Source organism: Passer montanus, unplaced genomic scaffold (genome assembly GCF_014805655.1).
Source record: "Passer montanus isolate IOZ18808 unplaced genomic scaffold, ASM1480565v1 scaffold45, whole genome shotgun sequence".
Taxonomy (NCBI): domain Eukaryota; kingdom Metazoa; phylum Chordata; class Aves; order Passeriformes; family Passeridae; genus Passer; species Passer montanus.
This window is the reverse complement of record NW_024369373.1, coordinates 1,045,975-1,115,439: the sequence shown is the minus strand read 5'-3', so window position 1 is coordinate 1,115,439 and position 69,465 is coordinate 1,045,975. Positions and strand designations below refer to the sequence as shown.

Genomic DNA, 69,465 nt, shown 5'->3' with positions numbered 1-69,465 from the left:
TTTGAAAGGTACCTCAGGATTTTGTAAAAAAATCTTTATAGCCTCTCTTGGGCTAGGGTATTCTCTGGTTTGCACTTTAATTGGAAAATGGATATAAAGAGCTGCATTTCCTGCAAAATCACTCACTGGAAAGTGCATTTATCTGGGTGTTCTGCCATATTTCAGTGTGAAGCTCAAATTTAGTAGGAACTATGAGGTGAATGACCCAGAGAGATAGGACAGGAGCAGAAGAGGAATTTACATGTTGATTTTCAGATAAGGAGCCAGCTCCCCTGGGGATATATCCTCTTCTTTCAACCTGCACTTCTTCAAAGGGCTGTTTTTCCTGGCAGCCCTGAATCCAGGTGCTACTGATCTGGCAAGCTCAGCTAGAATTGCTCATATTGACAGAAACATTGATCCAGGGAGAACAGAAAATGCTTTTCTTTCTCCTCCTCAAAGCCTTGTCAGGGGGAAAACGTCTGCTCTCCATCCTCTCCTGCACCAGGAGGCAGTTCTGGCAGCCCCTCTGCTTTCTCAGAGGGATGTTTTCCTTCCTGCCAAATGCTGTGTGTTCCCTGTGGTTGGAAAATCAGAGTCTGGGGGCAGAGCAGCTGATTTGTGAGTCACTTGGATGGAGGGATGACAGATGGAGGTGCTTACGGCAACGTGCAGCCACGTTGGGCCACAGACATCCCAAAGGACACAGCTTTGTGTGGTCTGAGCACAGAAAATCTGAGGCTGCAGCAGGGGAGGTGTATCCAGAAAAATGCTGGGTGCAGAATGGCAGGCAGGTGTGAGGATGAGGAGCTGGCCAGGGGGTTTTCATTCAGCCTGAGGAAGGGTGTTGCTTGGCGAGGAGGGGTCAAGTGGGACTGGAGAAGGGAGAAAGAGGGATTGCAGTGAGGAGAAAAACCTGGCAGGCACAGTGGGATGCTGGAGCTGGGCTTTAAAACAAATCCATCTATTTTCCAGAAGGACACTTGTCGAGTTCAGTGATTTGCAGCTGGTGTTGTGCAGCCCCCACACTCCAGGGGCTGTTCCCAGGGGGCAGAGGGAGAGAGCTACCTGGGAGTGGGTTCAGTTCCTTATAAAACACCCATCATGTCTGTTGGGAAAAACTGGGCCAGTCTGGATCTCATTCCACTGTCAACTACAGCAAGTGTTTTAGAAAAATCCCAGCCTTCTTCTAAAGTTTTCCAGAAATGAAGAATTCCTCACAGCTGCTGTAATGCTCTTCCAACAATTTATTTACCCTGCAGCAGCCAGCTCTCATAAATCAGCCCTGGGGTACCCTCTTCGTGTTCTGGCCCCCAAATCCTCAGAGTAACCTGTGAGCAGAGCAGCCTCAGCCCCCCTTTGGAACCTGCACACACACACACACACCTTTTCCTGTATTTCCTGCTTTCCAACCTTTTACTCATTATTTTGCATCTCTTTGGAGCCCACCCCAGTTCTGCAGGGTTCTTCCAACTGCAAACAGCAGATCCAAAATGACAAATCCTGAGCTAACAACAGGAGAATATTATTCCCATTGCTTTGGTCTTGTCCTTCAGATTGTTTAAGCTGCTTTCAGGCTGATGTTTGCCACTTTGATCATCACTGATGGGTGATTTTCCAGGTCTTTAATGGAAACATCAGAGGATTCAAAATTCCCTTTGACTGTGGTGGGGTTTTTTGATTTTTTTTGTGGGTTTTTGTTGTTGTTGTTGTTTGTTTGGGTTTTTTTTTTTGTTTTGTTTTGTTTTGTTTTGTCTTGTTTTTGTTTTATGGCCAGTGTTTGTAATACCTGCCAGGGCCAGAGCTGGTGGTGGGAGGCTGAAATAAACCTCATGTGCCACCTTGAGGGGCTCCATGCAGAATATGAATGAGCAGAGAGCTGTGCTTTGACACAAGCTCAGGGACCAGGTCCAGACACAAATAACAGAATAGATCTGGGATTTTTGGGAGGCAGATTGCATCCCTCAGTTGCTATTGAAATTATGGCTGAGACTGAGTGATTCCATCCAGGTTTTTCCTCATCATTGTTGACTTCCAGAGTTCCTCAGCTGAACTCTGAACTTCTCCCCTTACTTTGTTTCTATCTCTAAGACAGATATTGTCATTAAATTATTTAATAACTCTTCCTCGGAAACAGAAATTTACCCCCTACACTGAAAAATGTTTTAAAGAAATTTTGACTGTCTCCACAATCTGCAAAAATAATAAATCAGAGCCAGACTGTGAATGCTGGGAGAGCTTCTAAAAACCTTACAACCCAAACCTGGAGACAACCTTAACCAGGTTATTTTGGGGAATGAGAGAACCCTGTTTATGCACCCATAAACAAGGGAGTTTATTAAACCAAACAAGCAAAATATTCTTATTTTGAAAGCAATGAGTTGTGAGCAATAGGTGACCAGAGAAAATGGGCAGGGAGGTCATGAGGTACAAAGTTATTTGGCTACAACTGTTATATTGTTCCCCAACGGAAATTTCATTCATGGAGCCAGCTGTTCATTGCAATTTTGGCTTCTTGGTTTCTGAATCATCTGTGAAGCAACTGCAGTAATTGTTTGGTGGTTTTTTCATGTATCCATTATTTGCCAGTATTATTTTGGTCCCATTTCCGTCTGCAGATGACCTTTCAAATAGAATAGTAAGCTGTGACCTTCCAGGATGAGCACTCCCTCCACCTGCTCAGTGTTTGGAACTGCACAGATTTATTGCTCACTGCTCCCTTATATACTAAAATTATAGCTGGTATGATATTTTTCTCTATTCAAAATACAGCAACCCAAAAAAAAAACCACCCTCAAAAAAGTGTATTTTTAATATCTCAGATTTTCATGAAGAAAATAATGATGATTTTCATGTTTCAAATTTGGAGTGTTTGCAGCTTTTGAGGAATGGAGTAATATGAGAGTTTGCACCTTCAGTGTGGAAAACATCATCAAAATTGGGTTTTTCCAAACCTTTTTCATGGTTTAAACAGCCTGTGAGTTCATGGGAAAACAATGTCACAGAAGGGTTTTAAAGGAAAAAGCCGAAGAAATTTGTTTATTGATATTGGGAACAGGGCAGGAGACTGTCATTAGTGAAAACATCAGGAATTCTCTGTCTGTCTGACACTCCATCTCCTGCAATGGCCTCTCCTTGGCCAGATTTTGGGAGAATCCATGTGGGAACAGGCTGTTGTCAAAGGACAGATGCTCCAAGGGAGCCACTGGGGGTTACAGAAGTAAGGAGGGAGCTGGATGTAGAGAGGGATGTTGATCTCACCTCAAATTTCTCCATGGTCTGCTGGTGAAATTTCCTAGAAACTCCTGGGGGACTGTTGCACCACGTTTATTCTTGAAATAGCAACGCCAGTTTCTCATCACTGATTTTGTAACACACCAGTGATTTGGCCAAGTGTATATTTACACACATTTTTATGTATTTATGACTTTACCAGCCTGCTCGTGAGGCCATGGCAGAGCTCACTTCACACCCCTGGCTTGATGCTGGTCTCTTTTAAAAGTGCAAATCCAGAATCCACTTTTGATTTTATGAATGATTGTTAATAAACCTGAGACCTGAGTGCCCTGAGCACTTTCTGCAGCCCAGAGGTGAGGGAGTGGTTGAGCCACAGCTGAGAAAGGAGTGGGTTGGGTGATTCACTTCTCTGCTGCAGGGATTTGGCTTCTTGCTGAAACAGCCCCAGTGTGAAAAATATCTGAGTGGTGCCTCACAAATGTTCCTGGGCCTGGTAATGCACTTCACACCTCCCTTGTCCTGACAGTGTGCAGTGAGCAGCTCAGCTTCTCTCCACTGCAGTGAAACTGGGCTCATTTTCTTTGGGACAAAGCTGGCATCACTCTCACAGACCTCACCAGAATGTCCCATGGTTTAGAAATTGTCTCTAATTTAAAAACCAAGAGCTCCACCGTGGATAAACTTGAAAGGCTCCCCTATAAATTCTGGTCCAGACAACGTGATGGAGATGGAAGGAGCCCACTGAGGAGAAAGGTGCTACCAGGGACATCAGTCCTATGCTCCAAAACAACACAGTGCCCTCATTTCCACTGCTTGCCTATCAAAGTGTTTTGGTGTCCTCATCATGAGGATGCCTGGAGTCTTCTCTCAGTTTCCTAGACAAGTATAAAAGAATTTAAAGGATTTTTAACCTAATTTTCAACCCACAATCTCAATTATAGATTGAGATATTGCAATTACAATAATTTAGTGCTTGTTTGGTGTTTCCAAAGCACTTCACTAAGGGCATCACACAGTGCTGGGAAAGTTGCACAGTTAGCTCTCTGCTGAATGCTTAAAACCCACTTTGAAACCCCTTGTGATGTAGCATTCACATTCCCTGAACAGGATTCTTTCGCCCAGGATTTTTTTCCTGGGAAGCTGAAAGGCAGCGAGAAGCCTCAGGAAAAAGGAAAACAATTCTTATCTCATTTGCTTCTCCTGTGTTGTGCTCATGTGGAATGTGTTTGGAGATTGTTTACCCACAGGTGATTGTTCCATTGGGTTCTGGTGTGAGTTGTTTTGACTCTTTGGCTAATTAAGGCCAAGCTGTGTTGAGACTCTGGAAAGAGTAACGAGTTTTCTTTATTATCTTTTCAGCATTCAATAAGTATCCTTTCTGTATTCTTTAGTATGGTATAGTATTCTTTAATAAAATATAGTATAATAAAGTAATAAATTAGCCTTCTGAGAACATAGAATCAAGAGCATCATCCTCTCCCCTCGTCGGGGTATTCCACTTTTCCAATGCCTTGCCCCTCTCCCTCCAGCGGGATGTTCCGTAACTCACCTTACGCCGAACCTGACTTCCTTTTCTTCTCTTTGCAAAGGATTATGAGTACCCTCTTCATTCTCACAGTTCCCAGTACCAGAAGAACGACCGGTGCCCGCCGCCGCCGCAGAGCCTGCCGGAGCGCGCCTGCGAGGTGCCCAGCTGCCGCTCCGACGCCGAGTGCCAGCGCCACAAGCGCTGCTGCTACAACGGCTGCATCTACGCCTGCCTCGAGTCCGTGCAGCCCCCGCCAGGTGCGGGGGGCCCCGGGGGAGCTGGGGGAGGGAGCAGCTTGTGGGGATGGGGGCGGCGGTCGTGGCGGTCTTACACGCGTTGGGCACGGGGTGGGAGGTTGGAGCGCGGGTTCTGTTCCGCACTTGGGGTTTCCGCGGGGTTGATGAGTCAAAAAGGTGTCCAAGGCAAGCTGGGGGAGGAAAATTTCCACTTAGTTGAATTGTAGAAGTTACTCAAGGCCAGTTCTTTTCCTGGAATGGTATTTTCCATGTCCCATCCCTGGAAGCGTCCAAGGCAAACTGGTGTGGCAAAATTCCCACTTGGGTGAATTGTAGAAGTCCCTCAAGGCCAGTTGTTTTCCTGGCATGGTATTTTCCATGCCCCATCCCTAGAAGCATCCAAGGCAAACTGGTGTGGCAAAATTTCTACCTGGATGAAATGTAGAAGTCACTTAAGGCCAGTTCTTTTCCTGGCATGGCATTTTCCATGCTCCATCCCTGGAAGTGTCCAAGGACAGGCAAACTGGTGTGGCAAAATTTCTACTTGGATGAATTGTAGAAGTCATTCAACGGCAGTTCTTTTCTAAGGACAGGCAAACTGGTGTGGCAAAATTCCTACTTGGGTGAATTGTAGAGGTCATTCAATGCCAGTTGTTTTCCTAGGACGGCATTTTCCATGCCCCATCTCTAGAAGCATCCAAGGCAAACTGGTATGGCAAAATTTTACTTGGTTGAATTGTAGAAGTCACTCAAGGCCAGTTCTTTTCCTGGCATGGCATTTTCCATGCTCCATCCCTGCAAGTGTCCAAGGACAGGTTGGATGAGTCTTGCAGCAACCTGGGATAGTGGAAGGTGTTCCTGGCCATGGCAAGGGACTGGAATGAGATGATCCATAAGGTCCTTTCCAACCCAAACCCCACATTCTGTGTTCCTGTGCTTCTATATTCAGGAAAAGAGGCAATCCTGGCCTGCATTAGTGCTGACAGAAGTGAGGCAGCCAGCTCACCATCCCCTGCCATGGGAATGGGAATGGGCATGGGCATGGGCATGGGAATGGGAATGGGAAAGGGAAGCAGCAGCTGCCTGAGCCTCTAGGACAGCAGGTTCTTGTGGCCCTGGATAACATCCATGTCTCCCTTTCCACTGGGACAACAAAAGAATGAATATAAGTCCAAATCAGGTCAATCCATCAGGCAGCCTCCTCACAGGCCCTTAGAGGAAATCCATGACTTTTCCATAACTCTGTGCCCCGTGGCTGGTACATCTTGACACTGTGGTCTCTTATTTCTGTCTTCTGCAGTCTTGGACTGGCTGGTTCAGCCCAAACCCCGCTGGCTGGGAGGCAATGGGTGGCTTTTGGATGGCCCAGAGGAAGTCTTACAAGGTACAGGACATTTCTCTGTCTTCTCTGCAATATCCATAATCCCACAAAGGCCCTGGAGAATGAATCCCTCATACACAGAGCTTGCCTGGGATGTTGGGCTGCTGGGGCTGCTGGTATTTGTCTGGAGTTTCCACAGGAATAACTCTGTGTGGTGCTGGGAGCTGCTGTCTGCTGCAATAAATACTTTTTATGGATATGGATTATCCAGCAGAGCACGCACTAGGAATGCTGCAGGGTGCTGGGCTTGTACCCATTCTTCAAATAATTAGAGATATATCTTCCTTTTAGAGAAAGGCTTTGTCATCATACACATAATTTTCCGCCAGCTTCCTGATAGACTGTGGGTGGACTTGGAATGGGAGATCCTTTAATCCAGAGTGGCCTCATCACCCAGATGCCTTGGGCTGGGGCTGTGGCTCTTGGATCTGAAGCTGATTTGGACAGGAGCTCTGGCAAGCTGCCGCAGAGCTGTGCCAACCGGGGCATCTAAGTTTGGAGACTGACAGTGAGATTGAGCTTCTCAGGTTCATTCCATAGGGAAAGGGGTTTTAATTAATTTTGTCCAATACCTAAAACTGAAATAAGGAGGGAGTGGGAGGTGGGAAGAGAAATTTTCTTCTATGAGGCATTCCCAGAGGTATGGACACCTGAAGTTTTTGGTTTTTCATGGAAACATTAACCCAGCTTTTGATCAGCTTTAGTCAGACCCAGGTAGTGCCAATAAATTCCCCTCTTTGGTCTTACACAGATGGTTTTAGACTAGCTGAGCCTCAACTCTCATCTATTATGGAAACTCCAAGTTCTTGAAGAGAAAATTCTGCCTCCAGCTCATTGGAGCTGCACAGCTAGAAACAAGATAAAATAGGTTCCTCCTCATCCATCCTTGTCATGCTTATATTATTTGTTCTTATCTGAACACCTTCATCTCAGCTTGAGGGAGTAATTAGGGAAGTAAGAACCATCAGTCATGGCATGAGAATTACAGCAGAGGTACTTGAAATTAAAAATGAGAGGGAGGAGTGGCCCTGCAGAGTCTGTACATGTAATGGCCACAAACACTGCCCAAGTCCCGCTTTGCCTTCCCATTCTGAGCTGCACTTGCTGCCTATCCTGGGTGAAAACTTAAAAACAGAGGTCAGACAAAATTAAGAGGATAAAAAGCAGTTTATTTATATTTGTTGAAGGGCCTTGAGGTACATTTAGGGCAGGGCAAAACCCACCCAAAAATAGATGATGGGTCAGAGGTTTTCACTTTTATAAGTTTGGTCCATTTGCATATTGGGGGTTAATTAATTACAGCTTCAGGTAATGAAGTCATTTACCCCCAGTTTGCTGCCCCAACTCACTTTTGTTTCCATCTCTGAGGCAGTGAAGTGTCCTTGATTGCCAGGCCTGGAGAGGAATTGTTGTGTCTGCCCAAAATGGGACAGCAGCAGCTGATACTGGGTGTGGAGCTCAGAGTTTACACTTGGTGCCTAAAGAGGCTGACCTGGAACAGAGACTGTACGGAGTTAAAGGAATAAAGTTCACTAAAAGGCCTTCAAAGGATACACCTTGGGCAACACAAGAGCCAGGCCATGGCAATGCCCAAAATGGATCCAATATGGACCCCAAGTCATGAAGTTTCACACTTTTATAAGTTTTGGTGCATTTACATATTAGGGTTAATCGTTCAATTGCAGCTCAGGTTATGCAGTTCCATCCTCCCAGTTTGCTCTTGTCAGTTCACTGTTTTTTACACTATTTGGGCCTGAAGGTGCTATGGTGTCCTTGATTCTGGGGCTGGAAAAGGATTGTTTTGTCTGGCTAAACTGTGAAGAGAACTTGCTAACACTTTATATGAAGCTCAGAGTCACACACCAATGCAGTACAGAATCCGAAAAATACAAAAGCTAAAACTTAAGGCGTCACACTAAAGAACTGCAGGACTACAAACACATGAAAAACATACAGGCTAAAACCCTACAGCATCAGTGGCAGGCAGTGCCCACCCCAGGGCTGGCACTGCAGGCTGCGGGCAGGGTTTGTGCAGGGAATGGGGCTGAGCCGTGCCAGCCCCGTGCTGCCCCCATGGCAAGGAGCCTGAGGCGGGGTGGTGGCCGTGCTGGGCTCCCCATGGGTGTCACAGCGTGCCTGGTGACCTGCTGGCTTCTCTTGCAGCCGAGGCCTGCAGCACCACGGAGGACGGGGACGAGCCCCTGCACTGCCCCACGGGCTACGAGTGCCACATCATCAACCCGGGCAACACGGCCGAGGGCATCCCCAACAGGGGCCAGTGCATCAAGCTGCGGGGAAACCCAGGTGGGCCAGGCAGAAACCCCCTCTGTGGGGTGATGCCTTTTTCTGACTCGCTGATGGGGCAGCTGGGAGGTGTTTTAAAAACTTTTTGTTCCGTTTTCAGTCTCATGTGAAGGGTGAGACAATATAGATGGAGTAATGCACTCCATCGCAGTCAGAAGCTAACTTCTGATTGTGCTAATTTCTTAATTACAATATGTTATAAGCATTCCTTGGCCTGTCAGCTTTAGCCACACCATGCTGTAAATGCCTTAAAGCCAATAATCTAAAATTGCTCCTTGTAAGCCCTACTACAATGCATCCTTCACAGTTCTGTTCCTCCAAAGTACCCAGTCTTATTTGCAAGACCATCCTTTGAAGCTTGTTTCCAGTTCCATTTCTATCTCAACAACCTCTGTCCTATTCCATGGCATTTCTAAGTCATCATTTCTTGTCTCAAGGTTTGCATACAGATGCACACTGTGTGAGCCTTCTGTCAGGCTTTGAGAATTCTCTACAAGTCCATTTCCCATATTTCCCCCTCACTCTTAAATGGAAAAAACTTCTTGTGCATACTTGTGATGTTTGCAAGGCAGAACCAGAAAAGAAGAGACCAGGACACCAGGACACTCATGCCAGTGTCCTCTGGGGCTGTGTCTGTGTGTACTGTCACTACACAGCACAAAAATCAGAAATATTTATATGTTACTGCATGCTTCAATGAGAAATCTGAGTTTTAAAGTCCAGGTTTTTTGTCTTCTGACTTTGCTTCCTGCATCCAAAATTTTGTTGCCTTTATTCTGCTGATGCATTTGCCTGAAAAAGAATTTCATACATGCCAGAATATTTTCCAGGAAAGCTCCTAGCATGTTTAGATATTCATTGAATGGTAGGATATGTACACTGGCACTGGGCTACAAATCACCTCAGTGCAGAGACGTGAGACATCAGTTTTGCCATTTGGTCACTGTAAAAAACAGGAGAAGCATCAATCAGATCTCTGAGCTGCTTCCAAAACAGATTAAGAGGTTTTTTTTCTAGGGCTTTTGGAGCATCTCTTTGACATTACCTTTTCTTTAATAACATCCAATGTAATGCAGAACTGTGGGGATCTTAGACATGAAGTATTTCTAAGGGCTAAAATAATTATATAAGTGGCAAACAGAACAACCTACTGGAACTTGAATCATGTAAAATACTAATAGATGGTCTGAAAGGTTATCCAAATTTTATTTCATTTGGGAAAGCCTCTGATTCCTTGACTTGTAGCTATTGAAAAGGTTATAAAATGCTAGTGGCAATTCCCACTCTTATGGCAAATGAGTTGTGTCCACAGAGCCCAGTAATCTCAGCAGTTTATAAGAGGTTTATAGCAACCCAAATTACTTCAGCAACAGAGAACTTTTATTTCCCTCATTGTGAGGTTATTATTTCCCGATCTCTAATTTCTCTGTGCTGCAGACAGGTCAGAGTTTAACACAAAAAAAAATGAAGGCTGACTGTGTATGTTCTCACCATGAACCTTCTTTTCCAGATGGACACAACCTGAGGCATAAGTACTACAAGGAATATTTTGGTAAGCTGCTGGCATGAAGTGTTTGTTCTTGTTGCTATTATTTATTATTAAGCTCAATCATTCTTGCAATACTTACAAGGAATTTGCTCCTTATGAAATGAAGGTTTGTACATGGAAATAAAAATTTTTTATCTTCAATTCTCTATGCTTTGGTCAGATCTTATTTTACGATTTACAAAGCCCTGACTGTGGACTCATGAGAACCAGAATTTTCAGCTGTGGCAGAATGAGTTAAATGATGCAGTCTTCTGCCAGGGAAACCACCCAGTCCAATAATCTTTTTTTATTATTATTTTAAGCATCTTTTTGGAGCTCTGCTCTTGGACTGTGGTAAGAGATAAGGGATGGCTGGAGCCCAGTGAATTCCCTCAGAGGTGTCAGGTCCCTCTCACAAATCTGGGGCTCCAAGAAAGCAGGAGCATCTCCCACATCTTTCCTCACAGTTCCAAAGCTCCTGGTTCCTCCCTCTTGGATCTGGATCAGATTGGAAGTGACATTCAGGCACAACTAGACAGCATCTTTGACAGAAGGTTCACAAAAATCCAAATTTGGCCACTTTGGCTGATCAAACCATGAGAGGATTTTCTTTCCTCTCTTCCAGTGTGGGCTAGCACAGCTCTCTGCTAAATAATGATACCAATAAAACTGCACTGCTGAGGGAACCTTGAGAAACCATTTGCCACAGCCCAACCCAAAACCTGACTTTGCTGATGTTTGTTTTACAGGGAGCAACTCCAACAATTTGGTCGGCTATGTGAAAAACCAGCAGAAGCATTTAGGCTAATTGAAGGCGTGCCTGGGTAAGTGCCCTGTGAATAAAGGGAAAGCTGGGTGGAAATAGCTGGTGCTTAGAATGCAATTATTCAGAGAAACATTGTCTGAGAGTGGTATTTCCTCTAAGCAAAATGCAGGAGTAAGGACAGCACCTTAAAACCCTGTGCAGGTGCATGAAACACTCTCATTCCACCAGACACACCTGATCCCTTTGCAAAACCTTTGCCTTGTGGGTATTTAGAGGATGGAGTGATTTTTTTAGGATGAAAAATAATTGGTGTTCCTTAAGACTTTAAACTTTGTGTTTAGGGGTTTCTTCTAACAGAGGTGTAACTGGAATTAAAAAGCTGTTTATTCTGGCCTGACTGCAAAAAGGGTCAGTCTTGCAAATACTTCAGCACGTGGGGGGTTTTGTGGGATAATTTTATGTGTGTGAACACTTGTGCTGAGCAAAAAAGGCATGTTGATCCAGAGCCAAGCCAACAGCAAAAGCTCTGTTTTATCAGCCTTGCATCAGGCAAGAATGAAAATATTTATTACACCAAAAGTTCTGTCCCCAAGATTGCTTTCTCAACACTTTCAGCTTCACTTTAAAATTGACTTGGGTTTAGCTGGGAGTTCTGAAAACAAAGCAGTTCAGTGTTGTTCTGTACCTACGTCAGGCTGGCTGTTAAGATTGCTCAGCTACTTAAGGACAAGTTCTGTGCAAACATCCTAGGAAGGATAAATATTTTAATCCCTCTTCCTTTTTTTCTTCTTTTGTTTGTTGGTTTTCCCCCAGCTGGACCACTCTGTCAAGAAATGCTTTGCCCAGCAGCTTTCTGGTCCCAGATCTCCACAGCTCCAGCACCCCCCGGTCCCTGCCCATCACTGACAAAAACATTCATTATCCAAGGAACAGGATGAGTCCAGATTCATGATCCAAGGAACAGATGAGTCCAGATTCATGATCCAAGGAACAGGATGAGTCCAGATTTTAACCCCACCAGGAAGGGGAGAAATGTGATCCCCTAAAGGAAACCACACCATTTATCAGCTGCCCTTCTACAAAAGAAATGCAAACAACTCCAAGGGATTCCCGTAAGCCACAGTGCCACGACCAGGCTGCTGACACAGAGCCTGCCCTTCATGTGCTGTTGTGTGACCAATTCAGATTTCAGGCCTGTGAACACAACTCAGTGACGTCAGAATTCTACCTAAACATCATACCTAAGTTGCTTTAAAACAGGTGAGACTCAAAGGTTCTCTGGGTCAAATCCAGTGCCTGCCTGTCTTGAGCAAGCCCTTTAAAGAAGCTTTTTCATCAGCTTAAAATTCTAAGAAATTTGCAAATTTCTTCTTTTCCTATTTATACCCAGATAAAAAAACCAGGCTTGACACCCACTCTAAATGGCTAAACCTGAAGTCCTTAAAATTTGAGGAAGTTTAAGCTAGGAGCAAAACCAGCTTTATAAATGTTTTTAGGTTACTTTCCTCTTCTCAGCCTGGTGAGCTGCAGATTGAGGGTTAATAATGGAACAGATTCCTTCCTGCAGTATCCAGGCTGACACACAAATGCATGCCAGGTTTTGTAATGTGCTGTTTTTAGCCAGCACAGTTAATACTCAAAAAATCTGTGGGTTTGTACCTGCAAAACCTCAACAAGAGGCCTGAAGTCTGGATAATTTGTTAAATGTGTTAGAAAATCAAGCCCAGGATAAATTTGTGTGATGAAAAGGATTGTCTGGCAGATGGGCCACTGCTCCTCAGGAGTCCTGTACCTTTGTGTTGATTTCCCTAAATCCTTAAAGCCTGGATATTTGCATTTGGACCTCACAGCAGCTTTTAGCTGTTTACCATTATACAATGGAAAACACATTTTCTATTAAGATGTGGCAGTCCTGAAGGGACAGTTGTGTTTATTGCGACAAACCAGCCAGAATTGCCTGGCAGAAAATCCACATTTGCTCCATGGTTTAGTCCACGTCCCCATCTGCATGCATGAAATTAGCATTTTGATTTTCACAGTAGTAGCACTGCATAGAAATACCCAATTCACAAATGTGAGCGCCTGCTTCCACTCACAAAATACAGGATTTTTTTTTCCATTCACTAAATGGTTTAAGCCAAATCCAAGACACCTATAAAACTCTTGATACTTTGCACATGACATTTGCAGCTGGAGAGATGGAAGGTGCCAAACTGCTCTTCTGTTTCCTATTCTAAACACACTCCTGGGTGCTTTACAGAGCAAAGGAACAGCTGAAGGGCTCCACATGTTCCTAAATACCTTCATTTGTTCTACTCACTTTTTTCCAAAGTGTAAGATATTAAATGCAGCACCACGTTTGGACAGAGCTGTTTCTAGAATTTTATCCTATACAGGCTCTGCAGTGAGATCTTAATTCCTGCTTGGACACAGGAGCCACAGAACCAGAGAATTGTGGTTTGGGTTGGAAGGGAGTTTGAAGCTCATCACCTTCCACTGGAGCAGGTTGTCCAGGCTCCAATCCATATTTTATGGCTCCAAACTGTGTTCAGACCACAAACTTGTCACTTATCCTACTGCAGCCTCGCTTCTCAGTGCTGCTCAGTGAAATGGATTGATTTTGTTCAGCATTACTTTCTGCAGAAAAAAAGAATTAAAATTCTGATTAAATGAGCAAAGCCCTTCAGTGATCACTGCTGGCCCCAAAGGGTAAATGTCCAAATGTTCTATTTTAAACTAAAAAATTCCTAAAACCTTGTTAGTAGCTAGTTGAAAAACTAGTGTTAAGCATTCACAAATTTGAAAGATTAAAACTTCAAATCTCAACCTAATCTCTCAAAGCAGCCCAAAATATGCTTAATTTGAGTGGACACATTCACTTCAGTGTCTGTTTTCTCTGTAGCTGCAGAAGCACATACCTGACCACCTGGGTGGGACAGTGCAGGTATTTTCTGCTTGCAAAAGGAATTTTAAAAAGAAAAAAAAAAAGAAAATTGATAAATTAATAATTTGATGGTGAATTTCTGTTTACTGGGTGTTTCACAGCCATCACCCTCCTTTGTGGTGCTATAATGCTCAGGGGGTTTTTCCCAAGTTAATTCCAGTTATTAATTGTCAAACTCAGAAACAAAAGCCACAGAAGGGACTTGACAAAGTGCTGTGTTTTCAACAGTGAAACGCTGAAATGTGAAACTCAGACACTGAAATGAAAACACAGAGCAGGTGAGCTGTCCTCAGCTGCTCTTCTCTCCAAAAACAGATGCTTCATCAGCAGCCTGGTGCAGCACAGTAGGAAATGCCTGGTGTAGGATGTTTTTAACATTTTCATGACCACTTTGCAGCGTGTTTTTAACATTTTCATGACCACTTTGGTGCTATGATAACCTTCCTGTGTGTCACTGAGTGCTGCACTGCCCACAGCCTCCCACATCCCCGAGGATCTGGGCAGCCCCAGGCAGCCCCTCCCTGGGTTGTGCTGTTCAGGTTCTGCTTTGGTGCTCAATAAAAAGTGACCAGTCTGTTTTTCAACCCTGCCGAGTTTCTGTTGTGTCTTCTTGATCTACTTTCATCTTTGGATTATGGAAAAAAAAAAGAAAAAAAAAAAGGAGAAATCTTCTAAGTTTTAGTTGTTGGGAGAACATAACACAAGCGTAGGGAGACAAAAGTCATTTTGTCCACTGGAAGGGATGTGATAGACTCCAAAATACATCCACCACTCCTGTGCCCTTCCAGAATGGTCTCTGTTTTGGGTCAGTTTTGGGTCAGTTTTTGGCATTTGCACTGCCCACAGAGGAGCTGATGGACAGCCCTGGGGAGGCTGGGGGTGGTGGCCCAGGTGAGGTGACCTTTGTTGGCACTGGGGCAGTGCTGGTGCTGCTAGCTCAGGTGCTTTGGGAGCTGCCCAGGCAGCTTTGCAGGAGCCTCAGAGGGTGGAGAAGCCAAGCAAGGCGAAGGTCAGGGCTGGGCTGTGCCCACTGCAGGACAGAGCTGGCACAGAGAGGGGCTGGGCATTCCCAGCTTCCCCCATCCCACCTGCCCCACCCAGCCAGTCCTGCTCTACCTGATCCTCAGCACAGCAGGACAGGAGCTGCCTGCAGCTGGGCCATGGGACAGCAGGGCTGGCACTTTGGGAGGGTCTGGGGGGTTCAGATGACCCCAGGCAGCAGCAGGTGTCAGGAGAGCTCCTCACTGTGCCAGTGGAGTTGTGCTTGGCATCACTTGGACCTCTCATGGTCCTTGGGATCACCTGGATCTCTCGTGGTCCTTGGGATCACTTGGACCTCTCGTGGTCCTCGGGACCCTTGGGATCACTTGGACCTCTCATGGTCCTTGGGATCACCTGGACCTCTCATGGTCCTCCTTGGGATCCTTGGGATCACCTGGACCTCTCGTGGTCCTTGGGACCCTTGGGATCACTTGGACCACTCGGGGTCCTTAGGATCAATTGGACCTCTCATGGTCTTTGGGATCACCTGGACCCCCCATGGTCCTTGGGACCACTTGAACCTCTCATGGTCCTTGGGATCCTTGGGATCACCTGGACCTCTCGTGGTCCTTGGGACCACTTGGACCTCTCGTGGTCCTTGGGATCACCTGGATCTCTCGTGGTCCTTGGGATCACTTGGACCTCTCGTGGTCCTCGGGACCCTTGGGATCACTTGGACCTCTCATGGTCCTTGGGATCACCTGGACCTCTCGTGGTCCTTGGGACCCTTGGGATCACTTGGACCACTCGGGGTCCTTAGGATCAATTGGACCTCTCATGGTCTTTGGGATCACCTGGACCTCTCATGGTCCTCCTTGGGATCCTTGGGATCACCTGGACCTCCTCGTTTGGATGGGAGGTCACAGGGGGTGTGCACATAACTCCTGTCTCCTGCTGGGAGGTGTGACAGCAACCAAGAACCTCGGCTTCCAGGAGAATGATTGGTTTGATGAACACCCCAAAATCATGGTTTAATTTAGGTTCGTTTCCACGCCAATGCAAGCAAGTACAGTTTCTGCTGCTGTAGTTTGGTCGTGATCTTTGTGGAAAAAGCACAGCGTGACCTGAGGCAGTGTCTGGAGTGACACTGAGGTGCTGTCAGGGCATCCCAGGAACCAACAACAGGATCAGCAGGAGGACTAACAAAATAGATCTTCAAGGAGTCTACTCCACCACCAGAATAATAGAAAATAAATTCTGATGTACCACTCTGTGCTATTGGAGTGTCTTGGTCACCTTCAGGAAGTTTTCCGTAGTTTGCTGAGCAGTGAAAAGCCTCTGAGGTTTGGACAACCCATAAAAGAGTTTTTGGAGGCTGGAGGATTCTCTTGCTTGTGACACAGCAGGGGTTGGCTCATACAGGGGATATTTTCTTCTCCCACCTCACCCTGGCTGCACAGGTTGGATTCCCCTCTGCAGGTGGGGTTGGATGAGAATTGATCATCTCTCTATTTGTCTATTTGAACATTGATTTGTCTCTGGAAAAAGGATTTACTGCATCATCTAGGATCCTTCAATGGTAAATTAAAAAAAAAACCAAAACAAGACAAAAACAAAACTCAAAACCAAAAAGCCAACAAAAACAACCAACCAACAAAAAAAAAAAAAAAAAAAAAAAACAAAAAAAAAAAAACCAAAAAAAAAAAAAAAAAAAAAAAACACCTTATTCTGGTGAGTCTGTAGAGGTAAATCCTACTATTTCTTCCCATTATTTTCTCCTTGTCATTTTTCCATGCAGACAAAATAGCAAGAACAACAAGAGAGGCTGTGTAAAACAAAAAAAAGATCTGGATGGTGGGGCTTCTGCCCCCCACCAGGTAAGTCTCCCAATTTAAGCAATGGAAACTGTGCAAAAAGAAACCAAAAGCTTTCATTAAATTCCCTCTTCCTTCCCCATTACGCACCTGGGGACAGACCTATGGATTTTACTCAACCTTGATGGGACAAGATGTTCTTTGCTTTAAAAACCAGGAGCAGCAGAAGTTCTGCCCAGGAAAATCCCAACCCAAAACTGAAGTATTTGGATTTTTGGGTAGCAGCAAACTCCATTCTACCCGTGCAGAAGAGATTTTTTCCCTCAAGGTGGCACAAGAGGAACAAAAGTGCAACAAGCCCTGGTTCTGGCAGGGGAGCAGGTGAAGGAGCTGTGAGTTTTGAGCTCACAGCATCATAATTTTGGGCTCAGGGAGTGTCAGAGAATGGCTCCTTTGCTGTGTGTCTTCATAACAGATATTTTCTACTTAATAGACACAAAAAAAAAAAAAAAGGTTTTCCAAATAATCTACTTAGAACTGGAGCTTTATTATCCAATTAAATAGGAAATACTGTAAGGGCATTGTAATTGGAAAATGATAGAGTGAAGAAATACAACTTGTATTAGTGTTGTTTTCTTAACATTATAGTCCTGATTCAGTCTATTCCCATCATTTTCTGAGCCATGGGATAGCAAAATGCATCAATTTTTCATTAGATTTCCTAACATGAAGAAATCAACAGCAGGAAGAAAATGAAACTTGAGTCCATTCAGCAATTTTTCAGAGTGAGTGGCAAACAGCAACATTTTTTTCCTGCATTTATTCCATCTCACCAAATATAATCTCCCATAACAGAACTGAGGGAGCACAAAGATGAGAGAGAGAGATGTTATCCTGAGCCCAAACCACGCTGTTCCTCCTCAGTTTGCTGGATAATAAACCAGCCTGCACTGATTGCTATGGTACATTATTACTCATCAACATGTTTTTCTCCTTTTCCGTGTCCTTTTGGTCTTGGAATTTCTTCCAGTCCCATCAGGACATTGTTCTTCCTCCCTAACCCGGGGTGTGGCCATGGTGCAGATTCTGGATTTTGCTCTTGCAGCTCCATGTGTCTCTACAAGCAGCAGGGTTGTGCCGAGGGGATGATGCTAAATAAGGAAAGGATCAGCCTGTTGCTCAATTAGCCACGGTGGCTAATGAGGGCCACGCTGGGGCTGCCCATGGGCACACCGAGCACAGGATGCATCTCGTGGGCAGCAGCTTCATGGATGATGGGTGAGGATTTGGGGTGCGAAAAGCAAGAGCAAAACCAAAGGGAAATTTTCTTCCTGCCTGCCTAGAGAAGGGGAAGATATTTCACCATTTTTCTGGCAGGAACACAAGGATTTGGAGTGATGTTAAAATTGTGGTGATCATAAACACGCTCAGGTGGGCAGAGGGAGGGATTCCCTGGCAGGCAGTGCTGCTGTGCCTTCTCAGGAGCTGGCAGAGCCAGCTGGACATGCTCCAGCTCCTTGGAAGAGCTGCACTAGGAGGGGGAACCAGTTCAAGAGCACAAATGAGCTCAGAGATGTTTCACTCCCGATTCCCATACGATAAAGTCCAAATGCTTCTGTATCTGGTCCAAGCCCTGGCTAAGCACCTTACCTAAACCCTGGGCAGGGCCTGGATGTGAGATTCCCGAAAATCAGAGGCCAGTATCACCCCTGGCTCCTTTCCCACGGGAAGGAGCGCTGTTGGGTGATGCAGGAACTCCTTCCCTCCCTCTGCCTGACACAGCCAGCTCGGATGCTTGCGAAAGCATTGCTCAACCCAGGGAGCCAGGAAGACTCAGCTGGGTTTTACAAGGTCCTGGCTCCCTGCAGGGTTTCCCAATCGCTGTGTTTTCCCCAGGCTGGGAAGAAGCCCCTCCCTCCCTCCACAGCACCTCAGTGGGTGCTCTCTGTATCTGCCTGGGGTGGCCCAGGGGCTCCTCAGCTTTTCCTGGACCTGGTGGGACCCAGGGGATGCAAACAGGATGCAGATGCTCCATGGAAAAGCAGTGTTTAGGTGAGGGTTTTGGCACCACAGGCTGTCACAAGGGTCCAGGGGCTTGGCCTCATCATGGTTCAGAGCAAAATAAATGTGCAGTTTTCTGGACATCGTCCTTGGAGGAAACTCTTCTCCTGCAGAAAACTGCACATCTATTTTTCCTTGGCTGAGAATGACTTTTATTCCCTCAGTGAAGTTTTTACTGTCAAAGGAGGATCTGAATCTCAGGGACAGTTTAAGGCTAAGTGGATCCTGCAGTCACAGTGCCTGGGGGAGGATGTTGGTCTCCTGGGACAAACCAGAGTGTGATGCTCCCTGACAGGCATCCATAAATCTTTGGGAATGATGCAACCAGTGCACTTTATCAATCCTAGAATCACAGAATCAGATCATAAGCCTAGTTGGAAGGGACCCACAGGGATTATTGAAGTCCAGCTCTGAACACCAAAATCCAACCTGAGCTTGTGTTGGGCTTAACCACGAAAGCAAAAATGAAACACTGTGGGTTTGATAAATGATCATTACAAACCCCCACATCACACATCCATGATGCAAACACTTCTAAATCCCGGCGTTGTGCTGACTGGAGCATTTCCCAAAGAGAACCATCCCAGCCTGGAAGTTTACAAACAGGCTCGTCCCCGTCCCTGGCCAAACACCTTCCCCATCTCCCCGCCGACGCTCCTCCCGCAGCAATCCTTCGGAGGGCGGAGGAAAAAACCCCAACCTGCTCTTCAGGTGCACATGGAGGTGTGCCTGGTGTGGCAGCCCGGTGTCACACACAGCCAGGCTTTTATGGGAGCAGCGGGCAGGGCGCGCACCTCCCCGGGCTCCGGCGGCCGAGGGAAGGCGTGACTTGGCGGCAGCTCCAGGTGCCTCTCTCTCCCTGCAGGTAACCCCGAGCTGCCGGGGAGACCGAGCCAGCCCTGCCGCTGGTCCCAGCCCGCTGGTCCCGCTGGTCCCAGCCCGCCGGCCCCGGGGCGCGGCGAAGATGGGAGAAGGGAGCATCACCAAATTCTTCCAGAAAAGGTCGCTCCTCCGCTTCGTGCAGAAATATCAGCCCCTGGGAAGCGGCGAGCAGGAAGAGGAGGTGAGGATTGCCTCTTGCCCGGACCTGCTGAAATAGTTGGTGTGGTTGGGGTTCGCTCTGTGCGCTTCTCCTGCTTTGTCCCGCCGGTAACTCGAGACCGCTGTCCCCGCTCCGTGCGAGCCCGGCGGCTCCGGGAGCAGGGGATCAGGTGGGTGCTGCTTGCCAGGGTCAGGAGCCATGGGGAGCCTTGTTTCTATGCCGTAATCCAAGAGCTGAGACCCGAATCCTGCCCAGGAGCTTTGTTCCCTGCTCTGAGGAGCTTCCAAACTAGGCAAGAGTGTGGGAGAGCCCTGGAGCGCTGTGGGAGTGTGGGCACAACAGGGGAAATGGAGAGCAGGGCTCCCCTGTCCTCAGGGTATCCCTGCCACCAGTGCTGGTCACTGGCAGAGGGACTGTGACCATGGGGCTGTGACCCTTGGGATGTGACCCTCAGGATGTGACCCTGGGGCTGTGACACTTGGGATTTGACTCTGGGGCTGTGACCCTCAGGATGTGACCATCAGGCTCTGAGCCTAGGGCTGTCACCCTGGGGCTGTGACCCTCAGGATGTGACCCTGGGGCTGTCACCCTTGGGCTGTGACCCTTGGGATGTGACCATTAGGCTCCGACCCTAGGGCTGTCCCCCTGGGGCTGTGACCCTCAGGATGTGACCCTCAGGATGTGACCATAGGGCTGTCACCCTGGGGCTGTGACCCTCGGGCTCTCTCTGTGCTGTTCCTGCAGTCAGGGCTGGCAGCCAGTGGCCAAGAAGATTTTTTGGCTCAGAGCTGCAGAGTCCACTGGGAAATACCTCTTTCCTTTCCTGAAAAATGCTGCACTGATGTGCCCTCCCTGTCCCCAGCACGGATGGAGTGGCCAGTGGTGGTGTGGGTGACATATTTGCTGTTCTTCTTGGTTTTTCACCACAAAATCTTCCAGTCTGGGATTATTTGACTATTTGCTCGGCACAAGGTTCCCATGGCTCAAGCCCCAGTTTTTCTGGCACATGGCAGATGGGTTGGGTGCTCTGCCACGTGAACCCCATTTGTGTAATTCCTTCAGCACGTGGGCCCTGCCCTTACTCCCATCCCAATGGGAGATCATCCATCCATCCACACACTTGGAGAGATTCATGAGCTTCTCCTGACAGACTGAAGCCTTTCCCAGACATCATTTCAGCTAATCCCCTTTCTGAGGCTTGTCTGCCCAGTGTGGGGTGGGTCAGTGTCACTGAAGAAGAAAATGAGGCACTGAACTCTCACCCTGTGCAGGGCAGGGGGTGATGCTGCTCTGCACTGCTCACCCAGAGCTCAAAACCCCAGGAAAAGGAGATCTTGATGAGGTTACAGAAAGTCCCTGTGACCTGGCTTGGTGGGAAGCTGAGATTTCTGATTGCACGTAGGCAGGAGGCCACTGGCAATTAGGCTGGCTTGTTCTTAGGCTGCACCATTTATGCTGTGCCAAAATAAACAGTGACATGTATTTGCTCCTAAATCTAAACCCCTCTTGAATTTTAGCTCTGGTCCTTGCAGAGAGGGAGGTGAGGAGAGCTTTGGCACAGGGTAGGAGGTAGACTGCAGTGTAAAATGAAAATAAGAACCTGGTAAATCAAGAACTTATTCCCAGAGTATGATTTAGGCTGGTAAATTGCTTGTTTCCCCCCTACTTGATGGCATTTTCCTTCTTTACTTGAAAATAGTTGCAGAGCACTTTCAATCTTATAAATATTTTGGTCAAAGCCCTGTGCTGGGCCATGAAGGTGTGATTCCAGGTGATCTGATGGGACTCCAGGCAGGATAAATGCCCGAGTGTTTGTGAGGAAATGCCTTCAGAAACATTTCCTGTGGAGGAAAGCCCCAGAGCTGTCACTCTGTCACTGTGGGGTGCTGGCCAGCTCTCCCGTGGCCATGGTGTTACCTGGAGCTGGCAGGGCACTGCCCTGGCACAGCAGAGCACACACCCAGCCCTGTCCAGGCTCATGGTTTAACCCCTTTCCTGCAGTGCCCCACGCAGAACCAGGGGAATTCATGTGGGGCTGACTTCCAGTTTAGGAGAATTGTGTGTTTCCTGCAGAAATAGGAAGAACAGTCAAATATTTCTCTTCTGAGCGTCCCAGTGTGTGTGAAAGTGGGAGAAAAGCCTGGGCACTGGTTCTTTACATCCTCCTTTCCCTCTGCCCATGTAGCAGGGGCACCCCAGTGGGCACAGCCCAGGGCAGGACTCTCAAGGGGCTGCAGCTGGGTGCTTCAAATCAGCTTTACTGGTAAACCTGGGGCCTTTTGGACAATCAAAAGAACTATTTTGAGGTTTATATCTGCAAGCAGGGGGACCAGATCATTGTTTCATGTAAAAAACATTGGAATTGTGTTGACAGATGTACAACAGGGGAGTGGGAAATGGTGTGGGAGGTACAGAAATTGTGGTGGTGGTGGTGGGAAAGGGCTGGGAGCTTGGAGAGGGAAGCCCAGCAAGGCAGCTCTCACCTGCAGGGCTGAGGGTTGCTCTGGGCTGGATTCTGCATTCTGCCTGCACCCCTGCAACATGGGTCTTTTTGCCTGCCATGTCCACCCAAAAAAAAAAAAAAAGAAGAAATGTAAAAGGCTTTGGAGAGAATGATTAATTTATTGGATTTTTGGCAGGGACAAAGTTTAATGTTTGGAAGGGCTTCATGTAGACTAAATAACCCAGCCCACTCCGGATTGCAGTCCATTAGCTGGTCCAAAGTAACCTAAGACAGGGAAGAGAATATGCAAAGCCTCAGCAGAGGCAGAGGTGGGGGAAAATCCCGAGCACTGATCTTTTGGGCTGTTTGCCAGAGTACACAAAAAGGGCTGTGTGCTCTGCAGAAAGCCCCATGCTCTCTTTCTTCCACATGGGCTCCTCAGTGGCACAATTGATGGATTGTTTTGGGATGAGGGATGCTCAGGTACCTCCAAGGTGGCTCCCAGCCACACCAGCTGCTCTTTACAGCCTCCACTATCTCCTGATCACTTTATCAATAGATAAAGTGATAATTCCCCTTTTGTTATTTCTTCCTGCCCTGCTGTGTGGAGTCTGCAAGGATAAAGGTTATGAATGTAAATGGATATTGTGGATAACCCACATCTGCTTTGCAATGCAAACACAAAAGCCAGCAATGCTCCAGGAGAGGTTTATTTGTGGAGGGATTTGCACAGGGCACTGCCTGGAGCCCCACATCCAGGGGGTGGAATGGGATTGGGACACAGGGGCTCTGCAGAGGCAGCACATGCAGAGGCAGCACATGCAGAGGCAGCACATGCAGAGGAGGAGGAGAGATCTGGGGCCTCATGATGCATTTCAGGGGCTGTTCTGGTGGGAGAACCCCTTTCAGGTGTAGCTCAGAGTGCAGGTAACTCATCCCAATAAAGCTGTTCCTGTCACACCAGCATCTGGCTGCAGGAGCAGGGAGCTGCAGCATTTCTGGAGAAACCAGAGGGCTCAGACCATCCAGGGCCTTGTCATTTATTTCCTCCACACCTTTTTGAAGGTAAATGTTGCTGATAGAGCTGGGCCCTGTTCCCTTGGGGACTGCAGGCATGTTATCTTCATGTCCAGGTCTCTTCCTGCCCTCTAGCTGCTTTCATTAAAATTTAAACTCCTCCAGGGCAGAGCTGTACCTTGATACCTGTGTGTGTCACCTGCAGCACAGAGGAGCCTGGAGAGGCCACATTAATCAGGGAATTCCAGGATGTGTCTATCCATGGCAGCCTTGTGTTTTCTTCCCTCCAAACCCTTCCATCTCCATAAGTGGCTTTTGAGATTTCAGTGTCTGGATGTCAGCAAAGTTACAGGGAACTGATGGATTTGTACAGCCAGGACACCCAAACAGGGATATAAATACAATAAATCATGAGTTTTAAACATGGAAGGGGTGTTTTTGTCCCTTCTCAAGAGGTCTGTTAAGGAGATGTGGAAATAAAGGTGATGTCCAGTGCTGGGATGGCTCAAAAAAGGGGAGCAGTGCTGCAGCTTGTCCGGGCAAAATGGGATCACCAGCTTGAGTGAAATGTGGGAAAATCCGTGGGGATCATGGGCAAATTGCTGGGGGTTTGGAAAGGCAAGCTGTTCTTGGGACAAAATGGTTTCTAAATGAGCCCTGCCCAGACCAAGGGGTCCCAGCAGACTCCTGTGCTGTTCCACTGGGAGCAGGGGGTGCTGGCATCCCTCGTGGTGGCAGCTGGGCTGTGGGTCAGGAAATGGCTCTAAAAAGGGGCTGCAACAGATGGATATGGCTAAAGCCTGGTCAGGAGCAGGGCTTGGAGATTCTCCGAGCTCTCCAAAAACCCCAAAACTGAAACCAGCTCCATGAGAAAACAGCCAAGGACATCTTCTGCATTTATGATTTCTGCATTTATGATTTCTGCATTTATCTCAGGCTTTAGATTGTGAAGCCCTGGATGTTCGTAGAAAGTTCCTGAATATTCAAGTCCCCAAATACCCCTGCAGGAGGATGAGCCAGAGCTGAGTGCATCCCACAGCAAACACTCCAGGGTGCTGGGAGCTGGTGCCAAAAGCCTGCCACGCTCTCTGGGGGTTCCTTTCTTAATGAACACACACTCCTGGGCTTTATGGATGGAGGGAAAAGGGAGTGGAGCTCCTGCCCTTGGGAAGGGGGAGATTTCTCCCTCTCTGTCTGATCCCAGTGCCTTCATCGTGGGCCTGGCAGAGGTTTTGGGGATGCTGCTGCTGTGGGAAGTGTATTTTAGAGAAGGAAATGAAGGGAATTGGAAGGGAGAGGTTGGATGCTGAGGGTTTGGGCTGCCTGGATGGGCAGGAAGGGTTTACCCTGCCTGGAGGCAGCTGCAGAGTCAGTGGTGGAGCAAAGCAGCCCTGGACACAGGAGGGGAGGTTTCGCTTCTCCTTCTGCCTCACATTTCTAGCTCACATTTTCAGTTCATTTATTATATTTTCACATGGGGAAAAGTGTTTTCCTTGCTCTGAGCATCGAGTCTGGGCTGTGAGACACTGGCAGGGGACAGAGCTGCTCTGGGGCAGGACACTCAAACAGCACAAACCCTTCCTGAACAGCACCATGAGCTTCTCTTTGTGGTTCCCCAGCTCCTCACAGCCTCTCTCCCAACACGAGAACCTTCCCCTGCCTTTGAGCCTGCACTCAGGATTAATTAGAGCTGGTATTAAAGCTCTGAGATTTGGGAAGTGTTGCAGTGACTGAAGGAGCCCAGCTGGCAAGGGGAGGGAAGGGAATGGGATGAAGGGAGGAAGCAAGGAGGTGCTGGAAAGCTTTAATTAACACTGCTCTCACCTAACGATGGCTCTGCTGTGTTCACTCAGCCCCAGGAGGAGTGTGAGCTGAAAATCATCCAGCAGGAGAAGGAGGTGGCAGTCCTGCCCCCGAAGGACGCCTGCAAATGCCACAAGGAGGACTTGGCAAGAGCCCTAAACGTGAGGATTTGCCCTTGGGAATGTGGGAAGGGCCTGAGCTGCAAAATCAGCCTTTAATGCCTTGCAAACTCCTGGAGTGCCCAATTCCTCTTCCTTCTTGTGGGATGGATCCTCTGAGGGTCCCCACTGTCAGGGAAAGCTTTAGTGCTTGGCTGTATTTTGGTTTCTGACCTAAGCATTTTTTTAATCCAGGCAGAATAGATTTTATCCCTTCTCATTTTGTTCCCTTTGAGTTTTGTCAGGGTGTATTTATTTTTATTTTCTCTTTAAATACACAGCGCAACCAGAGAATCCTTCTTTCTTTCACTATTTTAGATTTCTAATTTGTCATCTATGGTATAATTTCTCCCTTGTGGAAATATAATTTTTTTTTAATTAACTTGTGCTTACTTTATGGGTTTCTGTGGTGGTTGATGGTATAACAAAAATACATATTTAAACAGAAAAACAATAGACAGATTAATTTTTTTCATGTGGGACTGAGCCATGAAGATCTTGCCTAGTCTGCTAATAGGGGTTTAAACTTACTATGTTTAATTGACATAATAAGTTTTCTGTAACTATAATATGAAATGGGTTTGGGTTTTTTCCCCCTCTAGGTTGATTTACAGACTGGACTCTCTGAGTTTTCTGTGCTCCAGCGCCGGTCAAAACACGGCTGGAATGAATTTTCAGTAGAGAACACAGAGCCAATATGGAAGAAATATCTGGACCAGGTGAGGATTTTCTGCACAGATCTTTATTTCTTGGCAGAAACAAAATCTGCCTGGGTTACTCTGAGCGTGTGCCTGCATTGAAATATTCGGGGTTTCTACTTCCAGAGGCTGAGCCTTGGAACAGGCTGTGCCCTGGGCACAGGAACTGCTCCTTCTCCTGGGAAAAACCACTGTGAGGCTCCTCTGCAGCTCCCTGAGGGTGCAGATAACATCTGCAAACAGAAATGAACTTTTTAATCTCCACACAGCCCACTAATCAAACGCTGTAGATCAGATTGCTGCAGCATATTTATTCCCTTTAAGGCAAGTGAGAAATTTGTGAAATTTCTCTAGTGGTGGCTGGAAGATGCTCTGATTTTGGCTGTCCCTCCAGAAAAGGGGCAGCTGGGGAGCTCGGGGGAGTTTTAGGGCTGATGCCTTGTGAAGGCTGACCCAGAACAGAGGCTAGATGGAGATAAAGTAGGGATTTATTCAGAGGAGATAAAGAATAAAGTAGGGATTTATTAAGAGCCCTCAATGGATCCACCTTGGGCAGCAAAACCCAAAATGGCCACCAAAAAAAAAAAAAAAAATTGACAATTGGTCACAGAGTCTCTCACTTTGATCAGCTCTGCTCCATGTGCACATTGCAGTTCATTGTCCAGTTCCAGCTGCAGCCCCTGCAGTCCCATTGTTCTTGTTTTTCTCTCTGCAGCCCACGGGGTTTGTGCTCTTGGGGCTGAGATTTGGATCATTTGTCCTTGGTGCCCAGCTGGAGCAGGAATTGTTTTGTCTCCCTGCTCTGTGCACAGAGCTCACCATCCCCTCATGTGAAGCCCAGACCCACACACTAAAGCAGCACAGAATGTGAAAAATAGAAAAGCCAAAACCTGAGGCATCAGGGTCTCTGTCAGTGACACACCAGTGACAGGTACATTCAGAAATTGTGCCATGTGCTGTTGACATCCACAATTTCCCACCAACTGCCCCCAAAATCCAGGCAGAAAATTATATTCCTTATCTTCTCTTTCCCCAGTTGAGTTATCCTTGAGTTTTGCTTTTATTATCTACTTTTCATCAGTATTTAATACGTCTTTCACCTCTCTTTGAGAGCTTTCAACCAGACAAGAAGGGCCTTTTTTTGTTTGTTTTTATTTTTCATTTCCAACCAGTGATTTGAATATCTTGCTTAGTTGAATCACAAGTATTTGAGTTGCTTTGAAAGACTTCATTTTTATTTTGTGGTTTATCCCTTTTTTTTATATGATTGATATTCTTCAAGCTTTAGTGGTAAAGATCACTAAGTCACTCCAAGGATTCTTTTATTCCTGATAAAAAGTGAGATGGTGTTTTTATCTGCTCAGCCTTAAGAACCAGCTTCTCCTACAGGGACACCAAAGGGATTTGTTGGTACATCTCTGATCCTCCTGCAACCTTTTGGTGCCTCTGGTCCTGCACCATTCACACCCAGCATCCCCTTGCTGTGGCTTTTTCCAGCTGCTATTTTTGTAAACATCCCCTTTGCCTCAGTTTTCTAAAGAGAAATGGAGGGACTTTCACCTTTGGATCCAGCCAGGAATAAATTTAAACCCTGGCTTTCCTGCTGAGCATCACCACACATCTGTTGCACAAAGCAGGCAGATTTATCTTTATCCATTTAATTCCTTTCCATCAATTCCCACATCAGTTAAACAGAGCTGCAATTTTCTCAGGTAGCAAAAGGGGCCTCAAAATCTCTGTTTAGAAGTGAAACAAGTGAGCACCTGACTCCCACAGCCCTCAGTCCAGTGAAGATTTGAGCAGATTAATTAAAGAAAAAATGAAAAAGAAGAAGAAAGAGGATTTCTGGTTTCAGATTCTAAAAAGACAGTAAAGGTTTTGTTTGTCCTTACTGTACATCTAAGAAGCTTTTGGAATGAGCTCTGTGTCTGCAAACGGGGAGCAGTGCCTGTGCAAAAAGGGGAAAAGTGGGGGGATTCAGGTGTTTTGGTGTGAACTTCATCCTGCTGGTCCCCAAGGCCACCCAACCCCTGTGGGCCAGGAACTGCAGAACCTGACCATGATGCAAGGAGGGTCCTGCAGCAGAACCACCCAGGGACCCTTCCTGTGGGACGCTTCCTTTCCTGCTGGAACCCTTCATGCGGGACCCTTCCTGTGGGACCCTTCCTGTGGGACCCTTCATGAGGGACCCTTCCTGTGGGACCTTTCCTGAGTGACCCTTCCTGTGGGACCCTTCCTTTCCTGCTGGAACCCTTCCTGAGGGACCCTTCCTGTGGGACTTTTCCTACTGGAACCCTTCCTGTGGGACCATTCCTGAGGGACCCTTCCTGTGGAACCCTTCCAGAGGAATCCTTCCTGTGGGGATCTTTCTTGCTGGAACCCTTCCTGAGGAACCCTTCCTGAGGGTCCCTTCCTGAGGGACCCTTCCTGAGCGACCCTTCCTTTCCTGCTGGAACCCTTCCTGTGGAGCCCTTCCTGTGGGACCCCTCCTGCTGGAACCCTTCCTGAGTGACCCTTCCTGAGGGACCCTTCCTGCGGGACCCTTCCTGAGGGACCCTTCCTGTGGACCCTTCATGAGGGAGCCTTCCTTTGCTGCTGAAAGGCTTCCTGTGGAACTCTTCCTGTGGGCCCCTTCCTGAGGGACCCTTCCTGAGGGACCCTTCCTGAGGAATCCTTCCAGAGGAATCCTTCCTGTGGGACCTTTCCTGCTGGAACCCTTCCTGTGGGACCCTTCCTGCTGTAATCCTTCGTGAGGGACCCTTCCTGCAGGGTGTGCAGCCAGCTCACCTTCAGCACCTCTCCCTCCACATTTTCCTTGTGCTCTCAGTTCAAAAACCCCCTCATCCTGCTGCTGCTGGCCTCGGCTCTAGTGAGCGTCATCACCAAGGAGTACGAGGACGCCGCCAGCATCACCATGGTACGTGTCACCTGTCCCCATCACCATGGTGGGTGTCACCTGTCCCCATCACCATGGTACATGTCACCTGTCGCAAATCACCACAGTGGGTGTCACCTGTCCTTTATCCCCATGGTGGGTGTCACCTGGTGATGGTGACCCCATCACCCATGTGACACCTATCCTTTGTCCCCATGATGGTAGTCCTTGTCCTGGTCCCCATGCTGGGTGTCACCTGTCCCTCATCACCATGGCAGGTGTCACTTGTCCCCCATGCCCACGGTGGGTGTCACCTGTCCTTTGTCCCCACGGTGGTGGCCCCTGTCCTTTGTCCCCACAGTGGGTGTCACTTGTCCTTTATCCCCCGTGGTCGGTGTCACCTGTCCTTTGTCCCCACGGTGGTGGCCCCTGTCCTGCCCCAGCCCGTCCCTGTGCCCACACGTGTGTCCCCGCTCTGTTCCCAGGCCGTGCTCATCGTGGTCACCGTGGCCTTCATCCAGGTGGGTTGTGCAGAGCTCTGCTCCGTGGCCATGGCCAGCAGGACAGAGCCCTCTGCTGCTGTAACTTGGCTTCCCTCTCCCTTCTCCTCTGCAAGGAATATCGCTCGGAAAAGTCTCTGGAGGAGCTCAACAAGCTGGTGCCCCCCGAGTGCAACTGGTGAGACAGGGCTGCAGCAGGGGAACAGGGAAAGGGAAAAGAGAATTATTCCAGGTTCTTGTGCATGTAGTGAGAACCTGGTCTCTGGACGGGTGGCACCATGAGCAGGTGCAGTTCCAGGGGAAGGGGATGAAATAATGAGTATTGATCAGAAATTATTGGATTTTTTGTTTAATTATTAGGAAAAAATTAGAAATAGGGAGTAGGCACGCTGTGGAATTGAATAAATGCTAAGACAGGAGGGTCCCAGAAAAACCCTGCTCCACATCCCTGCAGCATCCTGCATTCACTGTCTCTCCCCAGGCAGGAAAAACATCACCTGTGTATATATATTTTTTTGCTTTAGGGTAGTTTTTCCCCACAAGAGCTGAGCACAAAGCAGCACCTGAGTGCAGGTGCAGGTGGGATGGGGTTCCTGTCCTGCCTGGTGCTGCACACACGTGTCAGGCACAGGCACAGCCAGGTCACAGCCCATGGAGCAGCTGCAGGCTGGATCAGACACTGCTTTCCCCACGGCTTTGATGTTTGTTATCAGTGCTGGAAATCACAGGAAATATTTTCTATTTATGTCTTTGCAAATCGGTTTTCTCATGGCCAACAGGAATAAGTTGTGAAGCTCAGGGAAGCCTTGCCCTGCCAAAGAGGTGTGAGTTTTCCTCTGGTCCAAAGTTCACCCTGGAGCTTACAAACCCCACTGTTGTTTCTTTATTTATTTATGATATGACACCAGAAGCATCTAGCTGCCTGGAAGGCTCCACTTTGAATGCAACAGTGGAATGCCAGGTGTAATTCTAGCTTTAAAAAGCCTCTTTTTAGGTTCAAGAATCTGCAGTTCATTATTTAAAGCATGAAAGCACAACTTCTTATTGTATAAATAATGTTTAAGTCACTTCTGAAATGTAAATCATCCATAACCTGCCCACCTATTTATGAATTAAAACCAAGCCCAGGCTGAACATAATCCTCTGCTCATTGCTATGAAGATTTTCTGTTCTTATTTACATTGGAGGCTCTCTGGGGCAAGGCTTCTTGCTTTCCTGCCAGCCACATTCCCAAGCTTGCAGAAGGAATAAAACCCTCACAGCCTGCTTCCCTTTCTTCTTTTTTCTCCATTTTACTCCTGTAGCTTAAGGGAAGGAAAACTGCAGCACCTTCTAGCACGAGAGCTGGTGCCTGGAGATATCATCTACTTGTCTGTGGGTGACAGGGTTCCTGCAGACCTCAGGCTCATCGAGGTAAATTCAGCTGGAAACGAGGCTGGCTGGCAAAGTCCTTGTCTTGACAGTGCCAAAAATGCATTTTTTAAATTAGGTTACAGATCTGCTGGTGGATGAATCCAGTTTTACTGGAGAAGCTGAGCCTTGCAACAAGACTGAGGGTGTGCTGCTGGAAGCTGGGGACATCACCACGCTGAGCAATGTGGTGTTCATGGGGACCCTGGTGCGATACGGGAAGGGGAAAGTGAGTCCTGACATCACTGATCTTTTCCTGGCCATTAATTACAGATTCTTTTGGTGTGGGCATGGGGAGACAGGAAAAGGTGGATGACAGAGGGTGGGTTAGGTTGGATATTGGGAAGGAATTCTTCCCTGTGAGGGTGAGGAGGGCCTGGCATGGGGTGCCCAGAGCCGCTGTGGCTGCCCCTGGATCCCTGGCAGTGCCCAAGGCCAGGCTGGACAGGGCTTGGAGAACCCTGGGACAGTGGAAGGTGTACCTGCCATGGCAGGGGGTGGGACAAGAGGCTTAAGGTCCCTTTCATCCCAAACCAGTCTGGGATTCTCTAGGTTTTTCCACCTCCATCTCTCTTTTTCCCTTTTTCCAGGGCGTGGTTATTGGCACGGGTGAGAATTCCCAGTTTGGCGAGGTGTTCAAGATGATGCAGGCTGAGGAGGTAACACAGCCCTGTCTGGGGAAATGTTGGGTGTCCTGGATGAAAGCTTGTGAGCAGGAGCAGTGCCACGAGCCAGTGCACTGGGCTCAGTTCTGCTTCTGCCACAAAATGCCCATGTGAGTGAGGGACACCAAAGTGACAGAGAAGGACAGGGCAGGCTCTGCCTGTTGGAGGGTTGAGGGAAAAGCACAGGGGACCATGGATTGAAACCAGGACTGTTGGGACACTTGTTCTGGCTAACCATCATCTCCTCACCCCACACAAGAACCAAAGAAAATCCAGTCATCTCTAACTTTTCCAGACTCCCAAGACTCCTCTGCAGAAGAGCATGGACAGGCTGGGGAAGCAGCTGACCCTGTTCTCCTTTGGGATCATCGGTGAGTGGGATGCAGGGCTCACACTTGCATGGTTGGCTGTGGGATCCCTCTGTGCTCTTCCAAAAGCACTAGTGGGCCTGGGTTACCTAGACTTTGGGGGTTCCAGCAGGGAGATTTGGGTTCCTCATTGCATTTTTAGTTCCACGACATCAGCTAAAACAGGTTAGGGAATTTTTTAATTTGTTTTTTAATCAGATCCTTTACCCACTCCCCCAGGTTTGATAATGCTCATTGGCTGGCTGCAGGGGAAGCATCTCCTCAGCATGTTCACCATTGGAGTCAGGTGAGGACTGGAGAGCCCTTTCTCTTTCATTTCTAATGAAACATCCCAAGGAATTCCCTGTTCAAAACAATGGACCTTTCACATAAGAGAACTTGAGTAAAACCTTTCACAAATACATATTTCTCATGCACTGGCAAAATTAATGTGGGGTTTAAACAGAGTGGAGAAAAACAGAACCAAGCTTGAGGGTTTATTTAATTTTGTAAACTGTTATCTTGGAAATCTTCACTGGCATCTCTACCTCATCCTGCTGTGAGTGCCCTTTCCTATCTGTGCTGTGAATTTAGTGGGAGTGTACCAACAGCAAATATTACTCTGTGCTGTTCCTGCTGGATTTACATCTAAAGAAAGGAATGCACACCTCATACAGCATAAAGAAGTGTGCACAGCTTCTTAATCAAACACAATAAAAATGTGTTTTCAGCAGTGCCCATAAAACCTGTTCACTTGGTGTTGTCATGGTTCTAAAAATCAATTCTTTAAAAAAGTGTTCTGTGGAAAGGAAAAAAAAATCCCAGGTGAGGAGACAACAGAGAAGCCAAACCTGACTCAGTGCCACCTTCCTCTCTCCTAGGGGATGTGGTGGCAAAGGAAAGTGGTTAATGCTGAGTTTTGGAGGGCAGATGATGGTTTTGTAAGGTCTCATTTTGCACATGCCTGGAAGCATTCAGAGTTTCCCAAGGAATATCTAATATCCAATATACAGACTGGATTTTTCCAGCATATCAGGTGTCACAGGTTTTGATGGTGGGGACATCTGGGGAGCTGATTCTGTCCCCCACATTGTGGGGTAAGAGAGCAGGTGAGCCCTGATGCCAAGGAATATTCAACTCCCATCCTCAGAAAGTTAAATAAATGAAATTAAATCCAGCCTCTACACCCGTGCTTTTCAACCAGAAATTACTGCTCTTTGGCAAAGTAAAGAAGAAAAATAACTGCTCTGTCAGAATCATCCAGGAAAAGTTTGAAGGGCTGGATAAATATCCTGCTTTTGTATTTAAAGTGTGCCAGGATTGTATTGTATCCTGCTTTTGTATTTACAGTGTCCCAGTGGTTATCCCCTTAGGAAAACCCAGCCCTGGGATGTCCCTTTGGCACCTTTGGGTCAGTACTTGTGGTTTGGCCCCCGTGTTGAGGCTGTTGTGTCTCTGCTGTCCCCAGCCTGGCCGTGGCTGCCATCCCTGAGGGCCTGCCCATCGTGGTCACTGTCACCCTGGTGCTGGGAGTGCTGCGCATGGCCAAGAAAAAGGTGATTGTGAAGAAGCTGCCCATAGTGGAGACCTTAGGTAAGGCTGCAGAGGGGCCACACGGCTTGGTCACCTGCCAGGCTCCAAAATCTGAGCTGGGCTGGGCAGCCACAGGCTGGTCCAGAAAAATAAATTTGGAATAGGCTTACTGGGACAGAGCAACCCACTCAGAATTAAATGCATTTTCTACCCTGTGGTTCTCACCCTTCTCCCTTAGTTTGGTTGTATGAACACAGGCACATGCTTGGAATGGTGCAGCCCAGCCCACAGGGAGCAGACACACTTTGGGTTAAAATCTTTGTTTCTCCTTCCTCTCCATGCTGTGGGATCCTCCTGCAAGTCCATCCCATCCACTTCTTCAGTGTCTGGCTAAAAAAACCTCCCCATCCTCTTCCTGACAGCAGAAATAAAGCCATTTTTCCTTCTGCAGGCTCGGTGGCCATCTCCCTGATATCCAAAAGGTCATGGAGAGGGGACAGAGGGGACTTGAGAAGGTGTCCAGCACATCCCCACAGCTGCAGGGCACAACACACCGGGATGGAATTGTTCTTCCACCTCCCCTTGTCTTTAATTTGTCCCTCACTCCCAGATGGCTGCAGTCCAGGCTTTGCTGCCCTGCCCTGGGTCAGGGTGGCAGGGATGTGGAGGAGGAGACACGGTGTCTCTTTAGCACCACTCATTAAAGGCACAATAAACACCGAGGCTGGTCCGTGCAGTTCCCAAAATCTGCTGCACGTCCACATCCTGCAGCTAAAACCTGTCCTCTTAGGAAACACTGCTATTGTTTGAACTGCCCTTGTTTGTTCTGCAGTTAAGGAATCTTATCAGCCTGATTTTATTGTCTCTGCCCCGACTCAGGACATCTGAAACAGCTTTTCCCTCCTGAGGGAATTTGTTCTGCTAGGGCTGCGCCCACAGAGGCGGAACTGCAGGTGCAGGGAAGGCACAGCCAAAACTGGCTGTGAAACTCCTGAAAAGGAGAAAAACAATCCTCCTTTAATTATCAGACACTGAAAATGAGGTATTGGAAGTCACAGCTTTGCTCTCTGCTAATCCTTCCAAAGTGTGATTCATTTAATTGCAGCCCAATCTGCTTTATTTTCTCTCCAGGCTTTTACCTGGAGGTCACTGTGCTCATGGGGTTTGTGCCTGAGCACTGTGATCACCTCCAGAGCCAGGGAAGATATTCACACCCAGAGGGGAGCTGGAGCCTGATGCTTGTTTTGTATTCATTTCCCCCCTTCTTGGGAGTAGAAACTGTCTGGAAAGTGGTGCCTCTGCTAATTCACCCTTTTGTGGTGTTTTGTAAATGGGGTCTGGAAAAATGTGCTTTGCTGGATCAGGATTGGCACAAAGCAGAGCCAAGGGGCAGATTCTGCTCTTAGATGTGGATCTTTGAGTATTTTTTATGACAGTCTAACCCATCTCCTCTCACAGTCCCTTGGTGAGGCAGGGAAGGGCTGCAGCTCCTGATTTAGAGAAGCAAGGCTTAATTGGCAGGGTGGGAATTGGGTCTGTCTTTTTGGAATAGAGCAGCTGTTCTGTTGAGTGATATTGCAACTCAGAAACATTAACTAAGACAATGTGTCCCTCTTCAGGTGTCCCCTACCACATCTCACACCCAAATGAGGCTCACAATGCCCTGGTGTGCACTCAAATCCTTCCCTCAAATCTTTTCCCCCCCCCATTTCACCAGTGCAGTCCAAACACCACGAGTGAAACTTGTTCTCCCTCCTCTCAATCTCACTGCTGGGCTGCATTATTTAGCAGTTCTGACTGAGGCATCCCTGCCCCAGGTTGCTGCAATGTCATCTGCTCAGACAAGACGGGCACTCTGACTGCCAACGAGATGACGGTGACGCGCCTCGTGACCTCGGACGGCTGCCAGGCTGAGGTAGGGATGAGCAGCTAACCCAGCCTTTCCTGCTGGAATCCAGCAGCACTGACCCTGCCCTTGGTTCACTCAGACCCAAACCAGGCGGGCTGGTCAGCCCCAAAGCGAGCAGTTTTTGTCACTTCCCCTACAGAGAAAGGGATTTTTGCAGCCCTGTGGACAAGCAGAGGTGGGGCTGAGGGTACAGAAGTGCTCAGGTCCCACAGAGATGTTCACTGGAGAAAAGGAGACTCAGGAGTGACCTTATCACTCTCTACAGCTCCTGAAAGGTGGCTGTGCTCAGCTGGGGCTGGGCTCTTTCTCCAGGCAGCACTGACACAACCAGAGCACACAGTCTCAAGCTGTGCCAAGGGAAATACAGGTTGGATATCAGGGAAAAGTTTTTCACAGAAAGGGTGATAAAGTTGTGGAATTCTCTGCCCAGGGAGGTGGTGGAGTCACCATCCCTGGGTGTGTTTAACAAAGCCTGGATGTGGCACTGGGGGCCAGTGTTTAGTTGAGGTGTTGGGGCTGGGCTGGACTCGATGATCTTGAAGGTCTCTTCCAACCTGGTCATTCTGTGATTGGCAGTGCTGTTCCCTGCACTGACTGTAAATTCTGAAGCCTGCCACTGACCTGTGGATGTGACAGTCTGGTCAGAGAGAGAAAGCCAGATAAACCTTCCCAGAAATTACTCTGTGGAGTTTTGAGAAAGCTGAGAGAAAGAATTAAAACAATCTTGCAGCTGGTGTTTTGGACAGTTGTTTTCTCACAAGATGTTTAACAAAGTGTGTCTTCTTAATTAGCCAGTGGTGTGATGGGGTGTTGATTAAATGACCAATCAGGTCCACCTGTATTGGAATGGTGTATAAAAGAATAGGTTTTCAATAAAACTCAGTTTAACCTCCTGAAGAAACCTGGAGTCTATGTGTCACTTCACTCCTGTTCCTGACTCAACAGTGACACTGAGCTCTGCTGGTCCATCTCCTGCAGGAATATTTCTTGTAAGAGCAGCTTCATTCTCTGCTTGGTTCATTCCTCTCTGTGCAAAATGAGGGGAAATGCAAAATGTGAGGCAGAAGAGAGACAGACAGTCAAGGGGGCAGGGCTTGAAGAAACCCAGTGATGCCCTGACTGCCAAAGGTCTGCATCTCTCCCCTGAGCTGCAGGAGACTTCTGGAATCACAGCAAATAAGTTCCCTATAGGACAAATTCACTCCTTTTGTCCCTAAAAAGCCATTTTAATGTGATATTGCCACCTGTCTGCAGCCTTTCCTTTAAGCATTGCTTTGAGAGAGAAAGAAGAACCCCTGTACTCCTTCAAGATGAGAATTTTCTTGAGTGCAGCCCCCTGCACACATCTGCAGTCCAGTCCTGCCTGGCAAAGGGGAAATTTCCCATCTCTCTCTCTCCCTCAGGTCAGTGGGGTGGGCTACAATGGAGAAGGAAATGTTTATCTTCTGCCATCCAAGGAGATCCTTAAAGAATTTTCCAACATCTCCATTGGGAAACTCGTGGAGGTAAGTATAAATTATGAAGCAGCTTATCATAGTTACATTCAGTTTTCAGTTACACAAATAACTTTGGATAATTGGTGTGGAAAAAAAAAAACCAAACACTTTTGTAACTCTAAAATGGACTGGCTTGCTAAAACATTCTCATGGAAAGACTGAGTGTGATGTAATTCCTGAAGTTAGGAGTGAAAGGCAGTGATCATAAGGCATGCAGGGGGAGACCAGAGCCATCAGCTTCAAGAGTCAATGATATTCTGGATAAAAATACAATTCTGGCAGAGGAGAAACCAATACATTTTACCCTGGCCAGGTTTTTAATGTGCACAGTTTCTAGACATTAGCCAGCTACACAGTCAGTTTATAAATTTATTGTGATGTTCTCTGGGTTTTGTGTCAGCTTTACATAAAATTTTGAACATTCAGCTGTAGGCTAAAGCGGAGAGTTTGGGTGGTGAAATGATTTGAGCTGGAATCTCAAATGGAGGCTAGGTCCTGTTTTATTCATGCTGCACATTAGAAACAATAGGAGGAGAGACTGAGCCTTCATTTTCATGATCTATGAGCTCATTAGATGTATCTTATGTTTTCCTGATGTTAATTTATCCAAAGCATTATATTTTACCAAAATACTGGTGTATTGTATGCATTAAGTGGCTTTAGAAAAGACAAGAACTGATCTCAAGTGATGCTGCTGAGGGGAAATCTTTTCCCAAAATTTTTGGGATGTGCCTCCCTTCATTCCCCAACCTTCCATCATTTCATTTAAAGAGATGAAAAAGCTGTGACTTCAGTAATGACAAAAATATCTCATGTAAACCTGTCCCTTTCTCCAGGCTGGCTGTGTAGTCAATAATGCTGTTATCAGGAAAAACAGTGTGATAGGACAACCCACAGAAGGAGCTCTCATTGCCCTGGCAATGAAGGTAAGACCCTTAGAGTTTAAAATTTCCCTGCAATTCACATAAATAAATAAAAGCTGGATTTGTGATGTTGGCAGCAGAGTGAGACTGCTTTTAATTCCCCAGGCTGGTTTTGGTCCTCCCTTGTCCCCTCTGCCCAAGGTCTCAGATGTTGCCTCTCCCAGCCATCCTTTAGTCATGGACAAACACTTCCCTTGAGCTTCTGTGCTGGCAGCAATCATGGCTAGGTTTGGTTAATCCTGCACTTAGGCTGGGTAATGCATTTCTTTTGGGCTCAGACAGGACAGCCTTTTTTCTATTTCCTGCACGTGCCAATGAAGCGTCCAGGAGGAAGAGAAGAGTTAGAAATGGGCAGGAGCAGGCCAGGCCAGATTGCACCCTCATTTTGGGTCATCTGCTGGCTTTTACTTTTTCCTAGTCATGATTATGTAAAACAAGATGTTTTTATGAATATTGCATTCACACTCCTGGGCAGAGCTGTGAAACGCCCAAGGTGTCACCTCATCAGTGCCACCCAGGCTGTGGCCTCAGCCCTCAGGTGAAGCTCAGGAGGCCCCTGATGAAATGATGCCCCTGCAAACATCTGGTCTTACCTCCTGCTTTTAAAGCTCGTAACTCTAGCAGTGAAGTCATGTTTTTTTAATTTTTTTCTTTTTAAACAATGGCATTTCCTTTCCCCAAATGCTCTGGAATTCAAGCCAAGCAATAGCAGAATATGAGGGAGGGTGTCTCTCCTATTTTTCTTTTTGAATCTTTTGGTTTGGTGGGAGCTGAGGACAGAGGTGATCAAAAGCAGCTTCCAGTGTCTCCCACTTCACCTGGAACACCCCCACACTCTGCTGGAGCAGGAGTGTACTGGTTTGGACTGAAAGGTTTTGTTGTGAATTGCTTTTTGAGTGTAATTCATCAGGAGATAATTCAAAACCACATCCATGACTGACCATTCTGTTTGCTATTTCCTTTCTTCTTTCAAGTAGAGTTGCTGGGAAATAACCCAGAAAAGAAGCCCAGAAATCTGCTCAGTCCAGTTTAGGGAATGCACTTGATCCTCCTTTGACCCAAAGCCTTACAAAAAGGCAGAGCAGCTCCCTAATTCTTTAAAAATTTATCAGGAATCAAGCTTCAAACTCCAGTTTAATTTATCCCATATCAGGCACACCAAAAGGGACGAAATGGTTTGCAATATGAATTTTGCTCTCCTCGTGTTTTCTCTTGAGCTCTCTGGTATGTGACAGCCTGGAAGGACACAGTCAACAGTCAATCCTTGTGATATAGTAAATACATCCAGCTTTTGGCAATGCCCAGCCTTACAGTGCTCCTTTTGTTTTACCTTGCTTCAGATGGAATTAGCTGACATAAAGGACATTTATGTAAGAAAGAAGGAAATTCCATTCAGCTCCGAGCAGAAGTGGATGGCTGTGAAATGCACACTGAAAAATCAGGTAAAGCAAACAGGCAAGGGCTGGTCTCATGTTTCTAATTGTACACCTCAACAATGGGCATGAAATGGTATCTCTTCAGCAAATAATGTTTTCAGGAGTTAACTATGTCGGGAGAAAACGGAACAAACCTCAAAATTCCCAGCTTGGGTGGATTTTTAGCCTGTAAAACTGAGTTTGAATGGGAGGGGGGAATACTTTTCATACAGTGGTTCTAGCAGGAAAACAAAAGCCTTTTAGAGATAACTGACAGGGAGAGAGAAGTCTGGTGTTTGGGAGGAAAGGTTGGCCCTTTATCCCTTATTGGGTTAGGGAGCTAATTTTGGCTGATGTTATGCTCTGGTTTAAAAACTCCCCAACCTTTTCATCACCATGTCTGTGAGGGCTGAACATGACAAATGGCCAGAGCAAAAATATCCCATCCTATCCATAATATATGCTCCGGGGCATCTCTTGAAACAGGTAAAAGAGGAAACAGGATCTTTTCTACCTACAATTAATGACTTATTTAAAATGTCCTCCTTTTTTTGGATAAAGTGTATTCTCTCCTTGCTTTCAAGGATCAGGAAGATATTTACTTTATGAAAGGAGCATTTGAGGAAGTTATCCAGCACTGCACTCTGTACAACAGTGGTGGCATCTCGTTGTCACTCACACCCCAGCAAAAAGCCCTCTACCAGCAGGAAGAAAAGAGAATGGGCTCCTCAGGACTTCGAGGTCAGTCCTCACTGCTTCTTACAGGTTATCTGGCCTAAAAGTTTCCTGCTCTGTTGTGATTAGGATGGGCAGAGGCACAATCCTCACAAAATCACAGAATGGTTTGGGTTGAAGGGACTTTAAAGCTCATCTCATTCCCACCCCTTCCACCGGCCCAGGTTGCTCCAAGCCCCATCCAACCTGGCCTTGGACACTTCCAGGATCCAGGGGCAGCCACAGCTGCTCTGGGCACCTGTGCCAGGAGCCCCCCCCCCTCACAGGGAAGAATTGATTCCTAATTTCCAATCTGAATCTCAAGTTTCACCTTAAAGCCCTCAGTTCTTAGCACCACTTTCATGGTCTCTTCCCAACTCTTGTCAGAGTGCCAAGGGCCGTGTCTTAGGCCTGCTAGCTGATCTGGTTTTCTGTGCTGGGTTTAAATTAGTGAGTTTGAAAGGAGCTGAAAACAAGCCCTGGAAATGTGAGTGTTTCTCTTCCATGGAGAGCTGTGATTGTGTGGGACACGCTCTGGGTGCTGCACTGCAGGGCTTTGTGCTGAGCCTGATCTAAGCACTGCTCTGCCAATTTTGGTTTTGGAGAGGACAGCAACAAAAATCCACTTTGGAAGGAGTTCCAAACATGGATTTGAGTGCTGAGATTTCTGTTTGAAGCTTGGTTCAATCCTTTGCTAGGCCCCAATCTCTCGATCTCCTGATCCCAACTGCACAGCCCACAGGAGCTTTGTGCACGTGTCACCTCCTTCATCACCAGCAACATCCCCTCAGAAACATCTCAGACTTCCACACAGTGACACAGACACCATTGCCAGCTCGTAAGGAGATGAGGACAAGCCTTGGCAGCTGGATCTGGAGGATGGTGGAGTTAATGTACAGATTCTCCCACCCTGTGTCCTGTGGTTAGGAGCTCCTGTGCAGCGCTTGATTTACAATATCCAAATTATCTGCCCTCGTGGCAATGGCAAATTACTGCTCTGAAGGGAAGTGATTAACTCAGGCAGCTGCTGCAGCTTTTGATTCCATCATCAAAGCAACACTGACATGAACCCCTGGCAAAATATCCTTGAGTGATCTAAGAATGATTGAATGATAATGGGTGTGCACCAGAACAGAGACAAAATGTTCAGAGCCTGGATGTTTACATGACGGGAGTTTCACTGGTTTAACTGAATTTACATTTCACATTTTTAGGTTTTAAAAAAAGTGTAAGTTTTTGCAGGAATGCTATTGTTTGAGTTAGGAGTTTAACAGTGTCTGGTTTAACATAACACTGTCCAGATTTAATCCATCTGCATTTAGGCAAGACGTGGTAGACAGCTTAAAATTAGAAAGAAAGAAAGAAATCCTAAGAGAAACATGTCAAACGGAAATGCTCTCATTCAGAGAAACTATGATTTAGTGGACTGAATTTTTGTGTCTATACAAGATCTGATTGTAATGACTAAAGATCTGCTTTTAATGACTTTTTCTGCTGGGAAACAGGCAATTTAATATATTCTCTAAATATTCATTTTAAAGCATGGAAATACATCATTAACAATTTAATCTTGTCCTTTTTTTCTCCCCTCTGTTACTAGTACTTGCTTTGGCGTCAGGTCCAGAACTTGGCAAACTAACATTTCTAGGTCTGGTGGGAATAATTGATCCCCCAAGGGCTGGGGTGAGAGAAGCTGTGCAAATCCTGTTTGAGTCTGGTGTGTCAGTGAAGATGATCACTGGAGATGCCCTGGAAACAGCTGTGGCTATAGGTACCAAACTTTGCTGCTCTCCTGGGGTCTGTGGTATGTCTGCCACATCAGTCAAGTGTTTTATCCCTTAATTATCAACTTTATCATCGTTTCTGTGTGTGCAGTAGAGGCTTTAGAGATCACTGAGTTTTTGCTTTTCCATTGAAACAAACATTAAATGGAGTATAGAGCAACTATGAACTCTGGGCCAAATTCCAGTAAATTAATTCCACTATTTTAGCACCAGAAATGGCAAAATCTGACTGTAAGCCTCTTAAAAGACACAGACAGCATTGCTAGGATTATAGAATCCACTCATATTTCGAGTGTGGGTATCTTTTCTTTGCAGGACAGAATATTGGTCTCTGCAATGGGAAGCTGAAAGCCATGTCTGGGGAAGAGCTGGACCAACTGGCAGAGGCAGAGCTCTCCTCCACTGTCCAAAATGTAATGGCTTTGATTACAATAAAAAAGCCTACTTCCAATAGCTTCCATCTAATACGAGATTATATTTTGTCTTTTTTGTTGTTTTTCAGGTTTCCATTTTCTTCAGAACAAGTCCAAAGCACAAACTAAAAATAATAAAGGTACTAAGAACCTGTGAAATTCATTGTACACCTTACAAAAACAAGGGGGAGGGAGCCTCAGTTCTCTGGATGATCTGGTCTTCCCCAGAAGCATCAGCTCAAACTAAAGGGCTGTAAAACCCCAGCTAGAGATGGGGTTTCTCTGAAGGCATTACCTGTGGAACTGGACTTGATGATCCTTGTGGGTTCTTTCCAACTCAGGATATTCTATGATTTTATTTTTCTTGCAAGTCTGGGCCCGGGCATACAAAAAAAACTAGTGAGGTATTAGCAGCTACAACATCAGGAGAATGATTTCTGAGGGTTTTACTATCTTCTTCCAACTTCTGCTGTAGTTGTGACATTCCCTATACTCCTGAAAGACCCAATTCTTGGTCTGAGCTTTGTGCTCTGTGTGGTGCCGAGTCCATTTCACCCTCAGAGTCCAACAGAGCTTCTGATCTTTCGATACAGAAAAAGCAAAGCAAACAGTCCAGACTCTGAAATTGCCAGCATGGCTTGTCCATGTTCTGGCTTGAGGGCCTCTGAGCTGTCCCCTCCCGCAGGCCTTGCAGAGGGCTGGTGCTGTGGTGTCAATGACAGGGGACGGGGTCAACGATGCCGTGGCCCTGAAATCCGCGGATATCGGGATCGCCATGGGACGCGCGGGGACAGACGTCAGCAAGGAGGCTGCCAACATGATCCTCGTGGACGATGACTTCTCCAAAGTCATGTAGGTTTGGAGATTTTCTTACTCTGCAGCTCTTTGCTGGCTGTCCACTGCAGCAAGCTTGTGGTGTGAGGAGGGCTGGGAGTGGAAGTGGAGAGCCCCAGGGTGGCTCTGACTCGCCCTTAGTTGCACACATGACAATGATTTTCCTTCCAAGTGGTGCTGACCAAGCCACCTTTCACCTGAAAGTCCTGTCTCCTCTCTGCTGTGGCTAACTGGGCATCTGAGAGCACCTAGAAGTCTGGCTAGATCACAGCTTTTTTGGTCATACTTTGGACTTGGTGATCCTGGAGGTGTTTTTCAACCTTTATGATTTCACCTCATATCCTGCCTCATCCAGGAAGCTCAGAGGAAAAATGTAATTTGCAATGCTCTGTTGGTTAACAACAGAGAGAGTGGGCAGGGTACTGTGAGTATATAAATAGGTCCCAGGCCTGCTTTATGAACCAAAACCTGGCCACGTGACCCAGCTTTCAAATCTACATGTTGATAAAAGAATTGTAAGTGAGAGGCTGCATTGACAACCTCCTCCTGAGCTGGGCTCTGAACTTCCACTGAAATAAGGGCTACAAAAGACAATTGTTTTGAGTGTCACAGGGAGCTCAGTATAAAACAGTGCGAGTGTTCTTAATAAAATCCCCTCTCCTTTCCAGGAATGCAATAGAAGAGGGAAAGGGAATATTTTACAACATAAAAAACTTTGTCCGGTTCCAGTTGAGCACGTAAGTTCCTGTTTGCTTCAGCTGCTGTGAAAGCACCTTCAAGGTGAGGCCCTGCAGAATAATGTTCTGTGCTTTGCAGGAGTATTTCAGCTTTGAGCCTAATTACCCTGTCAACAGTGCTCAACCTACCCAACCCACTCAATGCCATGCAGATCTTGTGGATCAACATCATCATGGATGGGCCACCCGCACAGAGGTATGGAAGAGTCCCATGAGCAAAATAATCTTGGGTTTAATATGTCTGAATTTGGCCTAGGAACACAAACTGTTGTGATTGCTCATCAATCATCAGTGGTTCACCAAGGTGCACTTCTGTTCCCTCCTGCTCTTTTAAAAAGACTTCACATTTACTTGATGTTTTCTGTATTTTCCTGGTTTATGGTGGAAACACTTAACTATTCCTTTTTTTTGCCTAGGAATAGCCTGTTATCCTGAAAATACCACCAGGGAATAGTAGGAATATGGCCCAAAATCACAAGACTTGGGAACCATCCAGCTGCTAATTACAACTACAGCTAAATACAATTTACAGCTTCCTCATTATGCACACTCTGACAGTTAGCTCTCACTCTGGGGTGGTCTGATGATCTAATGTTATTTTAGCAGCTCAATATGCAGAAAAGACCTTTGGTATCATGTCATGGACAAATTTGGGCCTTATGTCACCTTGCTTGGATAGTCACACTGTGTCCCAAAGAATTGCATCCTCCAGCTCCATGCTGGTTTCTCAGCATAAACATTTTGGGACACCCTGCATTAATTAACACATCCCTCTGCTTTCTTGGAGGCAGCTTGGGGGTTGAACCTGTTGACAGGGACACCATCAAGCAGCCCCCCCGGTGCATCACAGACACCATCCTCAGCAAATCCCTGATCCTGAAAATCTTCATGTCAGCAATCATCATCATCAGTGGAACCCTCTTTGTCTTCTGGAAGGAGGTGAGGGAAATCTGCACTCGCATCTTGTTTCCATCAGGGTGGGTGGAGCACAGAGTGAGGGTGGTTTCTGAAGGACGTGAGAAGGACTTTCTGGAATTCATCCCATGGAGAAGGATCAGTATGGGCAGAGGGCTGAGAGAGCAGGGTCAGCTCCCAGCTCTGCTCCTGCCTCCCTCTGTTACCTCTAATTTGGTCCTTCCCATCCAGAATGGGAAACCTATTACATGATGTGGCATCATTACTTTAAGGGACTTTTCACCTCTAGCTTTCCATTTTCCCAGCAGAAAAGTACAATGGATTGCTGTTGGTACTTGAAGTTTCAGTAATTTAATTTAGGATGTTCTTTACTCAAAGTCCACATCAGTTTAAGAATTTAAAATACGGTTGATAAGATCATAAACTTTAAAATTAGCAGAGAGACCTGAATGCTACCTCTAATAGCTAGAACTAGATTTACTCCTTTGTTTTACTACCCTTTCATTTGACTGGGCACATTAAAGGGAACATTTAATTCTTCTATTGAATTGGCATATTTTTGTAAGGTTAAACTAACCCATGAATTTCTGTGTGCTTCCAGAATCCAAAAGGGGGCATAACTCCTCGAACCACAACGATGACTTTCACCTGTTTTGTGTTTTTTGACCTCTTCAACGCCTTGACGTGTCGCTCTCAGGTGAGATGGCTCTGTCAGCAGTAATTTCTTGTCTCAAATCACAAACATAAACAGTAGAATACCAGCATTCTGCATAGTAAGGGGTTTTTTTAATGTTATTTAAAGCAATATGATTTTTATCAACTTTTTACACAGATAAAATTATCCATTACAAGTGCAACTACACTTTCAATTAAGTGTAATTAAGTTACATAAACACTAACTTAAGCTCTACAGATAAAATTATCCATTACAAGTGCAACTACACTTTCAATTACATAGCTCTAAGTTAGTGTTTATGTAACTTAAAAAGTAATGAAGATGAAATGTAAAGGAACAGGGTGTCATTTAGCTCCAACAGAGATTGGGAAAAGCTACTTTTAAATTTTTTTTTTCCCTTTTCTAGACAAAGTTGATATTTGAAATCGGCTTTTTCCGAAACCGCATGTTCTTGTATTCCGTGCTTGGGTCATTTTTGGGACAGCTGGCAGTTATCTACATCCCTCCACTACAAAAGATCTTCCAGACAGAGAATTTAGGAGTGTTAGGTAAGTTGCAGAATAAATAATGGTTTGTTTGGGGTATTTTTTTCCTTGAAGTGACTTTAGAAAGCAGATGCCATTCCCAGTGTGCTCTGTTAACTCCCAGCACATCACTGGTAGGGGAAATCAACCAACGGCTCCAGTCTCTGTGTATTTACACAGAGCTGTACCCAAATAGTAGTAGTAGTTCATATTATCCCATGTTACATTGTGAATTTTGATTTACTGCACGTAAATGGAGACACGCCAAGATTTTCCAGCTCTGTGTGATGATATTTCTCAGATTGTTATGCAGACACTCCCTTTGTAAAGAGCTGGGTTAAAACTTCCCTTTCCCAGCTGAAATGGAACACAGATTTTCTTTTAAATCAGTACATTGCACTCTACCACACCGTTTTCCATCTACATTAGGCTGTGTCATAAACAGGGGGCAGGGATCCCAAATGATTCCTGTCTCCACCCTCCAAGGGGACCATCCCAGCTGTGCTGGCCCTTGTCTGCTGCACTGGTGTCCCTAACTCTCAGCTGGCAAGGGCACAGTGAGGGTACCCAGGGGCTCACCAGCCCAATTCCCAGCTGCAGGAATGCCCAGGGCTGGGATTCCTGCCCAGCTGAGCTCACCTCCACTCTCTCCTCTCCCAGACCTGCTGTTCCTCACCGGCCTGGCTTCCTCAGTGTTCGTGGTGTCCGAGCTCGTCAAACTCTGTGAACAGCGCTGCTGCCCCCCGAAGCACACCAAGGGATGTCACAACTGACTGAGACTGCTCTGAAATACACCTGGAACAGAGCTGTGATGATCCCAATCCACGGCTTTGTGACCCACACATCCTTCCTGAAGGTACCCAAGTGCAGCTGTACCAACAGTCCTTACACCAGAGACTCTTCTACCCACTCCATGTGAGCTGTCTGCAGAAACCTCCAGAGTGGCTCCTTTTTTAAACCAAGAGCAGGTATATTTTTATAACACTGTATTCCAGAAGGCTGAGCTACTCCCAGACAAAAGAAGATTTTCACACCTGTACAGAAAAATCTATTGTGCATAAACTGAAATTTTATTTATTTAAATCAAAATCATTTTATTAATAAAATCTACATTTTAAAATGTTACTGACAAGTATCTGAGTGAGACTCATTATTTACACACATCCTTTAATGTTTCACTAGAAGAGTGGAAAAGACCTGCCTTGAAGCATTTCTTTTCCTTCAATCTGTAGTGTTTGTGAATTCCCAGATACCCAGGCTTGACTCACAAGACTTTCTAGGAAACTGTGGGGAGCTGTCAAACAGAGCAGGGAGCTGAAGTGCCAACCCTCAGCTGTCACTTTTGGTACCTGTGTGACTGACAGGAGAAGGGAAGGCTGATCAGAACCTGTGCTCAGCAGAGGATGGATTTAATGGGAAAGGGACTCACTTCCAAAGAGCCTGAGAAAAAAGACGAGTCAGGAACAGAGCAGGGATGTTGGGATTAGCAGCTGGGCCAAAACTGCACAAAAGGGACTGAGCTGTTCAGATCATAGCTAAGCCCACTGCTGACAAAAGCTCTCTGGACATTTTTAGGTGCATGAGCATGAAGCCCACATTTCTTAATCATTAGGTTCAGGTTAAAATAAAAATTGAGTCTTTCCCAAGCCCATCTTTTACATTTAAAGAACAATTTGGAATAATCCCATCTGCTGGTTGGATCAGTGGAGTCCTAGTAAATAATATTTCACTGAGACATTTGCTAAAGTGCCAGTGCCAGTTTTCTTCTTGCCCCAGCTTAACACCTTCAAAGTGAAGAGGAAGAGTCTCAGACACAAACTTGTCAAACAACTACAATTTCAGAGGTCACAATGCTATGCTGATAGTCACAAAATGAAGTTTAAACAGGATTATATTTTGGATTCATAGTCTATAAAGAAACAGCTATACTGATACCCATTAAAAATCAAAGAAAACTTGGCCACTGAAATATTTTTGGTGGAGAGTAGCTTTGTACAATTCAGGGTTTTTTCTATACCCTTGCAGATGGTTTCAGTTCTCAAAAACAAGCTTCTGCCATGTAATGGAAGGAAAATGAAGTCTAGCTGTTTATTTTAACTGCAGAAATTCAACTGTCTCATCCTATATGCCATCTACATGGGAGTGTTCAATAGGCTTAGTCACTGCAAAGTGAAAAAGACCTCTGAGACTCATGGTGGGAGTTTGAGAATGTTCAAACAAAAGCTGCTATCACCACACTTACAGACAGCATCATGTACTATTGTAAAACTTAATGTTATTAATATATATAGAGAAGAAAACTATACAAAAGTATCAGTGCAATTGTTCTGATGCTTATTTTTTTCTGTGTGTTACAAACTTGAGAGATTATCTAGTTTCTCTAAGCAAATACAGCATAAAAGGACATTCTCCCAGGCCTTTCACAGCACTCTCTGTACTGGAACAAACAGCCTATAAATGCCCCAAGCACTAGTTCAGGTACTCCACAAAACACACAGTTGAGTCCTAGGATACCTGGCTGGAGTGATTTGTTCATGCTCTCCTTTCAAGATTAAATTCATGTTGTTTAATACATGTTTACAAATGAGAACTATGTTAAGGCACAAGTGCAGATTGTTCAAAATATTCAAATCTGGCTCCCTATGAAAAACAACAGGTGGGGGAAAAAAATCTCATACAAGAAAACACCAAGGGAAAGAATTTTAAGGAAGGCCACGTGAGCAAAAATTATAGAATTCTGTTGTTTTTCTCTAAGCTGCAAAGAAGACAAACTCATGCCAGGACAAAGGGGACTGGACACAGTCCTGTTCCTCAGGAGGAGGAAGACTGACAGTCAGAGACTCTGATAACCAAACACTTGTTGCTGAGTTAGAAACTGCAGCCCCTGGTAGAAATCAGGGTTCTTCTTGACAAGTTAATTACACATAGAATTAGCAAGGTCAAAGTTATAATTACTGGATGATGGGAACTAATTCAAGTAGAAAAAGTCCTGAGTAGAAGATACCTGACAAAACTGGTGCTGACTGGTGAAGGGTCACAAAACAGAGCACAAACCCCAACAACTGCACATTGTGGGGATCCTTTTCCATAATAATGATTCATTATGTGGAAATAAAGTGTACAGCAATCTTCTTTAAACATTTCACAAACATAACCCTGATTTTTTATTTATTTCACAAGGTATCTGTAGATCCTATTCTCAATTAAGTGTGGCTCCTTCTTACTCAACCTTTTTTGCAGCCTGATCTTTTACTCCAGTGTCATGAGGCTACTAAAGAATGTACCTTCTCTCGAGAATTCTGCTGGAGGTATTTTTAGGATAAATATGGCTCCAATGATTCTGGTCTAAGTTTAAAAAGCAACAGACAAGTTTCTGCAGAAAAACAGAAACAGATAAAGTGAGATGCACTAGGGATAGTGTAGTACCATAAAACTTGTTGTGGAACATCCTACAGCTCACATGGAATCACCTGCTGAAAACCTGACTTAGAAAGATTGACATTTAATGCTTTAACTGAAGCAATGCAAATTCATAGCATCCTTCATGTGGCATCTTGTGGACTATTCTATATTCACCAGTGTAAGACATGGTTACAGTTTGTAAGCTTTGCTGACTAATTCATTGCATGCAAATAAATATGTGCAGCTGAGGTATAAGAGCTTTAGTCAGTGCCTTCAACAGGTTTTATAAATATATAACTATGTACATATCAATTCTCCAGGACAGAAAGCCATACTGTCAATAACTTCTGCTGCTTTTAATTCACTGTGCAGACATGATCTATGGGGAATGAAAGCAGATTCATATTCAGCTGGAGCTCAGCCATGCCTAATGATTATGTCCCCAGTTAATTTTTCTGTCCTCCCCAAACAAAGCCCTTCAGGCAGATTAGTGCTGTAGACCTAAATATTACACAAGTACCAGGCTTAAGCTTTGTCCCAGACAATTAGCTACATCCAAGGAGAAAAAAAAAAGGAAAAAATATCTTGTCCAAGGAATATCACCACCACTTGAAGCAAATAAAAGTGAAGTTTTTACACGTTACTGTGGCTCCTTTAGCTCTCATCATCATCACCTTCATCCTCTTCCAGGGGCTCCCGCAGACCCTCGCTCTGACGGCTTTTCCCAGCCATTTCCAGCAAGGCCTGAGCCTGAGGATCCACATCCAGGATACTCTTCTTACCTTTTCTCTTCAAAACAAAATAAAATACAGTCAATTTAAAGGGTCAGTATCAGGCTACAGGGAAGAGACACACTCAAAAGTCTGTAAGCGATGCGATCTGCTAGCTTGGCACAATGGAGAAGATGTATTTCCAATTTCAAATTTCACAAATACATCAAATGATTTTTACTGCTGCAGCAACATAAAATAGCCATAAACTTTTCCTAAGATGACAGTGAGATATTTCAAGTTTATTCAGGTTACAAGCCATCCAGGACATCCTGGTTAACCCCACCCCATTCTGAAGTGCTGATGTGAGGTTTTTAAAGAGATCCAGTTACAATTCAACATTTTCTGTAAACAGTTTGCTCTGTTTCTACTTAGAGCTACATGTCCAGGGGAGTCAGGGTACATGAATTTAGTTTGAAAAGAAGTAAAAATTAAAAATAAGTAATTTTTAAAACCCCACCAAACTGTACAGACCAGTCAGTTTAGTAAGAGAATAAACTGCAGGGATAGAGGAGACTGCAGAGAGGGCTGCTACTCATTCTGAAAAATAAACCAAATGCAGAAAGACTGGCATAAACCTATTCACAGTAGTTTATGGTAAAGCAGTACTAAATTTAAAGTTACCAATAAAGAAAGTTTTTTGGTCTCTTCTTGAACTACAGATTAGACTTGAGAGCTTCCAGTGCTTTTAGAAACTGAATTTTACTGGGCCCCTCCAAGGAGGTTCCTCCTGGAGACCATTCCTCAATATCAAAAAAGTCTTTTGAAATTCAAAGTACTGCTATTCTGACTCTATCACCTCATGGCTCCTGATATTCTTTCTTGTTGGCAATCTCAATAATTCCACTTCAGTTCTGTTATTTGGTGCTAATACACAAGGCACCACAGGGCCAGGTAAAGAACATGTTATTCACTAGAGTGAAGAGAGTGTTTAAACAGAAAACTGCAACTGTGGGCTTTGCATTCACATCTTCTGTTCCAACCAGAGCACATTTTCACAGGTTCAATTCACAATTTCACCTACCCCTGCACTCTCAGGGGCGTCTCCCACTGCCCAAACTTCCATGGCATCCAGTGTAAAATCCTCTTTGGCTGACAGCTGGGGGCTGTTGTAGGTGGTGCAGCGAGGTTTGGCTTTGCTGTGGCCCTTCCCATAGTCACTGTCTATCCAGAGCCCAAAGTAGCCATGCTGTCCACCCATACCCTGTGGAGAACACCAGCACATCAAACACATCCTGCACAGGGAAAACAGACTGGCAAAGTCAGGAAACCTGAGAGTAAGCTGCTGTGGTCAGTATTTATGGCACACTTCTGTGGGTAGGTAATAAAAGGGGACACCCACATGTACTATTCTTGAATACAACTGAAAATTTACCTGAGTGATGCTTCCCTACCTCTGTGCTTCACAGAATACAAATATCTATGACTTGTACCAGAAATTAATCTCCTGACTTTTGTTTATTGACTATTAACAGTTCCATTTCAAACAGTGCTCAGGTTTGCTGCCTCCTTTCCATTCAGGAAAATATCTACAGAAACCAATAATGTAATTTGATGTTGTTCACTTTTTTTAGGGCACATTAATTCCAGCCTGCTGCAATTCCCAAAGTTATGGGCACATAATGCTCCAAAACTGTAAAGTATTTCCAGGACAGGTGGTGTGCTGTAGCTCTGCAGAAACTCCTCTGCATCTGGAGAGCTCATTTGTGAACTTGAGTAGGAGTAGCTCCTGCAACTGTCATCACACAGCAGCAGCAGCAGCTACTTGCAATGTCTGCACTCTCATCCTGCTGGGCTTTCTCCTCCATAATTCCAAAAGCAGTTGCTGTGGCAGGGAGAGCAGCCAGTGGAAGAATCCTCAGTTACACAGATTGCTGTTTTGTGCTGCTACAGGCATGCAAATTTCCTCAGAGAATAACAAGTGAAATAAATCTGCTCTCAGAAAGAAAAAAAAAAACAAAAAACCACAAAACACTTCCAAACACCAGCCACAGATCCAATTTCCAAATCATCGTTTCTGAATACTTACAAGTCCATTTGGCATAGTCTGTTGGCCATGGTTTAAATACATGTAGTGGTCATTGTACCCTGTGTATGTGTACACAGCCAGAGTGGGGAAAACAGAAAACAGAAAGCATCTGTTGTCACCTGCCAACAGAGAAGCACCTCAGGTCAGATAAGAGGTCAAGCAACAACTTGCCTACATATAAATTATAAAAAATAATTTAAGCTGAATAATTCAAAGACAGCAGCTGCCATCTCAGAAAGCCAGTAGATCCCCCATCAAGATTTAGACCTACTTTTTATTCTCAGTGAACCCTGTGCAGTCACAAAAATCAATGCAATTACAGGCTGCGATCAAGGGCAGAGTCAGAGGCACCACTAGGACATTATGTCACTATGTCACCTACCCCAGATTGCATTATATCACCTAAAACTGGCCAACGGACAGATCTGTACAAACTGGTGTGAATGCAGACATCCCTAGTTCTGACTACATTAACAGATAAATCAGTTTATAGTCAATGATTCAGAGCAATTTTCACCATGCCCAGTTCAGGATTCAAAGGCACCTGTGGTGTGCTTGCCCTGTAGGCTTTGTATGTTTCTCTATCAGGAAAAAAATACAAGGAAAGGGATGTGTAATCAGTGTGAAATAATGTTATACCAACTGTCTGAAGTGAATTTTCAAATACTCGTTTAGGACATGAACTGAGTTTCTAATGTAGCCAGAGTGAGGATTCCCAGCAACGCCAAATACCCACAGCCCATGTTTTTTTCTTCACAACTCCATCACAAACATTCTTTCCAAAGAGTTCTTCAAAAACCCTCTCTTCTCCCTCCAAGTTTTAAGGGAATAAGAAGTTTAGCTTGCCCAAAGAATCCTCTGGCTGCTGGATTTTACAAGGGGAACAAAGACAGTGCACAAATGGCAAAAGGAGGCTCAGGTGTTCCTGATGGAGGACTGCCATCCTGTGGTCAAATTATTCAGACACTAATTCATCATCTGTGCTCCACTTAATTCATTTTCATTTGATTTTCAACCTAAGCAGCTACAGGGCTTGGTAGATTTCCCTGAAAACTTGTTCTGTAGTCAATAAGTCCTGCAACGTTAAAAGCCTTATCAAATAACAAACTATAAATATTAATCAGCAACATGCCTGACTGCCATGCTAAGAATAATTCTGCATGACTTTTATATTCTTTGAAAATTAGTGTTATTTTTGCCACAGAGAAATTCACTTGGAAGTGTAAGAAACACTTTGTGTCATTAAAGGGACAGTATCCATTAAGGAGACAGGATTATTGCTGTACAAAAACCAGGGAATTTACCAGAGATACTACAGAAAGAAAAGTGAGTTTCACCTTGAAACTGTGGCTTCACCTCCCAGGAGTGAGATGCAAACCCACCAAAGAGGAAACCATCCAAGTCCCTTATGATCACCAGGCAAGGACCTTTGTTCACTATATGGGCACACAGCTGTGAGAAGCTTTCCCCGTGGAGCCTGGAGGAAAATAAAAGCTGCCACTTGTGCTGCATCTCTGCAGGCAGGTGGGAGTTGATGTAGATGATGGCTGGGATGTCAAAGAGGCTGACAACTCCTCTTCCTTTGATGCCTTTGCAGAGAGGAACCAGGTTGAGGATGTCATTGGTTTGGTCTGGGAGGGAATGCAGCACGTGGAGGCCTTGCCTGATGACAACACTGAGGAAAACTGAGATCTGGGGAACTCGGTACACCCAATCCTCAATGACACTTTGGTCAAAATTTGCCTCCAGCAGCTGAGAACCCACGGGTTTTGTCCCATCTGAAGAATAAGACACACAGGGAGAGGAGTAAGTGTCCCTGTCTGGAAAATAATCAGGTGATTTTTTAGTGTAAACATAATAGTCCATTTTTGAATGGACAGAAAACCACATATGAAAGGAGCCAGGAACAGTAAAGTGTCAACTACATCAGACAAATGCAACCATAGAACTGAGAAACCTTTACCTGTGACATTTTTTGGTTGGGCTGTCATGATTTAGAAATAGAGACTCAGAAGTGTTCTTTACAAGACAGCAAAATCTGTTATTACAACAGTGCAAAGACAGACCTATGCTTTATTAAAGGACATAGCCAAAAAAACATGATAAATTTTATTTAAATAATTATTAATTAGATGCCCATTTCTGTCATTTCAAGTCAGGTATTTGTAAAACAGACATGTTCCATGACAAACTAGGACTTCAGATCAAATCACCTGAACTTAGAGGAGAAAGATGGTAAGATTAAATAAATAAAATTCCAAGGTCATTTTCTAAGCACTAGGTTTGAAATTTTGGTCTCATCCTTAAAATTAAGAGATGTGACCTAAAGAGAGAAATTCCCATGAGATCACTGATTACACAAGCTCTAGGATAAGCTGAATCAGGGCTGCTCACCTGGAAGCTTCAATTCTGAGAGCAGCTCAGAGGCCAAAGCTTTGACTCCACTTGAAGAATCCCTCGTATTCTCCAAACTCCAGCCTTTCAGCTCCTTCCTGTAGCTCAGTACATGGACTACAGATGTGATCAGATCCTCTGTGAACTTAAAAAGATTAAAACATCACCATTTTGGTATTTCTTAAGTGAAATTTCCAAGAGCTTCAAAGGACTGTCTGAAGATAAAGTCAAGCAGTAGTGACGCTGTAATCCCAAAGGCACAAACATCTCTTGCCATGACAAGTCAGGAACTACAGAAATGCTATTTCAGTGTCACAGGCCTTGAAAAGGATCCTTTTTCAAGACATTTCATACATGTTACTTCACAAAGCACCTCCATAAAATAGGGAATGAAAAAGGGAGGGGAAGGTCAAGTTTTGCAGTGTAGCAGCTGCTAGTGAATTACTGTTCTGTGAGATCTCAAAAGCCACATAGTTGATCCTGCAACTAAAGCTCTAGAAAGCATTTTACTCAGTTCCCAGAAGCACCAGCAACACCACAGCCCTTGCTGGCTCTTAACCACTCTCTTAATGTCTTACTGTCCTCCCCAATACACATTTAACTCTTGTTTACCTCTTGGATTTGTTTGCCCTTCAGAGGCCCTCCCTTCTTGGCGATCATTCTCATTATTATGCTAATCTTCTCATCTGCATTCCCTTTTAAGAGGTTTGACATAAAAATTACAAACTGCTCCTTAGCAATCTGTTCACTGAGCCCGGCTGATTTGCCAGGCAGGTCAATGCTTTTCATTCCATTGTACAACCGAGCAGTCATTGCCTCTGGCAGGGGCTCCCGGGTGTGTGCCTGCAGTGAGAGAAACAGCAAAGAGCACCTTTTACAAATGAAGAATAACTGGTGTGTTCCAGGTAATCTGTGCTGACATACAGTATGTATTATCAGCAATAATATCTTATCAAAGAACTGCTTTGTCAAGAGAAAAACTAAAAATCTCTATTTTTATAGTGATTTTTAAGTGAATTAGGTTGATACTGTTTTTCTAGAAATGCCACGGACTTCAGAAAAATCAACAGTAAAGTCTTAATAGGATATTAGCAAAGGGTTTCTAGGTGATAACTCTGGTGCAAAGGTTTACAGCTCTGCCAGTAAAACATTCAAAATTGTGTTTTAATTCTGTGTTCGATAGTGCAGCTCACTTAAAAGCAAAGTGGAGTGTTTTCCATATCTCAGTTTTGGCATCAAGGCAGGGTCTAACCCCACATACACGTGTAGAAACAATCCTGGAAAATTTCCCCCTGCATAGCAACTAATTGAAGCACAGATCACCTGATTTTTAAAAAGCATCCCTGGTGTTAAGAGAGTCAAAATCAGCACTTATTCATCTAGATTGCATGCTTGGCCCTTTGAATTGAAATCTAGCTGGAATATATAATCACTCATCACAGCTCTGTGGGAAAGATCTGACTCTGGATTCAACTTTCAGAGTGTTCAAGTTAATTACACAGTTTAAAAATAAATCATCTTGAGTACATGCATAGAGGAGGAGGTGATTACCCAGTGTCCTCACTGTGCACAGAGGTGTGCTGAAGACCTGGCTTGACTCTTCCACACAGGCTGCAGCTCAGTGGGGTCTGTGCTGAAATCAGTGGAGCCCCTCCTGCCTAAAAGCCCAACTGCAGCTGCACTGAGGGGAGCTGCTATTGCTGACTCCTGGCTCCACTCAGGGGAGCTGCTGCTGCTGATTCCTGGCTCAATACCACTCTTGGGAAGCCTGGGCTGCTCCTATTTGCTGTGAAAGGCTGTTGCTGGGCATGAGAGATCCAACACCCTGAGCTCTGTGCTGCTGGCACTGACGTCAGTGCTACAACTCCCATTGATTCCAGCAGCAGCAGAAATAGCAGCCACAGCCTTTCCCATCAGAGTGCTCCACAGCAAGGGAGGGATGCTCACAGGGGGTACAGCTGTCTTTGAGAGGCTTGCTAAAAATCCTGTATGAGCCTCAAGTGGGAGAGGCAGCAGGGAACACAACTAAAACATTATACTCAAGGGTTTTTTACTTCACATTGCTGATTTACCTACCTACTCCCTACCTAATCCCACCACTCCACTGAGCTGTTTCATTTTGCTTCTAGCTATTCCAAAGAGTGGACCTGGGGTGCAAAATAAAAGGAAGTGTATAAAAAAGGAATCCTTAATAATCATCTAACTCACACCTCTGACAGCTCAGAACTCTTGTTTTAAAAAGGCTTCATGAAATTATCAAGAGGTTCCTGCTCCACCTGCTCCCCAAGCTATGCAGTGCAGCCTGTCCTGGCCCTGGGCTTGGGGTCTCACCAGTGGTACCAGATTGTTTTGGATCAAATCCGTCACATCTCAGCCCAGGCATGAGCACTGTCACCTACAAGGCAGAAATGCCATTGCCATTCTCCCTGCACCTACAGGAAGTCTTCCAAAAGCTTTTAATTTAAGCTAGGAAACAAAAAGGCAGGAAGGGAAAAGGCAAATGTTCATCAAAGATCACACTGATCTGGGGCAAAGCTAGAAAGAGAACTTCTGCCAGGTCCCAAACAATTAACAGGCACCAAGGACGCTGGATGAACTAGTTGGGAAATGATGTTCCTGCTGAAAAACCAGGCAGCAGGAACATCATTTCCAAACTTGGTGCTCCAAGAATTGGTGACAGCTCACAGCCAGCCAGGCTGCAGAAGGCTGAAGCTGGTCTGTATGCACAGGCATTGCTGAACACCTTAAAATAACCTGCTGCCTTCAATGAGTTTTAATTTGACTCCATTATCTGTGCAATATATATCAAACTGCACTTTACCACCACATTCATTTGGCCACTTAGTTCCTGACTAGCTGAAGTTATTAAGGATCCCAATGACTCATTTTTCTCTCTTCTTGATTAGAAAATGAATGCAAAGTTAATCAGAAGCATAATGCATGTTAATTAGCTAAACCAGGGAGCCACAGCTTAATCAAGTCAAATTGAATTCTCTCCTTTTAGTACAAGTGAAGAGATTAGAGACTGTGATATGTCAAGGGAGACAGGCATAACCAAATAAAAACTGACTTTGTGACAGCTTCTCAAGACAATCTGTAAATGATCCCACACTACAGACTCCATAGGTAAAAATATTCTTCCCATTTTTCAGGTCTCTGTGAAAATATTTCCATACACCCTAACTTAGTTCAGAACCAGGAAAGCTGCAAATGGAGCCAAAAGTGCAATTTAAGAGATAAATGCAAACCTGAAAGTCACTACTCTTGCTAAACTGCATGAAAAAGTTAAATATCCATCCTGCCCAAAATATGAAAAATTAAATTGAGATGAGCAATCCTTAAAAAATACCCTATCTTTACAGGTTATTTCTGGAATTCTGTTCAATGCACTACATCCCAGATATGTGATGAATAACAGACTGTCTTGCCTGTAGTGCTGCCAGAGTCACAGTTTTCTTTGCAGCTTTGGCATTCTTTGCTCCAGCTGAGCCACTGGATCCTGATAAGGTGTCGAACAGTCCATCAATGTCAGACTGCTCCTCAGGAAGAAATCTGGAAAGGTGATTCTGATAGGCATTGCTTTCAGCATTCCCCATCTTTTCAACCTGAAGCAAAGAGAAAAAAAATCAAAAGAAACATTAAACACAGAAAGGTATCACAAGGGCCATGAAAGACACATCAAACAGACTGACATACCAGTGCAAGCTTTACAAGAAGAGCAAATTAGCAGCCTTACAGGAAATTATTAAAACTACTGTTTAGCCTCTGTATTCACCAAGGCTTAATGAACCTGGAGAACATCTGTGAACAGTAACTGTGCTTTAAAAGCTGACAGTCTGACAGCTCCTGGCTAAAACCACCCTGGCCACCAATGCCAACCTCAGTCAAGTCTCTATCAAATGGAAAAACCAATATGATCTGATGGTAAAATGAGTTTACACAAAGTGACCGTGAGTTTGACAGCTGATTACATCCCCAACATGAGGGGAAAAGCCTGATAATGGATTAGTTATGACATTATGCTGCATCTTTCTGGCGCATTAATGGACTGAACCTAAGTTTGCCAATATGATGTGGTACTGAAACACCATCACTGCAAAGTCTCTGAAAATCACGTAAGAGTGGGTTTTTTCACAGACACACTATAAAAATAATTTGAAACAAAGGAACAAAAACATTTAGGAACACAACACAAGACCCATTAAAACCACACAGATTTATATGAAACCAATAAATCAATCACTGGGAGTTGGTACCCACAGAATTAAAGCTGGCGGTGGGGGGTTGGTTTAGGGTTTGTTTTATACTTTCAGTGGTACAGCTATTTCTCTCAATGTCCCAGGAGTCACCTGCATTACAGATTGATTTTTAGTGTTGTCTGGGCCACGTGCTCAGTTTCCTTTAGGAAACTGGAGCAGCACAGCACAGACCTAACAGCGCCTGAAACCCCAAATTCCACCGTGACCCCAGTGACGGCCACCACTGCCAACAGCGTTCCCACCTGCCTGGGGAAGCCTGGGGTGACAATATGAAAAATATCAGATATGGAACAAAAACATCATTTTGCAGGGTTTTTTTTCTGCAAATTCCATGTTCTTCCTGACGACTCTCTTTTGTAAACAAGCCCATCACGGAGCCCTTCAGCCGCCTCCGAAGGACACACTGTTGAGCCCAATACAGTTCTTCTGTCGTTAACTTTGTTTACCGTAGACAAGAGGCCGGGTTGTGGCTGCTTCACCTTCAGGCCTAAAGCCCTGTTTGCCTGAGGAAGACGCCGACCGTGCAGCAAACACCGAGAGGTGAATGGAAACCACCGTAACCTAAAAAACACACCGCGGACACGTTGTTAATTTAAGCAGCAAACTGCTGGAGAAAGGGGGTCCTTGAAGGGCTTATTCCCGGTGTGCCCAGCTCAGCTCAGCCCTGCCCATCCCTCACAGCCGAGGGCAGCAGCTCCCCGCCCCATCCCGGTGATGGGGCTGGGCTGGGACTGGAGCTGAGGCTGGAGCTGAGGCTGGGCTGGGGCTGAGGCTGGAGCTGAGGCTGGGGCTGAGGCTGGGGCTGAGGCTGAGGCTGGGGCAAGCCCTCCGCCCGCCCCTCGCTTACCGGCAGGGCGGGCCGGCCCCGATAGGCCCCGGGCTGCGACACCGACCCGGGCCCGGCCCTCGATAGCCCCCGATGAGCCCCGGGCTGCGACACCGGCACAAGCCCGGCCCTCGATAGCCCCCGATGGTCCCCGCGCTGTGACACCGGCCCAGGCCCGGCCGGCGCCATCCGGCACCTCCGCCCGCACGGCCGGGGCGGAGCGCGGGGCCGGCCCTCGGCCACGGGGAGGGACGGGCGGAGCGAGGTAGGCAGGAAAGGGATGGAGGAAGTGGAGGAAGGCAGGGAAAGCGAGGAACCTCGGTGCTGTCCCCGCGATGCGGAGGGGACTGGCGGGCGGTGGCGCAGCCCGCAGTGGCGGCGGTGAGGAGGCAGCCTGAGAGCTCCGCGCACAACGAGAGCGCGGCCACCCGCCTCCATCAGGGGCTCCTCAGCCTTGAGGGGACCCTTCTCTCGAAGGGAACGAGAGAACGTTTTTCCTGCGGAAACCCTCCTTTTTGAGGGGACTTTTCCCTCCTTTTTTTGAGGGAACCCTCCACCCTGAGAAAGGTCTCTATGGCTGGGGCTGAGGCTGGGGCTGAGGCTGAGGCTGGGGCAAGCCCTCCGCCCGCCCCTCGCTTACCGGCAGGGCGGGCCGGCCCCGATAGGCCCCGGGCTGCGACACCGACCCGGGCCCGGCCCTCGATAGCCCCCGATGGGCCCCGGGCTGCGACACCGGCACAAGCCCGGCCCTCGATAGCCCCCGATGGGCCCCGCGCTGTGACACCGGCCCAGGCCCGGCCGGCGCCATCCGGCACCTCCGCCCGCACGGCCGGGGCGGAGCGCGGGGCCGGCCCTCGGCCACGGGGAGGGACGGGCGGAGCGAGGTAGGCAGGAAAGGGATGGAGGAAGTGGAGGAAGGCAGGGAAAGCGAGGAACCTCGGTGCTGTCCCCGCGATGCGGAGGGGACTGGCGGGCGGTGGGGCAGCCCGCAGTGGCGGCGGTGAGGAGGCAGCCTGAGAGCTCCGCGCACAACGAGAGCGCGGCCACCCGCCTCCATCAGGGGCTCCTCAGCCTTGAGGGGACCCTTCTCTCGAAGGGAACGCTTTTTCCTGCGGAAACCCTCCTTTTTGAGGGGACTTTTCCCTCCTTTTTTTGAGGGAACCCTCCACCCTGAGAAAGGTCTCTATTTTGAGGGAACTGTCCACCCTGAGGGGACTGAGGGGACCCTTTTCCCTGGAGAGATTCTCCTTTGGGAAACTGTCCTCCCTGAGGAGACCCTGCTTTCCAAGAACCTTTTTCCCTGAGGAAATCCTGCTTTCCAGGAACCCTCCTCCCTGAGGAGACCCTTTTCCTGAGGCATCCCTTTTCCCTGAAGAGACCCTGCTTTTCCAGGAACGCTTTTCCCTGAGGAGACCCTTTTCCTGAGGCATCCCTTTTCCCTGAAGAGACCCTGCTTTTCCAGGAACGCTTTTCCCTGAGGAGACCCTTTTCCTGAGGCATCCCTTTTCCCTGAGGAGACCCTGCTTTTGCAAGACCCCTTTTTCCTGAGGGGACCCTGCTTTTTCAGGAACCCTCCTCCTGAGGAGACCCTTCTTCCTGAGGCATCCCTTTTCCCTCAGCCTCCCTGGCCCTAAAAACTGTTTCAAAACCAGTAAAAATTCAGAGCTGTAGCTGGGACACAGCAACCACCCTTCGCAGCTCCTGTCAGGGCTGAGGTGCCAGGTGCCCTGTGCCAAAGCTCATCCCAAAAAGTATCCTGGGAAGGTCCCAGAAAGGTCCGTGGGTGAAGGTGTTGCTGGCCCTGATGGGTGCTGGAAACAGCCACGGCCTTTGGGCAGGGAGAAGCTGGGTGTGCCTGTGTGTAGTAAATACACACACAGGTCACTTTCAGGGCTCTGGTCGGTTTCAATGGCAGTGGAGGGAAAGCACAATAATTTCTCAATGAATAGGTTCAGTTTCTGTCTCCTGACTGGCAGAATCAGGCTGGTCTGAGCTAAGAGGTAAAAAGGCTGTACATGGGCTAAGGGACAAATGCAAGGTGACAGGGACTGGCCATGCTTTCAGTCAGAAATGTGAAGACTTGGGAGAAAAATTATAACCTCAGTGGTTGCAAAACTCTGGTCCCATGACTCACTTTTTTTTTTTTTCCAGGTTGGAAACTTTTCATCCCATTTGGTTATTCTCCTTGTTCTTTCAGCTACTGGGTTTGGTTACTGCAGCACACCGGGGCCTTCATATTCATAGCAGTGACACATTTTTTTCCATGCTTTGTCTGACTGTGGTTGATTTTCTTGCAGCCTGAGCTCAGCGTGAAGCCTCCTTCTCCTTCGAGATGGGCAAATTCACACAAATCTGATAGTGTGAGTGTTCCCACAACAGGGTACCATGGAACAGGTTAGCAGCTTTGGCATTTAACTTTTAATTATAGTCTGATCAGTGTGTTTTCAACAGAAAGCAGAAATGTACAAAAGAAGAGAATTTAGGGGGGAAAATAGTTTCCCAGAGAAGTTATTAATGTCCCATCCCTGGAAGTTTTCAAAACCAGATTGGATGGGGCCAGGAGTTACCCAGCTCCTTCAGCAGGGTCAGGACAAAGCAAGTAAAAATTAAGGAATTAATGGCATGTTCATATGATGTGAATATAACCTGGGCTAGTGGAAGGTGTCCTTGCCCGTAACAGGGTCGAGATGACCATTTGAACTCAAAACAGCTCGAAACATTCCAGGATTCAATGACATTCCTCTGGAAACTGCTGGAGAGGTCTTTGCCCACACGATGGCATCGCATGTTTAGGAAGTTCCCCACACTGCGGGCTCCGAGCGGGTTTGGATTCCTCCGTTTACACACTGTGTGTTAGAGGTAAAACCTGTGTAATAAATTGGTTCATCCCTTTCCTATTAACTCTGCGTATGACTGTGAGGACAAAACTCGGTTCTTGGTGGAAATTGCTCCCTGGGCTACATGGCAGGTCCTGAAAAAGGTCTAGTGTGTGTTTGGTTTCCATCCATGTTACTGAGCTTCCAGCTGATGCCCAAGGAGAAAAGTGAAACGTGCAGAATGAGAAAAACAAAGTTTTTTCATTCAAGTTAACTTTTTCTTCTTTAATTTATTTTTAAAGGTTAGTGTTTCTGTGGACGTATTGCTTCACATGCAATTGGATTTTTACATTTGTTTGTTTTAGTTATTGTGTTTCATATGTTATCTCTTTCTGTAGGACCTCACTGAGCTTCCAGCTGATGCCCAAGGAGAAAAGTGAAACTTTGCACAATGAAAAAAAAAGCTTTTTTATTCAAGTTAACTCTTTCTAATTTAATTTATTTTTAAAAATTAGTCTTTCTGTGGATGTATTGCTTAACATGCAATTGGATATTTACATTTGTTTGTTTTACTGGTTGTATTTATTTCATATGTTACCTCTTTCTGTAGGACCTTTTTCAGTCTGGACATACAAGATTTTAGATTCTAGTCTTACTGACCTTGCAGTCAGACTGACAACCAGCCAGCTAATTCTGATTGACCAGTATCATCTTCACAAATAACTTATGATTTCAAGACCCTTTTTCTCCAACTACTGAGCTCAGAATCAGTCAATAGCTACTGAAAGGTACCTGGCCTGGCTTAGCTCCAGTTTATCCTCTTGTTCAAGCCTTGGCCGTTTGTGACAGAGCTGACTGTGAGCTGTGGGCTTGTTTGCCCTGCCATCAATCTAACCCGAGCTTCCTGCTGCTCCTGGATGCAGTTTTGTCACTTGCCTGTGACATTAGGCTGTAAACTGCAGGGTCACCAGCTCTTAAAGCCACAAGACACTCACACTAAATCGCACAGATTATGCTCCTGCTGCGGGGGAATTTCCAGGTCAGAGGCTAACCACCTTTTCAACGCCTGTTCTTTGCACCGAAAGTGTAAAAAGTCAAGCTGGGAACCTGGTGCATAAGAGCAGCAATTCGCAGCTCTCCTTAAATGAGTCGTCACTTCCTCGTGTGTATTTTCAGCTACTCAGCAGAGCTGGTGGAGTGTCTCGAGTGCTTTGTTGCTACCAGTCAGAAAGAGAGACTACACTAAGATGCCTTTTAAGGACATTCAAGAATAGACTGATGTATAAAAAAGAGGAAAAACACACAAGAAGGTTCTTTAAGCATTTGTGGCTAATTTTGTGAACTGGTGTTAGACGTTTAATTGCAGAGGGAAAAAATCAAAACCACTAAAACCCAAACTATTTATTTAAAATACTATATACTTTTGACTTTAATAAAATGGAATAGGTTTGGTTTTATTAGTTTGCCAAGACCACAGAAATTTTAGATGACCTTAGTTCCAGGTAATTCTCATTTCAGTTCAAGACTCTCAGTTCAGGTAAGTCTCCTTCAGTTAAAATAATTATTTCAAGATAACAAAATAGAATATAAATGATGAGCTAAGCAGCTGTGTGTTTATATCAAGCACATCTGTTGTACCTCAGTTATCTTTTAAGTTTCTTCAAAATTATTTTTTCTCCTCTCTTGAGTTGGAACAGAGAAATTTTGCAGCTCATTAGTCTTGTATCCATATGTTCAAGTTGTTACTCTCTGGTGTCAGTGACTCAGAATCAGAATCGTTCTGATTCACCTTTGATATGATTCATAGCTCGCACTGAGTTCTCACTGAAGGCCAGCTGAGAAAGGGACCCTGCTGTGCCAAAGACTGTGCAGACAGAGACAGGATTTCTGCTGCAAAGAGCTTATAATTAGCTGCACTCACACATGCAATGAGCAGAACTCCAGCCCTCTCAGCCGCCGGCATCTGAGAACTCCAAAAATGGTGCTATCACACCGGAGGCACTTTTCAGCAGGGTGTTTTGGGGGTATGTTCACCTCCTGGGAAAGAGAGATTGGGACTATAGGTCCAAATAAGCCGTTCAGTTTGAAGCCTCTTGCAGGCTGGAGTGTAGATAAGCACCGCTCTAAGTCACATGAAGGAAACCCGGCTGAAGCTTTTCACTTCCCAGTTATTACTCAGCATTTCGGTTACATTGTATTGCAGAACTCTGCCCTTTGCAAAAGAGGTCACACTTGAGTTAAAAGAGTTAAATTATAAAAGACCCTTTCCATGTTTCAGGGTCTAGAGAACACAGAAGTCATTTCTCTTCTTTTGATGCCATTAGGCTCAGTGTTTCCTCTTTTGATGGACACATGAAGTTTCAAAAGCCATCACAGTGAAATCCTGCAATAATGGTATTTGACGAAACTAGTTCTGGGCTCGGCCCTCTGATCGTCTGTAGGGTGACCTCAGCACAAAATCCCTTTGACTTTAAAAGGTATAGTCCGAACCTGTCCCTGATGCCCTTTTATATCCGTGTTGTTCAGCTCTGCCTGTGACTGGCTGCTGTTGGAGCTGGAACTTCACAGCTTCTCACCTGATTTGCTTTCGGGTTTTTGTGGGATTGCCATATAAGGGTAAAAGAAAGTCTGATTCTCACCGCAACTGAGTCCTTAGGTAGTCACAAAGGAAGTTTGAGTTTTGCAAGTCTTTGCACTTCCCTTTACAAACCCCTCTGCCTGCTGGTAACCAACTCTTCTATAAAAGGAGAAAGGGTGCAGTGAAGAGATGAATCTGATTATTGGCGTTGGAACTAGGTGATGTTTAAGGTCACCTCCAAACCATTCTCTGATTCTGTGATTATGGGTAGAGATTAGAACATGCAGTATTTTAGACAATGTACTTACAGGTGGGATAACATAAATATAAACCACAGCAAATTTAACAAGGCAAACAATCCTTAACAAGATAACCTTTTCCACCAAATGTGTAACTTCTAGTGCTGAGAAACCCTACATAGCCCCTTTTGTTGATTTTCTGCTTAGCCCAGGCCTTGTTTGTATTAAATTCCAGATTACCTACTGCATTACCCAACTCTTTTGTTTTGTTTGTAATCTGTGTTTGGTGAAAACTGTAGAGGAGTAACTGAATACAGCAAGGCTGTAACTGAATAAAGGAGTCAAATGGTAGAATTCTGAATATCAACAGTCTTTGGGTTTGCTCCTTTTTTTTTTTTTTTGTTTGTTTGGTTGGTTTAATTTTGGTTGTATTAAACTGTAGAGAAGTACAGCAAGGCTGTAACTGAATAAAGGAGTCAAATGGTAGAATTCTGAATATCAACAGTCTTTGGGTTTGCTCCTTTTTTTTTTGTTTGTTTGGTTGGTTAAATTTTGATCGTATTTATTTTTTTCATTTACAGTCTGCTTTCTATGAAGGAGGTTTAGAATTTGTTGAGGGTATTTTCTCCAATGAGGAAGTGTTCCATAGAAAATATGTAACTTTAGCTGTTTCCATATATAGTACTGCAGGATGGAAAGCAGAGGATGCAGATGGAAACAGAAGGTCTCATTTCCTCATTTCCTCAGAACACAGCTTAATTCCTTCTATTTCAATTGTGATGTGGGCAGCACTACACACAGTAACACTGTGGCCCAGACTTTTTGTTCTGTCTGTGAGCGTGGATCACCTCACAGGGTGTTATCACAATTGTGTCCTTGGGGTCAGACTGTTTGGTCTGCCGACCCCAAACCCTGGAAGTGCCACTGCCATCAGAAACAATGAGATGCAAACAGTGAAAAACATCAAACTATTTTAGAGCACTGAGTGTGACAAACAAAAATGTGTTTGAGTATGAGATGGGAAAGTTCTGGTAACATTCCTGAACTCATTTTCACTCTTGTTCACCTCTTTAATGCATGCAGACTCTTTCTCCAAAGAGTGGGAGAAAACCCCTTGAAACATCCCAGATTTGTGAGGGAAGGCTTTTTCATCAGGGCAGCTGTGTTTCTTGGCAGTGTGCAATATTGACACCCACCATGTAACAAGAAACCAGTGTTTTGTCCTCTGTTGTATAGAGAACCCTTAAGTTTTGAAAATAAGTGAGGAAACATGATCGTGGCTTGTGATGTCAAGAGCCATTGAGTAAACAAATAAATTTCTTGCAGTTTCAGGGTTTGTACAAGTGGTGTTGCCCTGCTTTGTTACGTGCAGCTCCTTTTCCCACACAGCTTCTTCCTTTCCACCTGGGCTGGATTTGATCTATTCATTCTTTGTTTGTTCTTGTTGTTTGTGCAGCACAGTTTATTTTCCACCGTAACTCATCTTTTTGACTGTGAGATGCAAACAGTGAAAAACATCAAACTATTTTAGAGCACTGAGTGTGACAAACAAAAATGTGTTTGAGTATGAGATGGGAAAGTTCTGGTAACATTCCTGAACTCATTTTCACTCTTGTTCACCTCTTTAATGCATGCAGACTCTTTCTCCAAAGAGTGGGAGAAAACCCCTTGAAACATCCCAGATTTGTGAGGGAAGGCTTTTTCATCAGGGCAGCTGTGTTTCTTGGCAGTGTGCAATATTGACACCCACCATGTAACAAGAAACCAGTGTTTTGTCCTCTGTTGTATAGAGAACCCTTAAGTTTTGAAAATAAGTGAGGAAACATGATCGTGGCTTGTGATGTCAAGAGCCATTGAGTAAACAAATAAATTTCTTGCAGTTTCAGGGTTTGTACAAGTGGTGTTGCCCTGCTTTGTTACGTGCAGCTCCTTTTCCCACACAGCTTCTTCCTTTCCACCTGGGCTGGATTTGATCTATTCATTCTTTGTTTGTTCAGCACAGTTTATTTTCCACTGTAACTCATCTTTTTGACTGCTTCCCATCTTTCTGTCCAGGTGTGGAGTGTGTCTCTCAGAGTCCAAAGCCTCTGGTTACCTTTCACAGAGTAACCCAGAGCCCAAAACACACACAGTGCAGGTTGTGGGAGCATCCAGTTGTTGCTGACTGCTCTGTGCTGAGACCTCTGCTCCAAGAGTATCCAGGAAAAGGTGACACACCATATCAAAGTGTGGGAGAGGAAGCTGTTCCTGCCTCATGCCTTTCCCAGGGGTGGATGTGTGTGTATATATATATATATATATATTTTGTATATAGTATGCAGTCACGTCCTTGTACATCTCAGCATTGCCAAATTACTCCAGTCAGTTCCAGGTTGGTTTTTTTTTCAAAACTTTGGGCTATAAAAGCCTGGTTCTAGAGCAGCTTCCTGTGTGATGCAGCAGCTTCTGTGTGATCCAGCTGTACTGCCTGCTGGAGCCATGAGCTGTGGGAGGAAGTTAAGGCAATAAACTGCTTCCATCTCAGTGCTTATTCCCCATGTGGGTACTCCAGTACCTTCATAAAACACATGTGGCAGATGTGTCCCCCACAGATGCTCTCCAGAGCAGAACACAGCAGCTTTCTCTGTGTCTTCTGTTTTCAAGTTGTACTTTATCACGAGAGTCAAACCTTCATTATCAACAAGCAGTCTTAAAACTGCAAATCCAACACTTCTCCCCAGTACAAAGAGCTGTTAAAGGTCAGTCTGGCTCTTTACAGCTCGGGCCTAATTAGGCAGTGCAAACAAGCAAGAGGATAACCTGTGCTTTTGTACTGAGGAAGGTACCAGTGAGATCAAGATATTAGCAGTGAGCTGGGACAGCTTTGAAGGGCTGCCTGTAAATCATGTGCTGCTAGAGGTGACTCAGAGCCTGTGTCCCCAGACAGGGCTCAAGTTGCAGTTTAAAGCAGCGATTTCCAGCACTAAACAGAAAATATGTCACAGGAGATCAGAGTCCAAGCCAAGCTCTGTCTTTAGGTAGGGCTCTCTGCTGGCAGCTGATGTGGGGAAGGGGAGATTCAAGGTGGTGGGAAAAGAAGGTGAAGTGGTGAAATACTTAGTATGAATGGTTAGGATTGAAAAATGAAAAAACCCTCTTTTTTTTCCCCAAGATCTGTCCTTGTCTTGCTCTATGGCTTCAGGCAGGTTTGTTGTTCATTTGTACATCTCTCCACACAAATACTGCAAGAGTACATGGTGTAATGGCCCTGATTTTATTGCAGTGCTGTAGCAACATGCTTTCTAACAACACAGGGAGGAAAAGTAACAGCTTTGTTTTTACAAGCACCCCTGGAGCCACCCTTTATTCTCATCCTGCAGAAAGAATCTCCCTCCCTTAGGTACCTCCTCTCAGAGGCAATGCCAAGCTGTGGAGCTGCACAGAATAAAACTGGTTCCAGTGGCTTGAAGTGCATCAAAAACCCCCTCACACTCAAAAGCAGCCACAAATCTGGCAGAGTGTGAGGCCACCACCAAAAGTGGGTGTCACACGATACCTTCTGCCACTCAGGAAGAGCAGGCTGTTTCTATGGCTACTACTGCCTTTCTCTCAAATGCGTGAAGCACTGGTGCTGATGAGATCATATTGTATTATAGAAAAAAATATTTACTCACACACTGCTTTACACTGCAGCATTTGTTGAGCTAGTAAATATCGGACTTCCCATGTTAAAGACATTTTCCACTTAACGTATTTTTATAAAAGGATAGGATTTTCCTCGTCTCTGATTTATAAATGCATCCATTTTGGCCTCGTAAATCCTTGTTCTGGTTTCCATGACAACAGGTCTGATTTTTGAGACTATTTCTTCCCCTTACTTCGTCTCGGGTGGGGAAGAGTTGCTGTCCCCTTCCAGTAGCAATGCAATGGGCAAACCAAATGGTTGTTTTGGAGGAAAATGTGCAGAAGGCAGTTTCTGAAGCCAGAAACTTCGGCCAGTTTTTTTGAAACACAAGTGCGATGGGCAAACCAAATGGTTGTTTTGGAGGAAAATGTGCAGACTTGAAGCCAGAAACTTCAGCCAGTTTTTTTGAAACACAAGTGCAAAATGCACAAGAAGAATGGCACTGTAACCTAGCATAGGTTTGAGTCAGATTTTTTGTACATGAAAAGTCAAGTGCATGTGTAATTCCAGGAAATTTTAGTCATATACCACAGAGTCATGTACTTAACAAACTGCTCTGGTATCCCTGAATAGCTCTGTGTTGGCACACAGCAAAATAACCAGACAAAGAGGATCCGGCCAGTCTGTTCATATTGTCACTTTACAGAATAATTAGTACTGAATGCACTTTGTTATTTGAAATACACTCTCACCAGCTCTATTTTTTCCCTCAAGTCATCCCGTGTTCAGTACTGAACTGCTAGGACTGTTTGTCTCACAGATCATTCATGGCTAAGGCATATTCCTTCAATGTGGAACAGTGCACTGGAGACCGTGGGTAGTAAAGACCATAAATAATCCACAGCTGTACTCTGCAAGGAGCTTTCCAATGGATTTTGCACTTTTAATATTTTCAGGA

The 69,465-nt window shown here is 45.7% G+C and overlaps 3 protein-coding genes across 7 annotated transcripts in view; 2 read left to right on the top strand and 1 right to left on the bottom strand.

The window, feature by feature from the left end:
- The window catches only part of WFDC1 (WAP four-disulfide core domain 1), a 16,469-nt gene extending 1,988 nt beyond the window's left edge, over nucleotides 1–14,481 (top strand). For both annotated transcript variants that reach the window (XM_039721414.1, XM_039721415.1), the window contains 6 exons: nucleotides 4,806–5,001; nucleotides 6,281–6,364; nucleotides 8,525–8,665; nucleotides 10,176–10,217; nucleotides 10,943–11,017; nucleotides 11,773–14,481. In XM_039721414.1, coding sequence (XP_039577348.1) covers nucleotides 4,806–5,001; nucleotides 6,281–6,364; nucleotides 8,525–8,665; nucleotides 10,176–10,217; nucleotides 10,943–11,001 — 522 coding nt within the window. In that variant the 3' untranslated portion in view covers nucleotides 11,002–11,017; nucleotides 11,773–14,481. The remainder of the gene's footprint in view (nucleotides 1–4,805; nucleotides 5,002–6,280; nucleotides 6,365–8,524; nucleotides 8,666–10,175; nucleotides 10,218–10,942; nucleotides 11,018–11,772) is intronic.
- A 5,007-nt stretch (nucleotides 14,482–19,488) lies between these two features.
- On the top strand, nucleotides 19,489–46,487 carry ATP2C2 (ATPase secretory pathway Ca2+ transporting 2). Its single transcript, XM_039721293.1, has 27 exons — nucleotides 19,489–19,822; nucleotides 25,115–25,225; nucleotides 25,825–25,941; nucleotides 28,748–28,837; nucleotides 29,281–29,316; nucleotides 29,412–29,473; nucleotides 30,600–30,708; nucleotides 30,785–30,934; nucleotides 31,296–31,364; nucleotides 31,666–31,741; nucleotides 31,958–32,024; nucleotides 33,186–33,310; nucleotides 35,068–35,165; nucleotides 36,563–36,664; nucleotides 37,492–37,581; nucleotides 38,919–39,020; nucleotides 39,578–39,734; nucleotides 41,308–41,478; nucleotides 41,807–41,904; nucleotides 41,994–42,044; nucleotides 42,590–42,756; nucleotides 43,407–43,475; nucleotides 43,555–43,671; nucleotides 44,267–44,414; nucleotides 44,992–45,087; nucleotides 45,473–45,614; nucleotides 46,251–46,487. The coding sequence occupies exons 1-27, from the start codon at nucleotides 19,724–19,726 to the stop codon at nucleotides 46,361–46,363; spliced, it is 2,832 nt and encodes a 943-aa protein (XP_039577227.1). The 5' UTR covers nucleotides 19,489–19,723; the 3' UTR covers nucleotides 46,364–46,487.
- Nucleotides 46,488–46,639: 152 nt separating this feature from the next.
- On the bottom strand, nucleotides 46,640–60,078 carry MEAK7 (MTOR associated protein, eak-7 homolog). Of its 4 annotated transcripts, none has more exons than XM_039721294.1 (10): nucleotides 59,982–60,078; nucleotides 59,911–59,929; nucleotides 58,891–59,005; nucleotides 57,614–57,790; nucleotides 54,798–55,028; nucleotides 54,186–54,330; nucleotides 53,129–53,569; nucleotides 51,792–51,910; nucleotides 50,787–50,966; nucleotides 46,640–49,781 (listed from the first exon to the last, which is right to left on the bottom strand). In XM_039721294.1, the coding sequence occupies exons 1-10, from the start codon at nucleotides 60,076–60,078 to the stop codon at nucleotides 49,647–49,649; spliced, it is 1,659 nt and encodes a 552-aa protein (XP_039577228.1). In that variant the 3' UTR covers nucleotides 46,640–49,646. The 4 variants fall into 4 exon arrangements, with proteins under 4 accessions (XP_039577228.1, XP_039577231.1, XP_039577229.1 ...); XM_039721297.1 differs by having other exon boundaries at nucleotides 59,911–59,933; nucleotides 59,985–60,075; XM_039721295.1 differs by lacking the exons at nucleotides 59,911–59,929; nucleotides 59,982–60,078 and adding exons at nucleotides 59,292–59,310; nucleotides 59,363–59,479.
- Nucleotides 60,079–69,465: the final 9,387 nt, after the last annotated feature.

Coding starts and splice junctions, on each gene's coding strand:
- ATP2C2 (XM_039721293.1), top strand. CDS start 19,724: ATGGGAGAAGGGAGCATCACCAAATTCTTCCAGAAAAGGTCGCTCCTC. Junction 39,021..39,577: donor AATGCACACTGAAAAATCAG/GTAAAGCAAACA, acceptor CTTGCTTTCAAG/GATCAGGAAGATATTTACTT. Junction 39,735..41,307: donor GGGCTCCTCAGGACTTCGAG/GTCAGTCCTCAC, acceptor CTCTGTTACTAG/TACTTGCTTTGGCGTCAGGT.
- MEAK7 (XM_039721294.1), bottom strand. CDS start 60,078: ATGGCGCCGGCCGGGCCTGGGCCGGTGTCACAGCGCGGGGCCCATCGG. Junction 55,029..57,613: donor TGACTCTGGCAGCACTACAG/GCAAGACAGTCT, acceptor CTCTCACTGCAG/GCACACACCCGGGAGCCCCT. Junction 53,570..54,185: donor CTCAGAATTGAAGCTTCCAG/GTGAGCAGCCCT, acceptor CTTATTCTTCAG/ATGGGACAAAACCCGTGGGT.